Source organism: Rhinolophus sinicus, chromosome 7 (genome assembly GCF_057876585.1).
Source record: "Rhinolophus sinicus isolate RSI-liver-muscle chromosome 7, RSI-T2T, whole genome shotgun sequence".
Taxonomy (NCBI): domain Eukaryota; kingdom Metazoa; phylum Chordata; class Mammalia; order Chiroptera; family Rhinolophidae; genus Rhinolophus; species Rhinolophus sinicus.
In genome coordinates this window covers 9,643,485-9,715,573 of record NC_142507.1, presented here as the reverse complement: position 1 = coordinate 9,715,573, position 72,089 = coordinate 9,643,485, and the positions used below count along the sequence as shown (strand labels likewise).

Here is a 72,089-nt window from a genome sequence, read left to right as displayed (position 1 = left end):
TTTATGTTATTTACTGTTTGAAAAGTTTTTTAAATTCACAGGATGTGTACATTTTAAATCCAGTAGCAAATAAATTAGAATATGATTTGTACTAACTCAGTTAAAAGCTTTTCTGTTTGGTGTTTTAGCTGAGGTTATTCTAATTTAAGAGAAGAGGGCGAGGCCTCATGTATGCTTACCTTGGGCCAGACACACACGTCATCTGCTCCCAGCAACTGTCTCAGATAAGCTCTCGCATTCACTCCATTTTACAGAAGAGGAATCTGAGAGTTTGGAGAAGCCAAGGGATAATGAAAGAATTAAATTCTGTGCCAAAGGAATAACAACCGCGGTGCAAGCAGTCTCCCCCAAACAACTGCGTTTCTTTCTCCCTGGCACGCCCACATTCCTATGATACCACTAGTGACCACAAGGGGGAAGTATTAACTCATTTTAATGTTTATTCATTTTAAATTACCAGTTTGACCTACTCTCGGATTAATTAAAACAGTTCAAAGGGCAAAAAGGACACATTAACAGTTTTTTTCAGTGTTTCTGTTTTCACCCATAATATTATTTGGCTGCAGTAAAGAACCAAAATAGAAAAAGTGAACAGAATTCCGTCCTGCTTTAGGATGTGTGTTCTCGTCTGAAAACACAGGCATGGAATAATTATGCACGTGTGGATGCGGGTTTTCCATGAGGCGGAGCAGAATGATGCTAGTGCTTTCAAAAGATACAGCAAGTACATGTACCCCTTCGTAGTTATTCTTAACAAGGCCTGAGTTTTGACATTTGTATAAAACGGAGATACATTATCATATTATTACCTTCCTGACTTACCTCACACAGGACAGTCGAAGGTTCAAATGATATGGTGTCATGCGGGGAGGCCTGCGGGGTCTCTGCTCCCGCTCCCCATACGAGAACGCAGGATATGGTGAGGCCAAGAGGGAACACCCACGGAGCCATAGGTAGGGGAGTCACACCACTATATTCTCTCTGGCGGCACTATACTCTCAGTGGAGGCTGGATCCACACTGTCCGCAACCAGCCATCCACGCTTGCCAGCCCAGCCGCCATCTTCTTGCTAGCACCATTCTCTCTCCCTCTTTCTTCTCTCTCTCTCCCTCCCTTTCCTCCGTAGCCGCCGCAGTTATATTAGCGGCTAATTGGCTAACTGGCTACAGCTGACGGCCAATCAGCCACAGCTGACGGCCATCTACTACCCGAGCCAGCACCCCTCCACGTGAGGCCGAGAGCCTGGAAACTACTTTCTGGGGCTCTGTCCCCACATATGGTCATCTCTGGCCCATCCCTAAACTAACCTCTTCCCCCCAAAGTCCTCTTAAGAAGTGAGTGGACCAAAATATCTAAAACGGAGTGACTCCTATCAGGGGGCCCTAAAATGTTCGCAGGAGGTCATTAAGAAAGCCAGGCTTGCGTCAGCATCCAGATGAGCTCTGGCCTTTGGCGCGTGGGTAGAAGAACATCCTGGAACTTGTCCCGCCCCCTATTTCCATGCCAATTTGACGTCAGCGTTGCATCCCTGGGACTTGACCAAATCCACTTTGAATTCGCCATTCACCATGTTAAATTGCCAATTCCAGTTTATCCTTTTTTGCCTTTATAAGCCAGCTTTCTTGGTCTTTTTCAGAGCACTATTCAGGTTGATGCCTGCATCTGTGTCTACTGGTCTGCAGCTCCATTTGCTCAAATAAATGTGTGGGTTTTTTTTTAATTCTTGACTACAGCCTAAATTTAATGTGAGTTGCCAAAATGACACTGCTTGTAAGTAGGACCCAATGACCAGGCCAACGGAGCCAGCAATACATCTGTGTCGTGTTAGGAAATGGCAGTAGGTAGTTGTAACTTCCTAGAGCCACTTTCTAGAAGGGTTGTGATGTGATATTGTTGCAGAATTGCTGCAAGGGATCTGAGAATCCATAGATGGCCCACAGACAGCCGTGGTGGCTGCGCGTGTGCACGTGTGTGTGCGCCCGTGCGCGTGTACACATGCTCCCCCGAGACTGACACACGCACAGGCCCAAGTTATAAGCCTTCTTGCCCCTCCCAGAGCTGTTTTCTTGATGGCTTCCGAGGAAACATATCCATCTCCAGGAAAGTAAGTTCTATTGCGCCCCATTGCTACCTCATGGAGGAACCGTGTTGCCAGGAGGGAATTACGTTGTGGTGGGGCCACATCAGAGAAGGAGGGCAGGGGGCTGGCACAGAGGAAACCCTCCATGGGGGGCAACTTTGAGGAAATGGAGGAGGAGGGGAATCTCCTCCCCATCTCTTACAAAGGACCAGCACCACCACCATTTGGAGAGCCGGGAGATTCCTGCGGACTCTCTCAGGACACCCCGCTGGCCCCAACGCTGTGACCAGCTTGCCTAGGCGCCACCTGATGTTTGCTCGCCCTCCTTCCCTGCTTTGCTGCCCATTTCCCTCCACTTTTTGTCTCCTGGGAGCGCCATTACCTGTAAGATGTTAGCACGTGTGCTTTTGCTTCAAGCTCTCTTTTTTAGGAGGGCCAGGATAAGACAGCATGTTTTGTTATTTCAGAATTTGAAGTCTTCAAGAAGGCAAAGGTAGTGATCCTTTGTGCTCACTACCAGTAACCAAATAAACCACTTCTGCTCCAAGTACAGGCAGAAAATAACCTCGTGCTTAGTCCGAGCTCGCTAAGGATTTGCTGCAATTTATCAATTGGCCGCAAGATGGCGAGCTAATCCCATCCTTCCTTGATTGGGACAGGCTGCATCGGGCTCAGAAACTTGGCCTCCTTTGATTCCATTATTTTTCAGAATGAAGGCTGTGGTAAAGGCAGCAGTGCAGAGTTCCCAAAATATCAGAAATAGTGGTTATGTGGGCAAATAATAGAGTGTGGAAACGTCCACTGACAGATGTATTTACTGCTCTTGAATGTGGGTTTCAAAATGACTTATTTTCATATACTTGATAATATATTACTTTTTAAAAAATTGTTGAAGTGAAATTCACATGACATGAAATGAGCAATTTAAAGTGAATAGTTAAGTGGCATTTAGTGCATTCAATCATTCTATCTAGTTCCAAAATGTTTTTATTATTCTACACTGAAACCTCTTACCCATGAAGCAGTGTTTCCCCATTCCTCCTCGCCACCGTCCCTGGTAACCAATCAATCTGCATTTTGTCCCAGTGGATTTATCCATTCTGAATATTTCATATAAACTGAATCACACAATATGTGATCTTTTGTGCCTGGCTTCTTTCACTTAGCATAAAGTTTTCAAGGTTTGTTCATGTTGCAGCATGTACTAGTACTTCATTCCTTTTTGTGGCTGAAAATATTATATGTTTATAACACAATTTTTTTATTCATTCAGGACATGTGAGCTCTTTCCACCTCTGGGCTATAGTGAATAGTGCTGCTATCAACATGTGTACTTATACCACGTTTCCCCAAAAATAAGACTGGGTCTTATATTAATTTTTGCTCCAAAAGACGCACTAGGGCTTACATTCAAGGAATGTCATCCTGAAAAATCATACTAGGGCTTCTTTTCCAGTTAGGTCTTATTTTCAGGGAAACATGGTACTTGTTTGAGTACCTGATTTCAATCTTAGGAGTGGACTTGCTGGGTCATATGGTAATTCTATGTTTAATCTTTTTGAGGAACTGCCACACTGTTTTCCACAGCAGCTGAGCCATTTTACATTTCTGCTGGCAATGTAGGAAGGTTACAATATCTCTACATCTTCACCAAGACTTGTTATTGTCCTTCTGACATTGTTGTAACCATCCTAGTGGGTGTTAAGTTAGTCATTTGCATTTCTCAAATGACTAATGATATTGAGCATGTTTTCATGAGCTTGTTGACCTCTTGTATATGTTCTTTGAAGAAATATTTATTCAAGTCCTTTGTCCATTAAAGAAAAATTAGATTGTTGGATTGTTTGCCCTTCTGTTATTGAGTTATAAAAATTATTTATATACTCTGCTTACTATATCCTTATTAGGTATATAATTTACAAGTATTTTCTCCCATTATGTAGGTTATCTTTTCACTTCTTTATCCTTTGATACACAAAAGTTTTTATTTTTGATGAAGTTAAATATGTCTTTTGTTGCTCATGCTTTTGGTGTTATATCCTCTGCCAAATCCAGTGCCATGAAGATGTACCCCTATGATTTCATCTAAGAGGTTAATGATTTTAGCTCTTATATTTAAGTCATTGATGAATATTGAGTTAATTTTTGTCTATGGTGTGAGGTAGGGGTCCAACTTCATTTTTTTTCACACGTGGATATCCAGTTGTCTCAATGTCATTTGTTGAAAGGATCATTCTTTACCCCATTGAATGGTCTTGGCACCCTTGTCAAAAATCAATCAGCCATAGATATATGGGTTTCTTTTGGGGTTCTTAATTCTAGTCCATTGATCTATATGTCTATTCTTATGCTAATACCACACGGTTTTGATTATCATGGCCTTGTAGTAACTTGAAATTGTGAAATGTGAGTCTTCCCACTCTGTTCTTTTTCAAGATTGTTTTGGCTAGTTGGGGTCTCTTGCAATATTGCATTAATTTGAGGATTGACTTTTCCCTTTCTGCACAAAAGGTCACTGGAATTTTTATAGAGAATGTATTGTCTATAGATTGCTTTACGTAGTACTGACATCTTTTTTTTTCTTCTGTTTTTCCTTTTTTAATTTATTTTTATTTTTTATTTATTTATTTTTTTAAATTAAATTTATTGAGGTGACAATTGTTAGTAAAATTACATAGATTTCAGGTGTACAATTCTGTATTACATCATCTATAAATCCCATTGTGTGTTCATCACCCAGAGTCAGTTCTCCTTCCATCACCATATATTCGATCCCCCTTACCCTCATCTCCCACCCCCCACCCCCCTTACCCTCTGGCAACAGTACTGACATCTTAACAATATTGTCTTCCAATCCATTAACATGGGATATCTTTCCATTTATTTAGCTGTTTTTAAAATTTATTTCAACACTGTTTTATCGTTTTCAGTGTACAAGTCTTTCATCTTCTTGGTTTACTTTATGCCTAGGTGTTTTATATTTTGGATCTTATTGTAAATCAAAAATTTTTTTCAGATTGTTTGTTGTTAGTATATAGAAACATATATTGGTTTTGTGGGTTGATCTCGTACTTTGCAATTTTGCTGGATTCATTTATTAGCTCTTGTAGCTTTTTGTGGATGCTCTGTGGATTCTTTTGGAGATATAGGAGGTCTGACAATTAAGTTCGTGAACTCATCCTAGAAAAAGTGCTACATACCTCATTGCTGAATATCACTAAGGTCACCTTCGAAGTACTCCCCTTGAGAAGCTATGCACCAACACCAGAGCTTAGTCCACCCTTCAAAGCAATTTTGGAACTCTTTTTCTGGAATGACCATCAGAGCTGTTGTTGTATCACCCTTGATGTCCTGAATGTCATCCAAATGTCTTCCTTTCAGTATTTCTTTTACCTTCGGGGGCCAGATCAGGTGAGTAGGGACAGAATACAGTTATTTGTTTACTGGCTTAAAATTCCATTACACACAGTGCCATATGAGCTGGTACATTGTCATGATGCAAGAGCCATGCATTGTTGGCAAAAAGTTCAGGTCGTCTAACTTTATCATGCAGCCTTTTCAGCACTTGGTTAACTGTTTGTCCAGTTGGTACAAATTCATAATGAGTAATCCCTCTGATATCAAAAAAGGTTAGCAACATTATTGCAACAATTTTGTGAACTTAATTGTCAGACCACAGGTGGCAATACAATCATGCCATCTGTGAATGGAGATAGATTTAATTCTTTCTTTTGAATTTGGATGCCTTTTATTTATTTTTCTTGTCTAATTGCTCTGGCTAGAACTTTGAGTGTCATGTTGAAGAGCAGTGGTGAAAGCCAGCATCATTGTCTGGTTCCTGATTTATGGGGAAAACGTTGAGTCTTTCACCATTAAGTTTGATGTTAGCTGTGAGTTCTTCATAAATGCCCTTTATCATGTTGAGGAAGTTCCTTTCTTTTTATAGTTTTCTGAATGTTTTTTATCATGAAAGGGTATTAGATTTTATAAAAGGCTGTTTCTGTGTCAATTGAGATGATCGTGTGAGTTTTTTTCCTTCATTCTTTAATCTGGTATATCATGTTGATTGATTTTCTTGTTAAACCACCCTTATGTTCCTGAGTATTTATTACTTTTTAACAACTTTTTTTTTTAAGGAAGATACATATAAGGTATTGCAGGAATATAGATAATGTAGGATTAATTCTGCAGGTCAGGGAAGAAGGCATGGGAGAAGTAAGAAGGAAGAAGAGGAATCCAAATCAGTCAGTAAAAGACAGATAAGAAGTGATCTTGAATGACAAGGGTATAAAAGCTGAAACTTCAAGCAGACTCTTCTCTAATCCTTGAGCGATGAGAAGCCCTATCTACTTTCCAAAATCCACACTTCACTTTCCTTATCTGTAAAATGAATACATCATTTTCGGTTTTGATTATCACAATTATTTCTTATTATGCTCATATCATAAGCCTTTCCTATGTAGCTACTCAGTTTGGGGATCATAATTTTTAATGGTTGCATAACAGCCCCTGGTTAGGTAATCACAGTAAGCATTTAGATTTCTCTTATTTTTCATTATTTTTAGCACACCACGATGAACACATAGTAAATTATTTATGAGACACCTTTTAGCTCTAAAATTTTATGGCTTTATGAATCTATAAAATCTATACCATAAATTCCTAATCCGAATCCCACAAATTCCTAACCTCTAATCCTAGATAGTTAGAAAACCTCTCTCTCCCTTAAATCTCGTGTTTCAATTTAGACGTATTGTCTCTTATCCTGTCCTTGTGAAATGGAAAGTAGTGAGTGAATCACCCATTGCTGGTGGAAAGTTGTCTCTTCCTCAACTCACTTAAACAAGTAGCTATTAAGCACATCTAAACTGACTGGCTATTGTAGTCAGAGTGGGGAGACAATCAGAGAACATTGGTGGTGAGAAGGGCCTCAGGCACAGCTTTTCCTGGCTTCCACACCTCTTGTTTTTCCTGCAGCAGTCATCTGATCTTCAGATTGGTCACTTCCTGCCTCCACTGCTGGACTCTCCAGGAGTACACACAGAGCTCAAAACCCAAGGTGAGGCTAGATCTATCCTCTCTTTAGCTCAGCACATATACGAATGTATTAGGCATTTTTCAAACCATCTTCATTAGCAGATAAAGAAAAAACCAAAACCAAAAAGAAACAGATCTGTTTCTAGATGACACGTACCTTTCCCTGGGTGGTTTTGGCTGGCACTGCAGCCAGATCCTGTCTTCTTTCTTCACTCCCACCCCACCCCACTGTAAGCACTCAGCACCACGTATAATTGCAGCTCATCTATTGTCCCAAGTTGACACACATGACTAAGGTGTCCTCCTTGGTGGACCTAGAAAGAATCTGACCTAGAAAGAATCAGGTTTAAAGTCTGACTCTATCTTTTATTCCCTGTGGGGTCCCCAGGAAGTCCATGAAGCTTTGTGAGCCTGTTTTCCTATCTGTGAATAAAGAGAAGCCCAGAATACTCATAACGTAATGAGAGACTTATGAGGATAATATCATATACACGATATTATCAAATAAAATACATAGCATGAGGCTTAACATGTTTGCAATATTAATTTGTCTCTTCCAATTTTAAAGGCTTTGTCCTTTACTGAACTCAAGTTTCTTTTCGGTCTGAGGAATCCCGCGAACCATCAGGTTATATGCAAAGCTGGTGTGCAGTGTATGCTGCAGGAATTAGCTTAATTTGTCGAGAAGCAGTGACGAAGTCAACCTGTCCTGGTTGTCTGTGATGCCGACATATCTCAGAGGGCTCCAGAGAATGGATTTTCCCAAATCACCATTATTTCACACCAGAGAAATCATTGAAACCAAAGAGTCCCAATCATTATTTTCTATCACAGTGATTTATTCAATATTTATTGAGTACTTGCTTTGTACCAGACAGATGGAGGTTATAGTTTCACGAAGATACAAAATGAAAAACCATGATACTTGCTCTGAAGACATTTACAATCCAGTGACAGAAAAAAGGCACGTTCCTGTGGAACCGAGGCTGGGACACGGTTTCCAAGCTTTGCATCTCCGAGCTAAGTAGTCTTTCCCTCCCTTGAAGCTTGTGGTTGTACCTCCTTTGAATCTGAACCCCTCAGACGGAGACAGACTTTGATAAGAATCTTGTTAGGTCAAAGGACAGTAGAGTTCCTAAATGAATGGTGATAGTTTCTAAATTCTGTACTCTTTTTCAACTTGCCCTTTTAAACTTAGTGACAAATGATGACTCATGATGACTTTACCATTCACGGCCGTCTGGCCCCAGTTAGAAGCCCCGTCGTCATCATTAGGTCCTTCCTGTGTCTTATCATCCACATCCCATCTATAACCCAGTTAATTTGATCCCAGCTGTCAAGTGTCTCCTGAGTTCCCCCCCCCCTTGCATTCCCACCCCCACTCTCAGCCTCCACCCTCCGTGCCAGGCCTGTCCGGTTCAGACCTCCTTCAATCCATTCTGCACACCCCAAGCCAGTGAGCCTTCCAAGAGCCCAGGGTCAGGTGAATCCCATCTCGAGATATGAAACAAGCTCAAAGGTGTGATTCTAAAGCATCACCATTACATTTTGGGAAATGGAGCGAGGTGAAAAAGCGCTACAGGAAAACCATGAGAAAATATTCTAGGTAAAGGGGGAAAAACCTACTAGATTTTTAAAACAATACACCAAATTTTGTCATTTCCTAGGCTTCTAAGAGTTTGAAAAAAAAATAGTTGTTTATACATTATATGTTTTGCTGAGGGTTCTTTTATTTGGAGCTGATGTTTTTTCCAGTATGTGGGTTTTCCTCTGGGGCAAATCAAACACACTTATAGAATGCTTGCAGGAAGTTCTGACAGATCTCCTTTTCTTAGAGGAGACATTTTTTGACACCAATGAAAATCTGCTTTTTGAAGGAAACGGCTTGTACAATTACTGTGCTTATTTTGATTTCTAAATCATACTGAAGAAGCCTTTTTGGATCTTGTTAAGATGAAGTACTTGTAATAGAAACAAAGAGTCTGTGGTGAAGTTTATGATAGATAATACAATCACACAGTTCTGGGGACCAAGTCAAAGGATGCCTGTGGGGTTTGCGCGCGTGTAAAACATTTAAAGGTAGGTGGGCTTTGGCCTTCTGCTCAGGCTTTCAGCCTCCCTGTTTGTAATGCACAAACAAACTGCAGGGGGCGTCACTGATCCTCTTCAGAAGACCATAAGAAGCTATAAGGGACGTAAGGCGTTCTCTAGCCCAAGCCCCTCACTTTAGATGAGGAATCGAAGTTGGAGAAGCCAGTGACTGCCCAGAGCCACCCAACAAGTCCGATTCTTAGACCTCTCCACTGTCACCCCAGGCTGGGCTGGTGCACTTGGAAAGCAGCTGCAGAGCATAGCTGTCAAGGTGCCAAATACTTATCTGCTGCCCTTCAGATTGAGTGGGCTGAATGCCAAGGGGAAACTCAGAGTCTATGAATTCTAATCCTGGACAGTTCTGGTCAGCGGGCCTTAAATTTCCCTCCAGAACAGAGGTTCCGGGGTGGATCACAAGGGAGTTGCAAAACCAGCATGCTTCCTCTGGGCACCTCTGAATTCTTGCGCATTGTTGGTACTGTTTTTAAAAGCCTGATGGGTTATAATGGCCATAGGCTCAATCCATACATTTTTCTATCCAGTTGTCCTGACCATACAAATATATTTTAACAAACTATTCTCACTCCCCCAATATGAGCTAGATGTGTTGCTAGTCATGTAAATCAATGCGGTGAAGATTTCAATATTCTAAACAGGCCAACCCCTTTAGAGCCGTGCCGAAACAGCATCACAGTGAAAGGCTCAGATGTTCACACGGAAGGAAAGGTAGGGGACTCTGACCAGGGCTGTGCCCCTTAGCACTTGTCAAAGCCTGGCCAGGGGACATGCAGATCACCTCAGCGTGGTGATGATGGAGATACTAACAGACCAACATTTGTTGACAGCCCACGATGCCAGGCATGAGGGTGCTAAGTGCTTCACAGTCACTGTGGTCTTTCAGCTTCACCGCTACCCCATCACGTGGGTCCTGTTATGTCTTCACTCTACAAAAGAGGAAACTGAGGCTCAGCGATAGGTCATTTGTTAGAGTCCATGCTCTTATCCACCACGATGGACATTAACCCCAACCACTGGGTACGTACAAGAAGCCCTTAGTCCTTACAGTTCTTTCTCACAAGCCCTCGTCCTGCCTTGCCCAGCCCTCCTGTGATGCTTGGGTCCCCCGTCAGCTCTCTGGGAAGCCTTCCGTGACTGTCTCTCCAAGGCGGGGTTTTGTGCCCTTCCTCCCAGAGCATCAGCCTCTCTCATAGCACTAAGCACACAGTACTTCAATTATTGGTCCATTGGTCCATTTCCTCCTTTGAGCACTGGGAGGTGAGGCCACTTTGTTCTATCCAGCACTGTCCTGGCTCATAGCAGATGACCAGTATGTGTTTCTTGAACAAATGGCTGATGTAAAATTTTGCTTTCCGTGTTTTGCTTATCTATGGCTGAGTAACAAACTACCCCAAATTCAGTAGCTTAAAACAACAGCTATATTATTATCGTTCAGGACTCTGTGGGTCAAGGATTAGGACAGAGTCCAACGGGGATGGCTCACCCCTGTGGTCTGTCCTCTATGGCTGCTTCATTCTCCATGAGGACGTGGCCACAGCTGTCTCTCATGGCTCTGCTGGGCTTCAGTTCTCTTGTGTATCGTCTCAAGGTTTTCCTCTCATGTCACCTCACATGTGGTCTCTTCAGGAATATACTCAGATTTCTCACATGGGAGCTCAAAGTTTCCAAATAAGTAAAAGCAGAACCTTCTAGCCCTTAAGGCTTAGACCCAGATGTGTGAATCGCCGCTGCCGCCTTCCATTGGTTAGCACAAGTCACTCGACCAGCCCTACACGTGGGCACGGGTAATGGGAGGCCTGGTTCATCGGGGTCCATCTTTGGTCACTAGACCCCATTGTAGAGCCAATTCTATCCCAGCCCAAGTCTCCAAAGAAATGGTTTCAGTCAGGCGAAGACTGAGCCAGAGAAGGTGGATACCTCAGCCTGTTTCATCACCACAATTTGAAGGAAAACCTATAATTAAAATACATAGAAGTTGGGATTCCCGGAGAGTTTGTGCATGGAAGCATCCAGTGGTACAGTGCCTGGTCGGAAACACCTAAGATGCTGTGTTTAGGACATTAACGCACAGCCTCTGTCTAGCAGTGCAGGAGGTTGAGACACGTGGTATTACAACCATTGCCTGTCTTCCCCTTGCAGCTTCTTCCTTTTCTCTGTGTGTATTGATTCACACACCTTGTCCCCTCAGGTCCCCGAGGCCTTGGCTTTCACCTCTTAGAGCACTTCCCTTTGCAATTTAGGTGATCCTTAATTGCATTTAGTCTGAGGAGTTTCTGTTATTATTTTTGCACAGAGATATTCCTTTCCACTCCCTACGTCTTGGATCAACTTCCTTAAGGATCATCCAAATCTCTCTCTTTTTTTAATTTTTAAAAATTTTTCAATTGCAGTTGACATACAATATATTAGTTTCAGCATAGTGTGCACAACGTAGTGATTAGACATTAATATAACTTATGAAGTGATCACCCCTAAAAGTCTGGTACCCACCTGGCACCATACATAGTTATTTCAATATGATTGACTGTATTCCCTAAGCTGTACTTTACATCTCTGTAACTATTTTTATAACTGGCACTTTATACTTCTTAATCCCTTCCCCCTTTTTACCCATCGCATCATCCAAATCTCTTGGACCCCATGTCACTGAGCTTTTCATTTTATGGAATATTTTCTTTGCCTTTGAAGATGCTTGCTTCCAAAGCATCCGAGGAATCTCTGGATGTTTGTTGTTTGTTTGTGTTTCTTCTGTACTCAAATTGCATGTGAAAACATGTAGTTACTTCGAAGATGCGCCCTCCGTAAGTTAATCAACATTCTCGTTAATAAATCGATTTGTCTGCTACTTGGCAAACCTACAAATAAAATATTCTTTAAGGAGGATCAGTGGCAACAATCCCCACATTTCCTTAAGTAAATGTCTTTATTAGGCCTATATAATGGTATGCTTCTAGCATAGCCCTCAGAGAACACTAATATGTCGGCAAAAGAAATGGGGTTTTATGGTGGGCAGCACTTTCCGTTTCATCTGAAAGCCGGGTCTGGTCCTGAGGCTACAAAGACTCAAAACATGAGGGCCTAAAAAAGAGACAGGAGAGATGGGTATTGGGAGGATGAGTAGAAAGTAGCACAGAAACCCTTCTGAGAGCTTCATTGTCCCGCATGGATTAGCCTGGGTGGACCACAGGGGTGTTGCCTGGAGAGAGCCCTCATCCTAACCTCCTAACTTCTCTAGCCAACCTTTCTGATCAAATGTTTGCTCCTATCTCCACCCTAGACGTGATCTACAGGCTCCTGTCCCACTGAGATTGCCACAAAATCAAGAAAACATGGAATCTCATCAATGAAAAGGGCCCTAGAAATTATCCAGGCCAGTGGTTCTCAGACTTTTTTTTTTGTCTCTGGTCTCTTTCCACTTTTAAAAATTATTGAAAACCCTGAAAAGCTTTTGTTTATGGGGCTTATATTTTCACCAGGCCCAAAGCCCCTGCTTTTCACTACTCCTCAGCCCTCTTTACCACAAGGTGAAAGGAGAACAGACAAACACTGAAATTATGCAAGAGAACGGGTACCTTGGTGCTACTGTATTTATATCGTCCCCGAAGATTTCAGGTTGTGGCCATTTTCTAGACCTTCTTAGAGTCATGGATTCTAAGGATTTCTCTGGGCCAGTTCACTGCTGTGGGGAAGAAGAAAAATAATACAAAGGGCAGAAGAGATTCCAAAAGGAGGTGAATGGTGAATGGTGAGTGTAGAAATGCCAGCACCCTGGCCGCCCTTTGGTGGGCAAACAGGTGCCCTCGGAAAGGAGAGTAGCTGGTGCTTGGTTCCAAAAGGAAGCTGCTCCGTAGCCCCTCGCAGATTTTCCTAGAAATTAGATTCTTGGCAGGGAGAAATCAATTATGAATTTACCTGTTTTTTGCCCTTCCTAACATTACTGAAACGTCTTTCTCACTTATTGCTTTAATTTTTTTCCAAAGTATTAGCCAAACTATCTACCTATTATCTATTAAAATAGGATGTGTTGCACTTAGTTCTTTTTATGGAGGGGAGATGTCTTTCTTACTATTACTGTGTTTTGATGTGTGAAGAATTTATGACATGGACGGGGGTGGGGAGTGTACCTGTAAAAAATCTGCTTTGTAAATTGTACTGGTCGTTATCACTGTTGGTTGAAGGAGCCATCAGAGGGAAGGGAAGTTGTAACTTGAAGCTCAGAGCAAAAAAAGATGCACAAAATCAATTCAACATCCACAATCAAGAGAAACGCCTAAATGTTTCAAAATTACAGTGCCGAAAGCATTTCTTTTAAAATATTCATCTTAGGAAGAGCCCGTGAAAGGGGATTTTTGTTCTTTTCGATTGAGTCAGTATCACTAATAATAATGCCTTCATCCCTCAAAAAGCCCCCTGAAGAGTATTTTTCAATTTACTCATTTTATTTGTTATTCAGTACTTTTTACATTATATTTCTTAGACTTTCTTCCCCTCAACTTTTTTTCTCACAGTCGTGTAATCAAAATGAAATAACCCTAAGGACACACTTCTCTTTTGCTCTTAACACCCTCCATTCCCCAGCCCCAATTCTTATTTCTCCAACCCAAATTCCTAAAGAAAAATGATGAAGGAAAAAATAAATAAGGAAGGCTTTGGGATGCCTGCCTTTCTACCTCTTGGAGTAGAGCACACAATGCATAGTTATGGTAGATCAAGAAAAGACTGGTTCAAGGTTCTTAGGCCCCTTCTAACAGCGACCTCTGCCCAGAAGTTTGAGCAATTTACATTGATTCACTGGTACTTATTGGAAATGAGTCACAATCTCTGTCTCTCTCCCTCCTTCCCTTTCTTCTTGCCCTTCCTTTCCCCGCCTGTTCCTCCTTCTCTCTCTCTCCTTCTTCTTTTAAATAAGATAGTTCTTGGCTTTGGACTTGTTACAGAAACCATAGTGCAAACAAGTCTTGAGAAGATTTTCTCTTCTCTGTAAATCATATAATTATAAAGTGGCCATAAAAGTGAGTTCGCAGGGTACGAACTCTACATGTCAGCCAGTGAAAAGCTCCACCTTACTGTGTGTTTCTGGGGTGGGGTGGGGAGCGGGCAGAGTAGGGGCAGGAAATCAGCGCTTACCCCTGAAGGGTGCTGAGAGAATCTAATGATAGAAACAAATATTTTAAATATTTTCCTTTTATTTAATGAATATTTACCTTAATATTTCCTTGTTTATTCAAATGCTTGTTCTTATCTGTATTCACTGCAAATAGGGCTTGTTCTTTTTCTGTTTCTGCTCTTGTGGGACACTTCTCCTTTACGACTGGAATCCAGGCATCTCAAAATCAGACTCAATCTTAGACCAGATTCCTGAAATGTCCCACCTGTTTAAAATGTCCCACTTGGCCAAAGCATGCCCTCCCACCCTTTTCTTTCAGTGGTCAGCCTTTGGGGCGCTGCTCACTCACTGCCTGTTAGAAGGGTGGCTTAAATATTGTTATCACATTTTTTTGTTTCTGAGAACAATCTTCCCAGGTAGGCACTGGTATTACCCCATTTTGTAGATGAGGAAATCAAGCCTTAGAGGGGTTGCATAGGATCACTAGTCTGTGGGGTGGCAGGAGTTGAGATTTCAAGCTGGGTTCTGTGGATATTCAGGTTTATGTTAAAGTACTAGGCTGCCTCCTCCTTGCAAAGGACCTCATTTGCTGGAAGCTTTGGCAAAGACCTTGACTCAGAGCTGGCCTCCAACAGATACCCCCCCAGTAAGCCACCTACCCAGAACTCAGGGCCCTCTGAAGTGCCTTAGACTGAGCTAGGGTTTCCCATCACTAGTTATTCCCCAGTTCTTTTTTTACCATAGTGCCTGATGCCACAGAAACTGACTAATGTAAACCTTGAGCTCAGCTTCTTCAGAGGATAGGACTGGATTAGGAGGGGACTTGGGGGATCCTCCTGGGTGTGAACAAAAGCTCAAGAGAGCAGTTCTCCAGAGTCTGGGGTTGGTTTAGTTCAAAACAGGAAGTCATGCTACCCCACCTCTCTCTCACCTCTTAAACTCCACCTGTGTGTTTTCCCTCTGGTCAAGAAAACTGCCTTCCAATTTCATAAAATAAAGTATACACCCCAAATCAGGCCGTTGTTTAGGTAGCTTTATCCTTCACACGTTGCTAAGTGTTCTACAAAGAGAATGTTGCTTTTGAAGAAACCAGTGTTTAAAAAATTGTATCATGAGTTTCCCAAGTTATTACCTCCTGTGTAAATTGCAGTGAAAAGGGGAGAGAGCAAAGCAAGGAAAATGAGGTGGTGTACATTCAGAATGCTACATAAATATTACTTGAAAAACAGAAAGCTCTACTGAAATACAAATTGGTGTCCTGTTTCATGTTGCTAGTTTTATTTTGCCAGTTCGAATGAGATCCCCCACTCTGGTGGGTGGGCTGTACCGGGTCTTGAGCTCCTTCAGTCCTAAGTATTGGAGTGTGCTTTCGGCTGGAGAAAGCATACTGTGCGTGCGTGTGTGTGTGCGCGTGTGTGTGTGTGTGTGTGTGTGTGTGTGTGTGTGTGAGAGAGAGGAGAGAGAGAGAGAGAGAGAGAGAGAGAGATGGGCACCTATATTACTTTCTCAGGGCCTAATAAGCCTCCAGTTTTTTGCCTTTCATTAACCCTTGCCTCAGCAGGAAGAATTAGAATCATAGAACTTAAGGAGAGTTACATTTGGAAATGCAGTGACCCAAATGTGATCCCCACCGTTCCCCAGACAATGGCCCAACCTCTGTCTAGAGCCGTGTGGGCACCTTTCAGTTAACTTCCAGACCAGACTCAGTAAAAGGCAACAAAGACCACATTCGGACGCACCCAGGGGCACTCACTTTTCACAATGGGTTTTATTATTCATAAAAAAATAAATTTATTTACATTTGCTAATTCCTATGGCAGTGCAGCCTCCCGCAGCGGTGCGTTCCCCCCGGGCAGGGTCACTAAATACCAAACAGACTCAGCGGCTCAGAGGGAGGAGGAACGTGGGCAAGGGAGGCGGTGTTGGAAGACGGGGTGACGGGGGCTTGAGGAGGAGGGTCAGGTGGGGACAGTCAGCAGTCGCACGCGGGTCTGCAAGGAGGTGAAGGAGGAGGGATTAGGGGGAGGCCGAAGGAGACCGGAGCCTGGGGGTGGGGGTGGAGGCTCGAGCCTAGAAGGTTGGGGTGGAGGCTAGACCAAAGCCTGGCTAGGAAGGGGCGGGAGCGAGGGCCGCGCCTGCAGCTGGGAGGCTGCGCGGCCGGAGCGCTGCGGGCAGAGCCGGCTCGGGTGGTCTCTGACAGACGCCTCCAGGGCCCCCCTTGCTGGGAGGGCTCCCTCCTGTCCGCCTGGGGTGCGCTGCCCTGTGGGATACCAACCCCGCCCAGGTATCCACTCTCCTCTCTGCAACTTAAAAAGCTGCCCGTTGTGGGTTTCACGTAAAGACTTCTGTCTTTGAAGCCAACCATCATGGAGAGCGAGTTCTGACCGTGCCTAACCATAAAGGCCCGGGCGGTGCAGAGTCCTGCCCTCACGTCTACTGTGAATATCTGGCTCAGCTTGGAAACTAACGGGAGGCGGCTTGGCGCTGGGCTCTGAAGGCAGTGTGGAGGGGTTAGTCTACTGCTGAAGCCTGAAGTTGGATCTGGGTGCGCGCTCCCCAGACGGAAGGAGGCTCTTTCTGGAGAGGTCGAGTGTGGTGGCCCAGATCCGCAGCAGCTGTAGCCATGGGCTCCCCTCGATGACAGCCACGCCGCCGACACTCGGGCTCTGCCCCCCGCCCCCCAACACACACCCGCCACCTGTCTGTGGTGGTCACAGTTCGGGGTGTGGGGGGTGTGTAGGGGAATCCGATGGAACTTTCTTCCCATTCTCTGGGGGATCTCACGCAGTCTCCCTTCTCTCCGGGACCCCAAACATAAGTGTTTAAGCAGTAATCCCATCGAGTGAGTTTCAATTCGATCTAAGCAGTGGTCCCACATAGTCTGCCGGCAGCGGAAACGTCTTTGGTTTCAGAGTCGGGTCGTCCTGAGACCACAAATGGCCACGTCTGTAAAATCAAAAAGAGCGTCAGATATCGGAGGAGAAACGACTGACACCCAAACCGCTCTCCTAAGTGAACGCCGGGATACCCCTGGCTTTGAGTAGCTTCGATTTTATCAGTGTTCGGGGAATTTTTATGTCTTCTCTCTAAACTAGGACTTTAATTTTACTGGATTTTGATTGTGTGAGATGTGAGGGGTCCACCCATGCTTTCTCCTGAATTGTGCCCTCACGGCGGTTCGGTGCAACTTGCAGGAGTTGGCGATTTGGGCGTTTAGTTCCCTTCCCCCAACACACACACAACCAGCCCTCTGCGCCAAGTACGAACTGGGATAGGATCTTTCTCAAACCGGGAGAGTTGGCAGGTCGGAGAGGGACTTTCCAGACAAATCCCGTTTGGGGAAACCTCTGCTATTCTGCAAGAACTTAAAAATCCAAATATTTTTTAATAGAACTCAGCTTCCCTCCTCGTTTTCAAAAAGTAGGGCTTGTTGAATCAAACCTGTCAGATTCTTAGCTGGACAAAGTCGCATTGGGGAGATTTGCCCTTCAATCTGCAACAGGCTAGTGAACTCAAATGGAACCCAGATTCACCCCGGAAGTAGGATGCTAGCCAATAGCTGTCACTGGACACCACGTACAATGGGTCAGAATGATGCAAACACAGAGCGTGGATGGTCCTCCAGGAAAATGGCTGTCCCCTCCGGTGACTTGGGACCAACTAAACTGGCCTCCTCCCCACCCGCACCAGAAACCCCCTTTCGGCTTCTTCCCAGCGGGCTGACTCTGCCTGGCGCCCAGCGGCGCCTCGGGCATCTCTCAGCGTCTCGCCCCAGGTCTCGCGCGCAGCGCCCCTACCAGGTTCACCGGGTGCACGTAGCCGTTCTCGTAGCGATCCTCCTGAAGCAACTGCCGCAGGTGCGCGATGTAGCTGGAAGCCAGCCGGAGCGTGTCCAGCTTGGAAAGTTTGGTGTCGGGGGGCACCCAGGGCAGGCTGGTCTTGAGCCTGGAGAAGGCTTTGCTCAGCACGCGCATCCGGGCGCGCTCGCGGGCGTTCGCCGCGTTGCGCTGCGACTGCTTGCACTCCGCCGCCGAGCCCTTGGGCGGGAGGGGCTTCTTGCCGCCGCCGCCCCCAGCCACGCGGGGCCTCTTCCTCTTGCAGCCGCCCGCGCCGTCCGCCGCGCCCAGCGCGCACCGCTCCTCCTCGCCATCGGGGTCTTCCTCCTCCGCGGACGAGTTGTCACTGGGCGAGATGTAGCTGCGCTCCGTGGCGCGGAGGGGCGGCCTCTTGGAGGCAGGAACCGGGTACCCCCGCTGCAGCCCCCGCAGCTCCATGTCCTCTGGGTCGCTCACCGAGCCGGTGGACATCACTGCGTCCCCCACGCCCACGCGCGCCCGCCTTCCTCCTCCAGGCCAGTCTCGCGGTCTCCGCCTCGCCTTCCCTCGCGGAGGCTGGGGCCCGACTGAGTTCCGAGGAGGAGATCGGAGACCTGGGTAGAGCAGCGAGAAGCCTCGAGAGTGAGCCCTGCGGCTGACCCGGTAGAGCGCTGCCAAAAAGTCGGCGCCGGGCCCAGACTCGGCCCGCACAACCGCGAGCTCTGCCTTTTGACAGGACTATTTATCTGTCGTGCTCCTGCTCGGAACAAACCACCCCCGGCGAAAAAGAGGGGGCTGGAAAGGGGGGCAAGAGGTGGGGTGGGGGCGTGGAAGGGGTGGGGAACTGCTTTGGTGAGAGCAGACGATCTGCCAGTGGGGGCGGGTCAGGGGAAGTCTCTGCTGAGGCGAACATTTGGGCCAGGGGCCAAGGGACCCTCGGGTTGTCAGTGTGAGATAAGTGTGCGCAGGGCTAGTGAAGGAGGGGACACTTAGAAACCCTAGGATCGCGACCTCTGCTTCCTTCCCAATCTTTTCAGCAGAACTCTTATTTTCCAGGTTCATCACTGATAATGTAAGACCGCCCATCCAAGCCTTGCCGGGCAAAATAAACAGCACCGAGCACCCCGCAAATTGCCTCTCACTTTCCTTCTTTTCCTTTGATATCGCGTTATGATCTATCTACAAAGCACTTTTATCTACATTGGTTCGTTTCATTTTCAAACATCTGTGACTTAAATGTTATCTCCACTTTGCAGAACTTGGAGCCAAGCCGCAGAGACAGATATCAGGGGACCCCAAATCACCACACTGGTAAGTAGTAGAAATGAACTCCAAGTCCTTGGTTAGAATCCCTGCCCCCTCCGTATTTCAGTCGCCTCCCCGCCGTACATCACAGGATGTTGTACCTGCTGTTTTCTAATCTTGAGAGTTCCATGCGTGATTTTGTTTTTAGTAACACAATGCCTAAGGTAGACGATACTGCCCCAACGCGTGGAGTAAATAGTCTAGGGAATCCATTGCTGTTTTAGATTGTGTATTGAAAAGCACGCTCATGGGTGCAGAATGCTAAGTTAGCACAATAGTCCGAGGTAAAAAACGACACAACAGCACCCAGAATTATCGTGTCCCATGCCAACCCCAAATTAAACACCCTGCCCCTCCCCTGAAAGGAAACAAAACTGCCTGCAGTCTCATCGCTTTCTAACTCCAAGGGCCTTTGCAACACGTGGTCTGGGAACGTGTAATTCATTTTGGAGGTACTCACCAACGGGGAGCCACTGAGCGCCTGCTTTGTGCCAGTCACGGGGTTCGGTGCCCTGTGACTGCCCACTACGTAGTTTAAACAACAGCAACAAAAAATCTAAAACAGTAACAAAATAACTTAAACTCTCTGAGGTTGGGGTCCAGTTACTCCCTGAGCCTTCACACTTGGGAGGTCACTTGTCCTTCCCTGCAAACCCTCAGGCTCCTGAATTGAGCGAAGTGCAAGGAGACGGGTGTGCAGTCAGCCCAAGACAGAGCGGGCAGAAGCATTCAGGCCAGCCTCCCTCCGTGGGCGTCTCCAGCAGAACAAATGCGCCGGGCTCAGCGCCTGAAGTGCCACAACAGGTGGCTGGGCCCGGGGCTGACTTCATCAGTCAGGCATCGTTCCACCTTCGTCTCCCTGGCCAAGCCTCCCTCCTGGGGGATGTTTCACACAGCCCCTCCTGCTCACCCTCCTTTGCAAAGGTTTTGTCATTTTGTTGGGGGTCGGGGAGGAGCTTCTTCTGGGATCAGTTGAGTAAAAATGTCACAGGCTCTCAGTTCTCCCTGGGCTGGGAAAACTCAAGGAATATATAACAGTTTAGCAATCTTTCCTGAAGCGCTTGAACTTGAACTTGACTCTAGATGCCTGCGAAGGAGGGAAGCAAAACGAAGGGGGGAGCAAAAAGATGTAAAGATGAGATCTCAGGCTAGCTGTTTCTTCGTCTATTGATGACTTGGAGCTATCAGTAGAAATACATAGTCTCACACGTTAGAAGCAGGCATATAGGTTTTAAAAATCTGGGTTGTTTATACAGGTGCAGAACAAACTCTTTCTTTAGAAAGATTAATGGCTGGGAGAGCGCTAGATTTTCTCTAAACAGTCGCAAAAGCTGCACCCAGCCTCAACGCTAAGTGGGTCATGGACAGTTTCTTTTTCTTGGAGGAACCACCGGGTCCCAACAATTTGTCCTTGTATTTTTCATAGCTCTTTCCTTTTTCCTTCTTTCTCTTCTCATCTCTTCCCTGCCTTTTCCTTTCCCTCCTCTCTTCTCCGTGCCTCCCTGGCTTGTTTCCTTCCTTCTTTCCTTGTTTCCTTCCTTCCTTCTTCATTCCTTCCTCCCTCCCTCTGTTCTTTTTCAACAGAGTAATTTTCTATATTTTTCTTTAATCTTTTCTTCATTTTCCCTTTCCCTCTATTTCTTTCTAGTTATATTTTCATTCTTTTGCTTTTCTTCAAGTTGCAGACCCCTAAGGAAGATTAGGAAATGTATCTTCATATACATTTCATATTAGTATAAATCTGCAGTTTGCTTTAACATCTCTGTAATGATGTATGGCTGCGTCACCTCTTTACGCTTTCAAAACGCTTTTCCTTTTCCCTCTCTCTCAATCATGACAACAGCACCATGAGCTGAACAGTGCAAGTATAACGATCTCTTTTGAAAGCCCAGTTGTTTTAAGTATGTTGGCAAGTTACCACACATTGCAAATGAGTAATAAAAACTTTATTTTTGTATTTCATAAAAGCACATTGAAAACAATTCCTATCTGCCCATGCTTTACAGCCTTTTAAGATTTGTAACATGAATAGACAGTTGTTTATGGTGTACATTGATGGTCTTGAAATTCTTTAATATGTTCTTTTTTTTAAGTAAGTATGCAGTGGGGGTGGGGTTAAAGTGACATTAGAAAACAAACATTGATACATTTAGTAATGTTTTCCAATCCTGGCTTTCCTGCTTACTGGCTGTATGACCTTTAGCAACTTAGTTTATCTGAGGCCCAGATTCCTAATGTATAAAATGAACTATCTATCTTGTGAGCACAAGGAAGCATATGAGCAATTGCCTGGGCCAGAGCCTGGTACGTGGGACATCAATACATGCCAGTTATTTTTGTTGCTATGAGTTGCCTTGGGCAATAGCCCACAGCTGATCAGTGTGGAGGCCCAGCGCTGACCTGGGTTTTGTACTCCAGGGCTTATTCTGGGTCTTAGGTGGCAGCAGGATATTTTCATGTGCTTTAACTGCAGGCTTCTAGGGTCTGGAGTGCACAGTCCCATCACCTGACATTTCCCACGGCCCCATAAGGGACATCACTGAGGACAAATGTATGGGACGGCGTTAGAAACTTTTCCTTTCTCTAAGCTCTCTCACCATAAGGTCATACAGGACTTCTTCAAACCTTACTTTCCCTGTTTAAAAACTAGGATGATACTAACTCAGAGTTCCTGAAGGGTTACATGAGCTTGTGGTACATGCGAAAGCATGTGTTCAGGTGTAACACAGAAAAGGTGCTTAATACATTAAAATATTTTTTAATGTAGGTTTTAGTTTTTTAAAAAAGGGAGAATCCAACTCTGTAGTAAGTACCAGGGGAGGAAGCTGGGAAGGTGAGGTAGGTTTACCTTACAGGGCGAGCAGGGGCTGCGTCTCTATTGCCAACACTGTCATACAGTAGTAAGTAGGTGTTTAGGACGTGGGTGTGGAAATGCATTTGAATGGATAGAGTCCTCTCCACATGAGTTTCCTGGCACACCCCACCACCACCACCGCCTCTTGATGTTGTGAGCAGTCCTATTGGCTGAAGAAATTGCCCATACCTTTGATCTAGAAAAACAAAGAGTCTAGACCAGCACTGGCCAATACAGATGCCAGGAGGCCCCTGAGCACTTGAAATGTGGCTAGTCACATACAGTATTGAAAAGTAACACACCAGATGCTGGAGACGATATGAATACAATACCTCATGAATATGTAAAAGACATTTATGTCAAAGAATGATAAGATTTTGGACCTATGGGGTTAAAGGAATGAAATTATTAATTTCACCTGTTTCTTTCTACAAAGTGGCTAGAATTACGTGTGTGGCTCGCATGATATTTCTGTGGGATCATTCAGGGATTAACTCTGCAACTGTGCATTGAGTGTCTACTGTTTGCTGTGGCAGGTGTTGGGGAGCTGACTCCTGCCCACTCGGAGGGCACATCCCCGTGGGAAAAAGCACGATAATGCGGGGAGCACACATTGCATCACGTCTCTTCTCGCTGGTCCCTGCCATCTTGCCTGCACCTCACCATGTGTATCCAACCTCGTCTAATCCTCCCAGCCCCAGAACATGCGGGGAATCACTTCCGGTTGGATTTCCCGCAGCCCTTTGTAACGGGAAACTTCCCAGGATTGGGGATGGGGTCCCCAGGCCGGACGCGCCACCCTGTGGACATGACATTGGCCGGTGCTCCCGTGACCAGTTCCTTCGCCTTTTGGAAGCTGCCTTGGGCCCAGGGGACGATGCTTGGGCCAAAGAGACACAGGCTATGGGTCGTGAGGAGTGCAGGTCAGTGGTGTGTAGGCCACGTGGTGTGCTGGTCAGCTCTAGGGCACATCCTGTGGAGGCAGGTCACGTAGGGGGCACCGAGGCAGGCCTTTCCCACCCCGTGGCTGTTTCTTCATGTACACCAAGCCCGGGCCCAACTCCAGGTCAGCCTCTGTCCTGGGTCATTGAGGATGTCCTCGGCCTCCCAGAACGTCCCCACGCACCCTGCCCAGGAAGATAAGGAATTCCTGGCACTTGGACCCCATCAGCCACGGCACCTTTGGGAACAGTCATATTCGACAGGAGGAGCCATCTGTCATCAATGACTCAACCAGTTCACTGCTGGTTTATTTAAGAATTGCGGCAAGATTTTTGCCTCCTGTATCCCTGTGAGGCCTTCGTGCGCAGAGGGGCCGGGGCCTGGATACATCAAGTTTGCGGAGGCTGAAAGTGGAAAATCCCTGGTTAAGAGTGAGAAAGGGGAGAGGGAAAGGAATAAAACTTAGAGACCTGGCTTTCTCTCCCACTCAGGACAGGAGAAAAACTCCTCATTGTCTTGAAAACTAAAAATGCACACGGCTTTGGAAAAACACTTTTTAAAGCAGTATCTGTGGGTTCTAGGGAGCGGGTGCCAAGGCCTAACTGCTTTCACAAACCCCAACTGGAAGACTGTGGGACTCCTGCAAATGGCTTTGACTACTAGGTTCTCAGAGTAAGGCGGCCTGGCTCTCAGGAAGAAAAAGCCCTGTGGCCAAAGCCCTTTTGCAGAATCCCTGGACCTCACTGACCAGGAGACTCCTGAAGGAGAAGTCTGTACTGTGGCTCCAGTTTGAGAACAATCTTCTTTTTAAAAAATCCCTTGAGGCAGACTTTCACTCTTAGACGGAAGCTGAGCAACTTCTGTCTCAGGAGATTTTTCCTTTACTGTTGAATCTTATCGGCAATACTCCATTATAGAAACATCCCTTGCCATGTAGCACACAGCTCTGGTCTCCAGGATGTGGTCCCAAGCCTTGTTTGATTTAACCCAGAAGAGCAGTGTGGCGCTTACTGGAAAGAGCCCCCTCTGCTGTGGACATTAGGAGATCTCTGCATTTACCAGCTGAGTGGCCCAGGGCCACTTGCTTGCCTTCTCGGAGCTGTTTCTCTGTGTACAACCCATCTCCCAGGTGGTCCTGTGGTCCTTGAGGGTCAATGAGACTTCGGTGTGCCGGCTCCCCTGGAAATGGTAGAGCATTAGACAAGGTCAGTGATGACGTTATTGTCTGCCTGCTCTCTTCTAGGCGCACCTTCTCTCCCTAACCCTCTCCCAATAATACACCCTGCTCAGAGTCACTCTCATTTTAGCAGCCCTCCAGCCCCGCACCCCACACCCCAACATCCCTTGTAGAACACCAAGTGAAAACTAAGTGCTTCCTGGCGCCAAAGGAAGTTGGCCTGTAATAGATACTTTGTGGTGTCAGAGAGCCGGGATTCTGTACATGTTGTCAAGCAGTCCCTTACCCAGCTCTTCTGTAAAACAGGGGCCTGGCTCACTTAGGAGTACATGCAAACTTTGTTTCCCTAGCTAGCCCCAAGCCCCTCTGACCTCCAATTCTAAAATGAGCTCTCCCAGATGATCTCAGAACAGGGAGATGTTTTGGGAAATGTGCCCACGTTTTCTTGATTGTTTTCCCCCCTTTGGCTTGCTTGTTCTGCTGTGCTCAATTAGCAGACATAATGAGCTGGTTACTTTGCAGGGGAAAACAAAACAAAACAAACCACCCTGCTGCATTCCTCTTTAGGTTGCAGTCTCGAAGGAGAACTCCTTGAGGATGTTTCAAACAGAGCGAGATAAGGTCTCCTCATGCCTTGTTTTATCACCATTCCTCTGTTCTGCCTTAGATTGCCACAGGCAGGCAACTTCCTTGAGGGAAGGAGGAGCAGAATTAAAATAAATGAGGAGAAAATGAAAAGGTGAAACTGTAAGCTCGATGAAGGCAGAGGTGTGTCTTGTTCCTCTGGGTATCCTCAGCGTCTAGCAGCTTATGAAAGGCACAAGCTAAATATTTGATGATTGAAAACTTTCACAAACGCATGAACACAATCCATTCTGCACCCGTAATTAATGGGAGACACACACTCAACCCATTATTTTCCCTCCATTTAACCAATTCAGTTCATTGCTATGTGCTTTACCTTACTGTCAACACCTACAGGGACCCAATTACATTTCTCATTCACTGAATAGACTTCTAAAGAATATTTCCTGTTTTCAAATGTCATTTATAGTATATCTATCTACTTACCATACACAGTACTATACTTGCCACAACCCTGGAGTTAATTCTAAATGACTGAAGAATTTCATTTATTATAGCCATCCAGGTAATATCAAAAATAAAATCTAGCTTTAAATACTATTTGCAATATTTTTTCCTGATTAAAAGAATTCAGAATTTTTATAAAATTGGGGATTTATAAAAATTGCAGAATTTTTATAAAATTGCATCACTGACCTACAAAGCCTCCGATTAAACCTTTATCATACGTAAGGAGAGAAGGGAGCCCTTAAAGGTGCACACATTTAACGGGAGAGCAGAGAAGGGGGATTCAGAGAAAGAAAGGCTGTGACCAGAGAGGTGAGAGGGAAACCAAGAGAGGGTAGTGTTATTGACAGCAAGGGAGGAGTTTCAGGAAATAATGGGTGGGGACTTCCAGTTGAGATGCTATGGTAAGGTCATGTTCTGAAGCTTCCCGTGTGCTCCGAACACATCGCAGAGTTAAGATGTAAAAATAGAAAACTGAAAAGACAGAGCCACGTTCAGAAGCAAGAAAAGTACCTGGGTGGCCCAGCAGTGGCACCGTGACTGAGTGTTGAGTGGGCTCAAGCTCCTGGCAGACCCCCGGGGTCTTCTCCAGGCTGGGGCATCCCTGCAGATAATGAAGGGGACTCTAACTGTCCCATGTGCGAGGGACACTGATCTGGTCACTGCTTAAATTAGGGTGCTGGAGGAGGGCCACCTTAATGAATGAGCCACTAAGGAAGCAAAGGGAAGCAGGCCCAGCCAGCACATTGGCTCTGTGACTGGGTCATTCTCATTCATTTTTTTCCTCTTAATTATGGGTCCCATTTTCCTGCTGCTTTGCATGCCGGTAACTTTTATTTGGATGCCAGACATTGTAAATTTTTCCTATTGGGTTCTGGATATCTTTGTATTCCTATAAATACTCATGTTATTGAGTTCTGTTCTGGAATGCAGGTAAGTTACTTGCAAATAGTATATGGTAATCCTTTTCGGTCTTGCCTTTAAGATTGGTACAAGGAATCAGAGCAGGGCTCCTTCTAGGGCTAATTATTCCCCTTACTGAGGCAAGACTCTTCTGAGCACTCAACCCAGTGCCCTGTGAATCAGATTTTCCAGTCTGGCTGGAACAGGTATTGTTCCTGGTCTGGTGTGAGTTCCTGGCAATGTTCCCTTGAATCTTTTTTGGTGGGTCTCCCTTCAGCCTCTGCTAGTTTCCTCATATGCTTATGTTGATCAGCGGACTACTCTATGGGGACCCTCTGCCCATCTCCAGAATTCTCTCTCTGGTGCTCTGTTCTGTGAATTCTAGCTGCCTCGTTCTCTCGTTTCTCAGTTTCATCTTCTCAGCTCAGGAAGTTGGCCTGGGTCCCTGCTTTCTGCTCCCCAGCCTGGAAACCTCTGTCATGGCAGTAGCTGGGGCAGTTCTAGCAATGACAGGGCTTCCTTTGTTTGTTTCCCATCTCTCAGGGTCCACTGTCCTTCACACCGTCATGCCCCATGTTTGCAGAACCATTATTTCGTGTATTTTGTCTCTTTTGTGGTTGTTTCAGTTGGAAGGGCAAGTCTTGTTTCTGGTATTCCATCTTATCCATAAGTGGAAGTCTTTGGAATTACACCTTAGCAGGCAACCGTTTTCTTTTTGTTTTGCTTTTAAGGGTGTGAGTTACTTAAGCATGCTTATATGTTGAGGAAGCGATGAACGATATTTAAAATATGAGAAAACAGAGAATAGCGATGGGCCAAGGTCCCAGAAGAGGTAGAAGGAGATGACAAAGAGAAGAGACACCTCTTTGCCTGCAACGAGATGAAAATAGATAATGTAGAGTGCCACTGTAGGTGCCGCTGGAGGTTTGTAATGGGAAGAAAGAGAGGTTAGCCCCTCATGGTATCTGTTTTCTCAGTGCACTATATATTAAGGTTGTCAGCTTGGTCTAAGTGAGTGAACATAAGGTATCCGGATTAACAGAAGTGGGGAGTAACTGTTCTGGAGAATATAAGAAGGGTCTCACTAGCTTTAAGGAAAAGTATTTCAAAGCAGTGGAGGGGCCTGGATGAGGTTGGCTGATAAGCTCTCACACCCATTAACAAAAGTGAAGTTTCCTAGCATCGTGGTTACTGTGTAGTGGTTTTCAGTTAGAAATCATTGTATCTCGCTTGTAGGATTGCCTGTTTACACCTTTGGTAACAAGGACCTGCAAGAACAAGCTGATTAATGGGTTCGTCAGGTGTTGATGGGACAGAGACACAATTTAGGAACATGAAGTTTACAGGAGATACTTAGAGATTCAGATGAAGCTTCTGTTGTTGGGGAACCATGGTTGCAGCAGGGAGGCAAAATGAAGGCATACTTTTATTACACATTTTTTTCTTTTTTCTTTCGAGAATCAGTAGAGAGGGAAGGGTTTGCAAAGATACAGTACTGCAATGTTACACAAGTCCTGAGGGTACCATTGTCCATGTACGATGTGGAAGACTCTCTATTATATTTTTCAATTGCACCTTGTTTATGTAAAATGGCCTCGAGACCAAAGTCCATAAATGCATGTATGCGTGCATGCATACGTAAACACAATGTTCAAAATTTAGGCTACCTGGAGGGATTAGCAGATTTCTTTCACTATGTCCCACAGCCATGTAGAACACAGCAAATATTGGGTACTTTAAATCAATAATAAGCCTCTGATTTCTCAATATGAGCCATAGGGTACTAACTGACATGTGATCTATAGTTTAACGGGGGAAAAAGGTCGAGTAGGTCCTGTTGGTCCCTCACTGCCCTTATTTTCTCCTTCTGTACCCTAAATTTCAGTATCTTCTCAAATTTTGTGATGAAGATATTGAGGATAAGGGAGATAAAGTTCCCTGCCAAAGTCACAGAGATAGTTGAAGGGGAACTCAGATGTCTAGAATAAGAGTCTTGTTACCATGTCGTACCTACGATGGTGACTTATATGTGTCACCTTGGCTGGGTCACAGTACCCACGTATTTGGTCACACATTATTCTAGATATTTTTGTAGACGTATTTTTAATTTTTTTTTAGCTAAGCTTAACATTTAAATCAGTAGACTTTGAATAAAGCAGACTATCTGCCATAGTGCGAGTGGGACTTAACCCATCGGTGACAGTCTCAACAGAAAAAGACTAACTTCCCCAGAAGAGGAGGAAATTTCACCAGAAAATTCCTGCCTTCAGACTTGGACTCCAATGCTTCCCTCTGTCTCCAGCCTGTTGACCTACCCTGCAGAAAATGCTCTTGGACAAAGCATGTTAAACCCTAGAGAATTTAGTAAGCAAGATGATGTGTAATGCTAAGTACTCTGTGCCTCAATTGGGAGTATTTAAATTACAAAGGGATAGTGAATCTCATAGTTCTTGAAATTTAGTCTTCATTTTAGAAGTCATGGAAAAATTAGTCTAGCCAGGGAGGAAAATGCCCCAAGTAACTATTAAATATCAACACAGTGACTGTTCATATTTTCTTTTAATATTATTATGCTACTGGGTTGAAAAATATTAATTTTAATTACATATGTTTTCACATTGCTTGGATGGATATAACCACTGAATCCTTTCTTTTGATAGGAATATAATTCTAATATCACAAAATTCACCATTTACAAATGTGCATGGAATTCAGTGGTTTTTAGTATATTCACAAGATTGTGCAACCATTACCATTGGGTATTTCCCAAACATTTTTAGCTTGCCAAACATTTTTATCATCCCCAAATGAAACCTGATAACAATTAGAAGTCACTCCCTACCTCCTGGGAACCACTTCTCCACGGTCGGAAACCACGAGTCTTTCTGTATCGCTGTATTTGTCTATTGTGGATGTTATTACATGAATGTGGAATCATCGAATTCTGTAACCCATTCATATAATAAGCCACAGACCTGTTGTGCCTGGTTTATTTCACTAAGTATAAGTTTTTTCAAGGTTTATATATGTTTTAGCATATATTGGTACTTCATTTTCCTATGACTGGATAATATTTCATCATGTATATATACCAAATTTTGTTTATTCATTTAATTCTTGGACATTTGGGTTGTTTCCACTTTTTGACTATTATGAATAATGATGCCATGAATATGCGTGTATAAGATTTTGTATAAACATTGGTTTTCAAGTCTCTTGGGCATATATCTAAGAGTGGAATATATCTAAGCGTAGAAAGCTGAGTCATATGGTAACTCTATTTAACTTTTTGAGAATCTTATCAGATTGTTTACCAAAGTGGCCGTACCATTTTATATTTCCAGAAGCAATGCAGAAAGGTCCCAATTTCTCTACATCCTCACCAACACTTTTTATTGTCCTTGGTTTTGATTATGCCAATGTTTTGTCATGCCAATGGGTGTGAGGTGATGTCTCATTGTGGTTTTGATTTGCATTTCCCTAATGACTAGTGATGTTCAGAAGTTTTTAATGTGCTTTTTGGCCATTTGTGTCTTCTTTGGAGAAATGTCTATTTAAGTCCTTTAGTCAATTTTTTCATTGGATTGTTTGTCTTTATGTTGAATTGTAACTGTTTCTGAATACTACATCCTAATCAAATATATATGATTGGCTAACATTTTCTCCCCTTCTCTAGGTTGTGTTTGTACTTGGTAGTGTCCTTTAAAGCACAAAAGTTTTTAAATTTTGACTAGTCTAATTATTTTATTTGTTTGCTTAGGCTTTGGGTATCATGTCTAAGAAATCGTTATCTAATCCAATGTCACAAAGTTGTTCTCTGTGTTTTCTTCTAGAGTTTTATAGTTTTAGTTCTAAGAGTTTTATAGTTTTAGCTTTTATGTCTAGCTCTATGGTTGATTTTCAGTTAATTTTTATCTATGGTGTGAGATAGGGATCTGACTTGATTGCTCGCATGTGGATATCCACTGGCCCCACACTGTTTGTTGAAAAGACTGTTCTTCCCCCATTGAATTGTCTTGGTACCCTTGTCAAAAGTGAATTGATCGTAAATGTAAGGGTATGTTTATGGACTCTCAATTCTGTTTCGTTGATCTGTATGTCTATTCTTACACTAACACCATAAAGTCTTGATTCCTATAGCTTTCTCATATGTTTTCAAATTGAGGCTCTTTTTAAAGATTGCTTTGGCTATTTTGTGTGCTTCAACTTTCTGTATGAGTTTTATGATCAGTTTGTCAGTTTCTCAAAAATAGCCAGATGGGATTTTGATAGGGATTGCATTGAATCTGTAGATTAATTTAGGAGAGTATTGTAACAATATTAAATTTTTCTGATCCATTAACATGGGATATGCATTCATTTAAGTGTTCTTTACTGTCTTTCAACAATGCTTTGTGGTTTTCAGGATATAACTTTGGCACTTCACTTGTTAAATTTAATCCTAAATATTTATATTTTTGGATGCTTTGGTAAATGGAATTATTTTTTAATTTCCTTTTTGGAGTGTTTATTGCTAGTACCTATAAATACAATTGATGTTTTTTGCATATTAATCTCGTACCCTATAAACTTTCTGAACTACTTTATTAGTTCCAATAGTTTTTTGTAGATTCGTTAGGATTTTCTATATGTAGATTATGTCATCTTCAAATAGTTTTACTTCTTCCTTTCCAATTTGGATGCCTTTTATTTATTTATTTTTGTCTACTTGCCCTAGCTAGAACTCCAGTATATGTTGAATAGAAGGGGTGAGAATATATAATACATCCTTCTCTTATTCCTGATCTTAGGGAAAAAGTATTCATTCTTTCATCAATAAGTATGATGTTAGTTGTGTGTTTTAATAATGCCCTTTATGACCTTGAAGTATTCGATTTCTAGGTGTTAAGTGTTTTTATCAGGAAAGGATATTGAATTTTGCAAAACACTTTTTCTTTTTCTATTTAGATGATCATGTAGTTTTTCTCCTTTGTTCTATTGATATGGTTTGTTACATGTTACATGTATGCTTTTGGATGTGAAACCAACATCGCATTCCTGGAAAATTCTAATTGGTCATGATGGCTAATCCTTTTTAAGTGTTGCTAGATTTGGTTTGCTAGTATTTTATTGAAGATATTTGTATCTATATATCATAAGAGATAGTGATGTTTTTTCCTTGTTATGTGTTTCTCTGTTTTTGGTATCAGTGTAATACTGGCATCATGGAATGAGTTAGGAAGTGTTTCCTCCTCTTCTGTTTTTTGAAAGAGTTTGTGAAGGATTGGAGTTTAGTATTCTTTAAATGTTTACTATAATTCAGCAGTACATTCATGGGCTTTTCCTTGTGGGGAGTTTTTGATTACTAATTTAATCACTTGTCACAAGTCTATTCAGAAACTTTGTTTCTTCTTGAGTCAGTTTTGGTAGTTTGTGTCTTTATCTGAATGTGTCTACATTATCTAGACTATCTAATTTGTTGGCATATAGGTGTTCATTGTATCACCTTATAATCCTTTTTATTTTTGTAAAGTCACTAATAGGGTCCTCTCTTTAATTTGTGATGTTTGTAATTTGAGTCCTGTCTCTTTTTTTTGGTCAGTCCAGCTAAACGTTTGTTCATTTTGTTGATATTTTCGAAGAGCCAACTGTTGATTTTTATTCATTGTCCTTTATTTTTATATTCTTTATTTTATTTGTTTCCAAAATAATTATTGTTTTCTTCCTTCTGCTTGCATTCGGTTTAGTTTTTTTGTTTTGTTTTGTTTTTTCCTTATTTCTTAGTGTGAAAGTTTAGGTTATTGATTTGAAGTGGTGTTCTTTTTTATTCTTTTTCAATATAGGCATTTACGGTTGTGATGGATAATTTTATGTGTCAACTTAGACTAAGAGATGCCCAGATAGCTAGGAAAACATTGTTTTGGGATGTGTCTGTGAGGATGCCTCCAGAAGAAATTAACATTTGAATCAGTCAACTGCATGAAAAACACCACCTTCACCAATGTGAATAGGTATCATTTAATTCTGAGAGTCTGAATAGAAGAAAGGGTGGAGGAAGGATGAATTCACTCTCTCTGCTTGAGTTGAGATTATCCATCTTCTCCTGCCCTTGAACATCAACTCTCTTATTTCTTAGCCTTTCAGACTAGAACTGAATTATACCATGGGCTTTCCTGGTTCTCCAGCTTGCAGATGACAGATTGTGGGACTTCTCGGCTTCCATATTCCTGTGAGACAATTCCTAAAATAAATAACTAAATAAATACACATGTATGTATATATATTCTATTGGCTTTCTCTGGAAAATCCTAATACAAAAGATACAAATTTTTCTCTAGCACTTCTTTCAGTTTTCTTCCTTAAATTTTGGTTTATTGTGTCCTTATTTCCTTTCAGCGAAGTACATTTTAATTTCCTTTGTTATGTCTTCTTTGACTTGTTGATTTTTTTTTTTTTTAGGTGTTGTACAGAGGGCGCCAGATAAATGTGTACACGTTTTAAGAAAGGAAACAAACTGTATTAAAATTGTAATATTCAATATATGCCAATAACAAAAGATTAATACAAGTCATGTGTATACATTTTTTTGGCACCCTTGGTATATGTGAGTTTCCAAATATCTGTCTATTATTGGAGGAATACATTGTATTTTATCAGTTCTTTTAAATTTATGGTCTATCCTGGAGAATGTTTCATGTGCATTTGAGAAGAATGTATATTCTGCTGTTGTTGTATGGAAAGTTCTGTAGATGTCTGCGAGGTCAACATGGTTTATAGTAATAATACTGTTAAAGTATTTGATTTCTTTGTTGATTTTCTTTCTAGTTCTGTCCATTATTGAAAATGGAATATTGAAGTTCAACTACTATTGTTGAATTTTTCTCATTATTTCATTAATTCTGACAGTTTTAGCTTCCTGTATTTTGGGGGCTCTGTTGTTAGGTACATGTAAGTTTATAATTGTCATATTTTCTTGATGGATTGCTCCTTTTATTTTTATTATAAAACGTCATTCATTAATCTGGCAAAATGTTGTTTTAAAGTATATTTTATCTGTTATTAATATTGTCACTCTAGCTATTTGCAAAGTACATCTTTTTCTATCCTTTTATTTTCAAACTGTCTTAGAATCTACAGCATATCTTTTGTAAATAGCATGTAATTGGATTTTTTCCCCATTTTGCCATTAATTTTAAGTAGTTGAGACCATTTATAGATAGTTCAATTACCAATGAGGTAGGATTTATGCCTGCCGTTTTACTACTCGTTTGTTTGTTTGTTTTTTACACATCTTATGTCTGTTTTTATTCCTATCTTCTTCCATTATTGCTTCCTTTTGTGCTAAATAAATATGTTTTAGTGTCCATTTTATCGTGTTTCCCTGAAAATAACAATCAGCTCTAATGCATCTTTTGGAGCAAAAATTAATATAAGACCTGGTATTATATTATATTATATTATATTATATTATATTATATTATATTAATTATATTATATTATATTATTATAGACCCGGTCTTATGTAATAGTAAAATAAGACTCGGTCTTATATTAATTTTTGCTCCAAAAGACACATTAGAGCTCATTGTCTGGCTAGGTCTTATTATCGGGGAAACATGATTAATTCTCTTGTCATTTCTTTTATTATATATTTTTTTGGGGTTATTTCTTTTTGGTTGCCCTGCGGATTACAATTAACATCTTAATTTATAACAATCTATTTCAGATTAACACCAACTTAATTTGAATAGCGTGCAAAGCTTTGCTCCTCAGAGCTCTGCTGTCTTCCCCTTCTTTGTCCTGTGATTATCATACAAATTGCATCTTTATACATTGAGAGCCCATCAGTACGGATTTTTAATTTTTGCTGTATGCAGCTGTTTTTAAAATCAAGTAGGAGAGTGACCAACAACAAAAAAACATTTATACCATCTTTTATATTCACCTACGTATTAGGTTGGTGCAAAAGTAATTGTGGTTTAAAAGGTTAAAAATAATTGCAAAAACCGCAGTTACTTTTGCACCAACCTAAGAGTTACCTTCACCAGTGCTGTTTTTTTAAAAAAAATTCATCTGGATTCAAGGATTTTCATTATTGTTTAGTGTCCTTTCTTTTCATATTGTAGGACATCCTTTACTATATTTTGTAGGCAGGTCAACTAGTGACAAATTTTCTCAGTTTTTAAAATATCTGATAATGAATTAATTGGCTTTTCATGTTTGAAAAGTGTAGCTTTGCTGGATGTTGAATATTCTCTTTTCAGCAATTTGAATATATCATCCAACTGCTCTGTTGTCTCCGTGGTTTCTGATAAGAAATCAGCTATTAATCTTATTGGGGATCCCTTTTATGTGATGAGTCCCTTCTCACTGTTTTCAAGACTCCCTCTTTGTCTTTTGACAGTTTTATTTTGATCTATATCTGTGTGGATATTTGAATTTATATACTAGTTTGTTGAGTTTCTGGGATGTGTAGATTCATGCCTCTCATCAAATGTGTGAAGATTTTAGTCATTTTTTTCCCCCCCAAATAGTCTTTCTTCCTCTTTCTGCCTCTTTTTTTTAGGACTCCCATAATGCATATAGTGTTTTTGATTATGTCCTACAGGTCACCGAGTCTCTTTTGTATTTTTAACTTATTTTTATTTCTGTTCCTGAGATTGGGTATTCCTAATTCAGCTGCCTCGTAGTTTACTGGTTCTTTCTTCTGGCTGCCCAAATCACCTGTTGAAACTCCTTTGGTGAATTTTTTTCATTTACGTTTATGGGGCGTTTTTTTGTTTTGTTTTTTAATTTCAGAATTTCTGTTTGTTTGTTTTTAATAATTTCTGCCTCTAATGATATTCTTTATTTGGTGAGATGTTGTTCTCATACATTCCTTCAGTTTTTACACACGGTTTTCTTTTAAAAGTGCTTTGAACATATTTAAAATAGCGAATTTAAAGTATTTGTCCAGCAAGTCCAATGTCTGGACTTCCTTAGGGATAGTTTTCTATTGGTTGCTTCCCCTTCCTCATGTATGAGTCATACTTTATTATTTCTTTGCATGCCTCATAATTTTTTGTAGAAAACTGGACATTTAAAATAATATAATGTGGAAACTCTGGAAATCAGATTCTTCCTCCTGTCCAGGGTTTGCTGATGTTGGTGTTTGTTTAGTGACTTTCCTGCACTAATTCTGTAGTCTGTATTTTTTGCCATCTGTGGCCACCTAATTTTCTACTTGGTTAGCTTCATGCTCCCACAGTGATTTGACAGACATTTCTTTATATGCCTGGAACCTCCCAGTCCATGCTGGGGGCCTTTGTGTGTGTGTGTGTGTGTGTGTGTGTGTGTGTGTGTGTGTGTGTTGGGGCACAGCTTTAACATTTAGCCAGACAGTTTACGTTTCTGCCTTCACTTCCTACTTGCACAGAGCATCAAGATCAGCTACAGGAGAGTCGAGGGCCTTTCCTGTCTTTCCAAAGATATGCACAGCTCTGGGAATGTGCACAAACTTATATGTGTTTACTTTCTTGATTCCCAGGAGCATGTCAGAGCTTTTCAAAGCCCCTATGGAAATCTTATTCCTGAGCTTTTCCCTTTAAAACTTTTGATTAGCCCATTCTTTTCCTCATCTCTCATTTGCCGCCTTTGGCAGCTTCAAACTTAAACAATTGCCTGTAATTGTTTTTGGCAAATGCACCTGGAAAAAAATTTTTTTGCACTGAGTGAGCTCCCTCCAGTAGCTGGCAGGCTGCACTGTTTTCACTGTGATTGTCAGCTGTCAGTTTTCAAGGCTACTGTAGAGCCACAGGGGGTGGGGAATGGGAATAGGACAAGTTAAAAATGCCACAAAACACATTGTTCTTCCTGAGATTTAGCTTTCTTTTGTTCTTGAAAAACCACTGTTCAGATTGCCGAGAGCCTTTGGTTAACTTCTAGCATTCTGAAAATAGTAATTCTGACAATTTTTGTGAGTTTTCTCATTACTTTTATGGAGGAGAGACTTTTACTCTGCCATTTTTGCTGACATGTCCTTTCCCCCTGAATCTTGATGTAGATTATATATTTTGTGAGATCCAATGGAAAGGGTCATAAATCAAGTGCCAATTCTCCTGATTACGTGTAGGAAGGAAAATATTAAGAGGTCCCACATATGTTGAGGAATTCACATTCAATCTTTTCTGAAGTTTTCAACTTCTCTTAGTGCAAGAATCAGAGCAGAGCAGGGGACCCACACAGCAACTAGCTACTGGGATTCAGCAAATTATCTTCACATCGCTTGTCTGTCACAGCCTCCTATGTAAACCACACTCCTGTGCATTTGTATTTTTGCCTCTCCATCTTTCTCAATAGCTTCTCTGTGGTTAGAATTTCCATGGCAGGGGCTGAATTGTTCCCTTGAGAGAGTCTGGCCTGGCAACAGCTGTGCCCGAAAGGCTTAGCCTCCATATCCAAGAGGGAAAGCTACTCAGAGGAAGGGGTCGGCTTTAACTATTTGCATCTCTGATGATGATAAGTTGATATGCTCTAATACTTTTGTAAAACAGTTCCTAGGTGACTAAAAATAAACAGGACATATTTAATTTCTTTCTGTAATTCTTACCTCCCTATTACTTTCACATACAAGCCACTATTACCAAGTAGCAATGGTCAATTTAGTATGCATTCAATCAATACATTCTGTGATGAACCCAGCTGATAAAAGTTCTTTCAGCAAGGACATGGTGAGTACCTGCTATGGACTAGCGTGTGATTAAATATTTTGCCATCATTCTCCCCGAATTCCAGGATTTTCCCATTCCTTCTGTATCCTGGTTGTGAACTATGGACTATGAAATTGACTTTATTTTTACTGCCCCTTGATTCTTCCCATAAACACAGAACAAAGTGATCCAGATGTCACATAGAATCACATAGAATATTCAATAATGTGCGCGCCTCTCTCTCTCTCTCTCTCTCTCTCTCTCTCTCTCTCTCTCTCTCAGTGAAATAGAAAAATTACCTATAAAACCAAGGAACAATAAGTGAAGATAATTTTTTAAGCTCATCCCACTTCCTAGTATGAGACAAGGCATACTGGAGAATACTTATCCATTCTTTCTTCACTGGTTTTGCTCAACATCAAGAGACACATTCAGATACTAACTTGAGCTATGGAGATCATGGGGAAATTCTCCTCTTGAAAGATTCCACCTTTACATCAAATGTTTGCGAGATAGCATTTAAAAAATGCTTCATCAGTTTATGTTGTAGAGTTCAGAATTTCCTGGTTTAGTATTGGAGGAAGAGAGATGGCCAAAGCTCTCCTATTTGCTGTCTGTCACCTTGCTTCCTCTTTGCACATAAGCAGATGTATTCTGCACGTGGCTTGATACTCCCAGTTATGTGGGGGAGGGTGGGAACTCTGACAGCTGCCAGGACGGCCGCACTGGTGGACGGCTGGATGCAGGTGCGTGGACTGACTCAATTTGACAGGCTTTAAGGCTTGCATTATCTCTAGTGTTATCCAATATCCTATGCAATAAGGCCCTTGAAAACAACAGAAGCAGCACAGTTCTACATATTTTATTCACCAGGGCATACAGCTCCATAGTGTTCACTCAGGTCTACGTGGATGAAACATCTGCAGTATGTTATTTTGTGATCTGTGTGGTCACAACAGCTCAGGAATTAAATCATGCACCTGACATGATGATACTTTGCTATGTGCGTGATTTTCTTTTTGCCTCTATTCTATATATGACGTAAAGATTAGAAGTCTTCAGTTTATGTAAGTTTCTTGCTAGAGGCAAAGGGTAGGTAGTAAGTGCTGGGTAAGTTATTTTTCTGGTCCTATTTTGAAGCTGTAGCATGTCAGTGCATCTCTGATTCTGAGATTCTGTCTTCAGTGTCAAAGGACAGAATTAATGACCTTCCACCACTAACTACAGCATGGACCCATCGCTTAACTTTTGAAAATCTCTAGTTTCTTGGCTGTACATGGAAATTCATAATCCCTGCCTGGCAGGATCCCAAGGTGGTTTTGAGAATGAAATGGGAAGAATTCATGTGAAGGTCGTTTAGAAGTGGCGGTTAGAGGCAGACAAGAGCTAAAGCTTACCTGTCCTCCCTGTCAGGCTGTCACCTATAGAGAGAAGAGTCACGAGCCAAATGGAGGTTCAAAGGATCCCCTTTTTAGGAAGACAAGTGGTGATTGACATTCAGGGCTCCGGGAAATCTACATTAGAGGATGTGGATTACACCTGAGGCTGAAATTGGGCCCCGCCCTCCCCGCCTAAATGAAAAGCCCTGTAGTTGCACAGCTTTCCAGGCCACTACTACTTCAAGTTCAAGGACAGCTTCTGGAGGGCAGGAGGCGCCCGGAGAGAAAGGCAATCCTGCCCGCTGAGTGGAGCAGACCCTCCAAGAGTGGATTAGTTAGTCCCCAGAGACGGGCCGTGCCGTGGCTCGCACCGCAGTGGGAGCGGGATCTCACTGCATGAGCACAGGACCGTCATGAAGAACTTGATGTCATGCCCCAGTGACTTGTGATCTCCCTGACAGAGAAACAGGTGCTGCGAAAGTCAGGCTCCTACCAAACGGATGAGCACCCCTCCTTCCCTTGCGGGGGTGGGACAAGTCAAGGGAGGAAGAGACTGGGAGTATCGACTTCATCTGTCTGCAGAATGAGGAAGAGATTGGACGTTTCCCCCTCTGTGGCTTTATGAGGGAGAGCAAGGGCGCCCTGCTCTCACCCCGCCATGGCCGTGAGGCATGCAGATGGATGGGTCTGCCTTCAGAGGGTCTGCTTTAGTGAGAAGCCTGAGGAAATTGGCTAACCCAGGTACATTAGATGCCAGGTACATTAGTCTTTACAGGAAGAAGGGACCAAGGGCAGGTCGGTGGTGACTGACTCAACTGGTTGATGTCAGGGTCTAGCTGTCTGAAAGATTAGGTCCAGAAAACAGCACACTCCCCAGGGAGGGCAAGATTTTGGGGCCAGGCGGGGCTGGGCTCCCGAGAGCAGCATTAAGGCCACTGGGTACTCGAGGACTAGGGGCGTGTGCTCTCAAACAGCCGGGGAGCAGAATGGATGTGGAAGAACTAAAGATCCTAATTCGTTTAAAGCCATTTTCTTTAAATATAGAATTATAGTTATGATTTAGATAATCAAGGTGAAATCAAGTCATTAGCTTGAGTTTAACTGTGTCCAGCAGGAATAGGTCTTTCCTTCCACCTGCCCTTAGACGGCTCTTTCTCTTCTCTAGTATTTACCCTTTAGTCCTTATTGTGGAAACAACAGTCCGGGTTCCATTGGGGAACCACCGCTTTCAGTCCACATGGTAAAGATGGGGCTGGTGGGTGATCTGCTGACTCCCACCTGGCCGGCCAGAGCATTTCATTTTTCCTGACCCCAGAAACTGGTTCAAGGAGGGAAGGGCATGTGACCCCATCCAGGCAAGTGACACCCTTTCCTGGACCTTTTGGAAATGAAAATTCCCGTTGCTGGAGAGATTGCAGCTGACATGGTACGATAGAAATGCAGAGCTTCTGTTGGCCATCTTGTCATCATGAGGAGGGCGTTGGCTTGAGAATAAAGCCAGCCCAGAGGAAAATGAAGCAGAAAGATGGGGAGAAGCATGTTTCTGAGGACGCGAACCAGCCATGTCTTCAGCCCCGTCCATACGATTTTCAGATATGTGGTCCAGTACTTTCCATGCTTGCCTTTGGTTCTCTTTAAAACAGTTTAACTTAGGTTTCCATGATCTGAGGTCAAAAGAATCTTGAATAATACGTGTTCTCTTTTTCCTTGGTACCTCTCAAGCATGTTAACATGTGAGTAACATTTTTCTTCCTAGTCTTCTTTTCTTTATTCATCTCAGTAGATCCTAACCTGAATAATGAAGCAAAAGATCATATTGTGTTTATCAAAGGTTGGGAGAATGTTCTGTTTTTCTACAACATCAGGCTACGTTTTTTTGTCCAAGACTGTCTTTAGGTTCGTGGTGTGATAATATCACAGAAGAAAGCTTTTGCGTTATGTATTGTGTATCACTAGCTACCCCAAAACTTTGTGCTTATCACAACAATTATTTTATCATAGCTTATGATGTTGGCTGTCAGGAATTTGGCTAGGCATCAGCTGCGTGATTTCCCCCCACCGCCCATGACATCAACTGGGGTCACCTGCAGACATTGAGCTGATGGCTGACCTGGTCTGGACAGTCCAAGATGTCTTATGCCTGCGTCTTGGTGGGGATGTCTGGAAAGCTGGGTTCTACTGGAACCCTCTTCCCGTTTAGTGTTGGGGCATCTTTACATGTTCTCATAATTATGGTGGCTCAGGACTTCATGAGTGATTGCTCCGAGAGGTCTTGGATGTAAGCTGCAAGACTTCTTATAACCTAGATTCAGAAATCCAGGGATGGTATTTCTAACTCTGATGGAAATAAATGTTGTGGTTCTAGTATAATGGGAGAAAAGAAGAGACATACATAACGCTCGTACTTGGAATTACTAACCTCTGGGATTTGTTATTGTTGGTCAAGCAAGTTCCTAAGGCCAACACAGATTCAAGGGGGAAAGGAATTAAACAATTAAACTCCGTCATTCAGTGAGAAGAGCAGTAAGGCCTTTGTGGCCGTCTTTATACAGGGCGGGGTAGCACTGGGAAGAACTTGAGCTTTGGGATTGGACAGACCTGTCTAAGAAGGACTTCATCACCCCCTACCTGCATCTACTTAGCCTTCATTTGTAAAATAGGGGATAATAAAACCTCTCTTACAGATTTTTGAGATTCAAGTGAAATAATATGTGTGAAATGCCCTAGGACAACGCCTGGTGCATAGTGGTCACTCAGTACATTGTACTGTGTTTCCCCAAAAATAAGACCTAGCCAGACCATCAGCTCTAATGCGTCTTTTGGAGAAAAAATTAATATAAGACCCGATATTATATTGTATTATATTATATTATATCATATTATACCCGGTATTATATTACATTGCATTACATTACACTATATTACATTATATAAGACCCGGTCTTATTTTAATATAAGACCGGGTCTTATATTAGTTTTTGCTCCCAAAGACACAGTAGAGCTGATGGTCCGGCTAGGTCTTGTTTTCAGGGAAACACGGTAACTGGATTTCTTTAGAGAGATTTACCTGTTGATGATGTCAGTTCCCTTTCTGCCAAGAGTGGAGTCTCTCTTGATTGTAGCAGATTATTAAGTATGCTGAGATTTTGTCTCCATTTGTGAGCTCTCACTGTGTGGGGGTATTTGGGTGGTTCAAAGCTAATTCATGAACCATAGCCGCCTCTTCTGGGTTCGAGAGCTAACATTATTACAGATTGTTGAAGACAATTATCAATCAATTTGGGACCAGACTTGTTTATTTTGTAAAGGAACAGTGTCATCAAAAGGAAAGAAATTCAGTATCTTTTGCGAGACCCCAGTTCCCTTCCTGCATGGGGTTTCTCAGTTCACCATTGCTCTTGCCACAGACGAGACTCAGATCAGGCCTGAGTACAGTTCAGCCATGGGCTCATTGCAGGTCATTAGACAATCCAGTTGAATGCCCAATTCATCTGTATAGCAATGTCATATATCTGGGATCTCCAGTTAGCCTCAGAATTCCCTTGGTAGTGATGCCAGTGCAAAGACGTAGTTCTGTGTTTGTGAAGTCCCTTACTCTTGAACCACAAGCTCCCCCTCCCTCTATGACATTAGAATCAAAATAAATTGACTGTACATGCTGGCTGCCTGGGATGGAAATAAATCTTATGGTTCCAGCATAATGGGAAAAAGAAGAGACATGCGTAATACTCATACTTGGAATTACTCAACTCTGGGATCCAGTATTATTATACCCACAGCCGAATCTGTGAGTTTGCATTCAATTTATAAATTCCTAAGTGCTATTGCTGAAAGTTATGTGCGGGGGGGGGGGGAGGGTGTTAATGAATTATGAGTCTTCTGTACCAGAAGACTTAATATTTTGTTCAGTGTTTTGCACAAAACTGCTGAAGTGTCATGAGTAGTCTATGGGTCTTGCCATCATTTTTCAGTTGTTGGAGGAAAACAGTGACTTTGAAAGGCTTCCCAGCCTAAGTTTTGTAAAATAGTCATCAGTTTATTTCCACCAATTGTCTCTTAAGATGTTTGTGTTTTTCAGTTCTTTAAGTCCTCTCATGTTGCAATAGTGAGGCAATCTGGAATGTGGGTTTGCAAATTCTGTTCTGAGCAGCGGGCCAGCTGGGAGCCCAGCACAGATATCACACTTTAGGGCTGTGGGAAAATAGAAACCTCTCTCACCACTAATGACCCTTATAGATTTAATACATTCAAAGAAAAAAAAAAAGATATGTGTCTATTAGTAGGAGCTATTGAAAATCTCTACTTTTTAATGAAGATATTTCGACTAAAATATTTGGAAGCTATATAAGCAAGATGATAAATTATAATAATTTAAAAAATTGACAATAATGTCAATTTGGTCAACAATAGATTATGTTAAACAGGGTATTCTAGATCTCATTTTTTTTTTACTTCAAATTTTAAGTTTAACTTAGGGAAGGACATAGCGTTAAGAAGGTGTAGATGAGGGTAAAATTACAGTCACCCATTGGTATATTACCACATTATTTTTCTGTTCATTCAGGCACTAAAGTCAGTTTCTAGGAGAGGAAAAAAAAAATCCAGATTTTGTTCTACCTCATTTTTGTACCTTATTATGTGCTTCATTGTCACTCTCTAGCTGTTGGAACTATGTTTACTCCAGTAAACTGTGGATACAGTAAGACCCCCTCTATTCTCTGACATGGAAATGTTCATTGGGTAATAATTATACGATGCTTTGAATTTCTCCAAAATATACACATTGTTCCTCAAATTCAAGTATATGTGCTCAATAAGTCTCATAAAATACACAAAATAACTTCCCTTCATCAGTATTTAAAAAGCACACAATTTTGGAATGTATCATGAGTCATGTTAACTAAAATACCTACCCCTGTTCCACTTTATCACCATTCCCACTGTCTGTCTGTTTTCTCTATTTGGGTACATTTTGTCACAAAGACAGAATAAGTATTTCTTCACTAACAGAAAAACAGTCATACTGAACCAATTAAAGCACGCAAAGGAAACAATTAGCTGAGAAAAATCTGGGGTGTTTTATGGATGAGATGGCATACAAATATTGTACCTCATATTATCATAACTCACAGACTCTGTACTTTCTTAATGAGTGACAATAGCAAGTCTGGAAAACATCTGCCTTGAAAAAGCACGCTAACTGTTCTCTGCTTAAAAAATGTTGCTCGCCGATTAATGTCTGGCAGCCATGCGTATCGTATTGTGGTATGAAATGTCTTGGTTGCAAGAAATTAATATGCTCATGTTTGATTTCAAGTTGTCTAGAACAGAATCCCGGCATAATTCAAATCACTGTAAAGCCACAGTTGGAATAAAGACATGATTTACTCTTAGCAAATTTTCAACTTGAACTGCGGCTCCATTCCCAGCAACCCCGATGACTTGGGCAAAGGAAATGTAGCCCACTATTGCATGATTTTGTGCCATCTGAAAAGAAAGTCCGCAATATAAAAAGAAAATCTAAAAATGACCTTTAATTCAGATAGTTAACCATTTTAACCGATAAGCATGTTTTGGCTGCATAAGTAAAATATATTCTTGAAATCGCGTGACAATCCCAAGAGCAGCTGACATCAGGATAAGGTCTCTGGCATTCCCACCTGTGTTTCTGTCATGGAGAAGAGTTTTCTTCCTTTCCTCTCTTTACCAACTGATAGGTGTTTGGAAGATGAAAGAATGAATTTTAGAAAAAGGAACAAGAAACACTTCCAGTTATCAATTTGTATGTTAGATGAACTCCCTAATTCTTCCAACTTATTGTCAAATAGGCCTCAAAGTTAAAAATAGCTGTTCATTCATTTTTATTTCTCCTTAAAGTAGGAGATAAGATCACAGTAGATAAACTGCTTTGGCACTACAAATATGTGTTCTTGTGGTGCTAATATGGTGGCGTTAATTTCTAAACTGTCGCAAAAGCATAGAGTTTGGCAAAATGCTAATTACGTCTTTCCTGGCTTAGAAGATAAATTCGGTCATGGAAAAGAATTCATTTGCAGACCATCTCAGATATTTGTCATCATTTTTTTTTTCATGTTAGTAGTGATGCATTATTGTTACAAAGTGTGAAAATTTTCATTCAAGAGCGACTTTATCCAAGACATTGTCTAATAGAACAGCTGGTACCCTTGTTCATATTGACCCTGAACCATAGAAAAGTTCACAGTTCTTCCAGACCTTTGTATTACCTTTGTTATAAAAAAAAAAAAAAAAGCAGGGTCTGAATTACTTATATTACATATTTAGCTCATCATCTATTATTACATTTGATGAAATAATTCACATGAACTGAAGATAGTTTTTCCGTATACCAACTGAATTTCAAATTACAAAATTGATTTAATTTCAAACATCTTTTAACTGTCCCAAATACTCTCAAACTGTAATTTTTATATATCTATATCTACATAGATATAGATATAGATATGTAAATCTGTTTTTAGATCATTCTGTTTAGCCCAAGACATAAGCAGATTTGAATTTTTAATCTTATTAGTTCCAGAAGCCAAACCTAGCAGTGTATAAAGACTGAGCCAAGTTTGATGGGAGCTTGTGAATATTTCTGACTCTGAACGGAATCGTACGCTGTTTACAGTTGTCTTTCGCATGCTGGTGCATTGTGGGAAAGTAACCCACCAATGAAGTCACACAAATCCTTTGCTTCTAGTCTTTTAGTCACATAGTAAGACATTAACAATGCTGTATTTGTTTTGTTTTTAATATTTCTCATATTTCTTATTCTCATCCTGTAGGAATGCATTCTAATCCAAGGACACATTCTCATACATTCATTAATCCTTGTGCTCCAGAACGATTCACATGAAGACTCAAAATCAGATGGTTTCATGTGTTCCAACTTAGCTTTTGCTGAAACAGGGTCATCCTTGAACTTGTCATCTGCTGAGGTATTGAATTCCCTATTTCACTCAATTATATGATCTTAAGAATGTAGCCATTTGCCAATTGTGTCTCAACTTTGAGCACATGTTTTTGCGTCTAACTGTTGAGCTTTAGGAATCCCTCAATATACATGACTTACAGGAAAAAAGAGTAAATCATTTAAGGAGCTACTTAAGTAATATATAAGAAAGTTGTGTCTGTTTAAAATATAAAGTATTATAAATGTGGTTTTCCTGGTGATGACAAGTTTTAGGTCTTTACATCACGCTGCTGCAGTATCTGAAATACAAATTGATTGTTTAAAATATCCCTTTAGTTGTAAGAAGAACTATCTAGTTAATGACATTGTAATTAGGATGATATTTTGAGAGCGAATCAGTTTTTATTTTCTTCTAATTTAAAATATCCTAACGTGGAATATTTTAATTGTAAAAATTTATTTCTGTATGTGTATATTGTGTTACTCAGATTTCTTCTGAAAATGAAATGGATGGATATTAGTTTCAGATATTTATAGTTCAGTGATTGAGTTAAATCAAACACATTATTTGTCTTCTTTGCTGGACTAAAAACTCCCTGAGGGCTGATTGTGTCCTGTTCATCCCTCAGGTAGAGAAATGACCAGGACAGTGCTTGTCATATAGTAGGTAATGTTGCTGAGCTGAGCTGAGTCTTTCTTGGCCTGGTAAGGACACCTAGTTTATTTTTAATCATACAACCTTCAACTAAAGAATAAAATGTAAGCGCATATTTTGCATTTATCCCATATGTTCTTTTTACTTTTCAGATCACTTTTGTGTAGTTGTAACCTTTGATGCTTTGGCAATGGATGTTTTCTCAGTCCATTGTTCTTATTTGCAGTTACACCCCTGGTTAATGAATTACATGGCAGGAACGGGAAACTATTTTTTTTTTTTCTTGTAAAAACCCGTAGGCCCTTACCCTATACTTCTTCACTGTTGTTATGAGAAATATGTGGGATGGGTCAAATTGCCTCTTTGTAGAAAAAGACTTATTTCAGCTTGGAGATGAAGCGAGCTGAAAAGACTATCATTTCCTACCTGAACACCAAGAAAGAAAGCTGACAAGCTAGAAGTTAATGATTTTTCCTGAACCCATAAGAGAACTGAGATTGCAGGGCAAATAAGTACCCTGAAATATGGGGAGAAACAAGTACTTGCAAAGAACGATGGTGCCAAACTCCACATAAGCCAAAAAGAAGATTCAGCTAGAAATTCTAAATGAATTCATAAGGGCTGGATGGGGGTGTGAAGTTCCTGAGGGCTTCAGATATAGGTGTGTATCAGGGATCACAGCTTCTGGAAGAATTTTACTCTAGTCACTCACAGGGCAGATTGGGGACAGGCCTACGGAAACTTCCCCTGTGATGCCAGCCGGAAGAGGGTGGGAATAGAAGTCACTACTGAAATACTGCCAGACTCATGTTCTGTATCATCGCTGAGGAGCAAACACCTTAATTTGCAGGGGAAGGGAACAAAAGTGTAGACTGAGGCCCCCGGGGGAGGGCCAGGACTCTGTGCAGTCCCAGTGTTACCCTGTAGAAGGAGCAGGAACTCTTAAGAGTGTCACCGCCCCAAGACACCCACAATGCCTGCCTAACTCTGAGGTTTAATAAGAACATCAGACAACACCTCCTTCCTCCATCACCTTATCAAGTGTCAAATAAAATTGAGTGGAATACAGCTGGGAGAGCTGCAAGGGACAGATTCTCTGTCCATTGCACGAAGAAAAAGTCCTACGCCACATGGGGAGACCCAAAGCCAAGCAGGCAGCAAGCTGGGAACCCAGCTCAGCTCTCGCCTAGATTGACAGGGACCCCAACAGGACACGGATGGCCCAGGAGAAGCAAAGGTGGGCTCATCTCCAAGCGTAACAGTTATTTCTCTCAATATCTATTGTCTTGTGTAATATGTCCAACTTTCAGTGAAAAGCGTATAAGCCATATGAAGAGGGAAGAAAAACACAGTTTAAAATGACGACAAGTCAGGAGAGCCACTTTTTTGCGTTTCTGGTCTAGAGTACTGGTTTTCAAACTTCATGCACCTTGGACTCACACAGAGGGCACTTTAAACAAAGTTTAATTTTGCGATCTCTGCCCCAGACAACTAACCCATAATCACTTGGGGCAGGAGGAGAGAGGGGATGTCCAGATATAAGTATTTATTTTAAAAGATGCTGGGTGATTCTAATTCAACCAGGGTTGAGAAACATTGCTTTTAGTAAAGCAAGGACGTGAGATTCCCTGCCTTTTTCTAATGCCTATGCTTTCTCACATTATCCAACAGGTTGCAAAGTAAAATTATGTGTTATTTATATAATTTAAGCAATTAAATGCCAAATGGTAATTTTATTAGTAATTTGAGGAAAAGAGACATTGTATCATCCTTTAGGCTATTATAACTTACAAAAAAAAAATTACGTCTTACTGGTTTATACAGTATATCCATATATATATATACAGTATATAGTATAACCAAGGAGAATGTAATATACCGGGGGTGCCAAAAAATTATATATACGCGTGACTTGTATTCATCTTCTGTTATTGGTATATATTAAGTATTACAATTTTAATACAGTTGGTTTCCTTAAAATGTGTATACCTTTTTTTTGAGATATACATATGGAGAGAGAGAGAGAGAATAAGATACTTTGTGAATGTATATCTCTGCAGTTCAGAAGAGGCAAAATAGATAAATCACAGATTTTACTGTTTGTTGTAGTAGAAAATGGTTAAAGAGTATCATTGCTAGAATATTTTTTCTGGTCTATATAGTATGCAGAGATTAAGTAGATTTATTACCTGGGCTTCAAATGGTGAATTAACATGTGAAATGAAAGGTTTGAACCCAGCTAGGGTAAAAGCCATGGAGGTGACCACCATTATTCTCTCATTCCCTGTGGATTTCCTCCTTCAAATTCCTGGATCTTTGCTTTTTAACTTGGTGTGTAGGTTGAGAGATTATATTTTAACCATGAGGGGATTTTAATTGGAGAGAGGTGAGAGCTGAGGGCTAATTGTGACTAGATGACAGTATAAGGTGCCATCTTTCGGATTCAACTTGGATAATCATTTATCTTCTTTGCATCTAGAATGCCAGCCATAATCATAATCAATTACGTGTTCTTTTTCCTTTTTTTTTTTCTAATAGGTTGAGTGGGGTTTTTTAGGGGGAGGGGAGGTAGAGGCATAAAAACCCCATTAGTCACAGAGAATTATTTGTTGTATAGAATTACTTATTACTGATGGTGAACTGTTTTTATGGGCCATTTACTGAGACTTGGAAATGATTTACCTGGTGTAGTGGGGAGTGTGTGGACGTTGTACAGACAGACCAGCTTTTGAATCTCACGTCCCTCACTTAACTGCCTATATAATGTTTGGCAAGTTTACCTCGTCGAGGGTCAGTTTCCTCTTCCACATTATGGAGATAATAATAATACCTGCCCTGCTAGTGATGCTGTGAAGATTCAATGAGCTACTATTGTAAAGTATAATACTTGGTAGGCACTTCATAAATTCTAGGTCTCCTTCCTTTAAAACACCTCCTGCTTCTCTCTACAGTCCATTCCCCTTGCTCCCGTGGCTCTCCGGGGTCCGGCACTGTGTCCCCACTACGTCTGTGCTGCAGCCTTTCTTTCACCTCACTGTGATCACCTCACCTGTGGTCCCTCAGTTCCCAGCTTAGTGACAACTGTTAGTGCTCATCCCTCCCCCCCGTATCTCCTACTCGGAGTTAATACTTATTGGGTACAGTGTTAAACTCTTTAGATGTATGCTCACTGAATTAATAACAATTAATGATTAAGAACAACTAATTATGTCCACCTGATCTTCACAACAGTTTTATTCCTATTTGACAGATGAGGCCACCGACACTTAGAGAGGTGAGAGTCCCCTCGGTCGCGTAACTAGCTAATGTGACACGACTCACTCATTCCCTTGGTTGGCTGTGGGCTGCCCACAGGACCCCATGAGAACTTCTTAGGGCAGACAGAATACAATACTATTCCCAGGTGTCCCCCAATCTTATCTCTGGGCACTCTGCTCCTAGCTTCGGCCACATGCAAGGCCATTCCCTAACCGTTCCATACTCTTCCATGCTTCCTGCCTTTCCACGTGCTGCTCCTTCAGCCTGCAATGCCCTTTTCTTCTTTTTCCATCTCTCTGGTAAGCTTTGGCTTCTGTCTTGTCGTCTGGCAAAGATGTCGAACCCTCTGTGCATCCTTCTCTGCGTGTTGCAGGCCCTCCCACTTCCATAGCCTGTTGCACAACCCTGCAACTATAACACTTTCCATACTCTTCGGAAATTAGTGACCGACTGTCTCACTCTGCTACCATTGCCCTTGAATTGCTAGTGGGGAGGAGAATTTTTGTGTCACCTCGTTGGTGTTTAATAATGGTGTGTGTGTGTGTGTGTGTGTGTGTGTGTCTCTGTGTGTGTAGTTAAAATTTCTATTAAGATAATTTTAGATCTACATACAGCTATAAGAAATAATAGAAAGATCCCTTGTATGTGCGCCCATTTTCCTCCAATATAACATTTTGTAAAACTGGAGTATAATATCAAAACCAGGATATTGACATTAATAGAATGCCCCGGATTTTATTCAGATTTTCCCCGTTTCACTTGGACTCCTTTGCGTGTGTGTGTCTTATGATGACATGAAACCACGTCATCTGTGTAGGTTTGTGTATTAATCACCACAGTGGAACTAGTGAACAGTTTCCACAGTTCCCTCCTGCACCCTTCTCCCACCCCACCCCCATTTCCTGCGGCATCCCTAACCTCTGGCAGCCATTCCTCTGTCCTCCATTCCTAAAACCTTGTCATTTCAAAGATGTTACGTAAATGGACTCATACAATACGTACTCCTTTGGGATCGGCTATTGTAACCCTAGAGAGACACCTAAGTTATTGCATATTTTAATATTTCACACTTCTTTTCTTGCACAGGAATTTTCCATGGCAACTATCGACCACAGTTGGTATAACTGTTCATCTGATGAAGGGTATCTGTGCTGATTCCAGTTTGGGGCTGTTATGAATAAAGCTGCTGTGAACATTCGTGTTCAGATTTTTAGGTGACCAGACGTTTCAGTTTCTTTTTGATAAATACCCCTAAGTGCCAATGCTAAGTAACATGGTAATTGCATGTTTAGTTTTATAAGAATTCTCCAAATCGTTTTCCAGACTGGTTGGTCCATCTTCCATTCTCACCCGTAATGTAGGAGTGGACCCATTTCTCTGAACCCAGCCAGCGTTGGGTACTGTCGTTATTTTTCATTTGGGCCATTCTGACCTCTCCTCCTCCATCCTTCTCTTCCTCTCTCCTCCTTTTCCCTCCCTTCTTCCTGTCTTTTCTTCCTCCTGAGAATTCCCCCGCCCTCATTGTGTGTAGACTTATACTGTGAGGGTGTTTTCAGGTAGATGCCCTCCTCTCTCCATGGATGTTTATTTTCCTGCCTCCTGTACATAGCCAGGTAGCGTGCATGGAAGGGAAGGGGGCTTTCGTTGTGACCCTCTTGCTGCTATGGCTCCTTTGCCGCACCAGTGGTGCTTTCCAATCTCCAGCTTGGTTCTCCAAATACTCTCCTAGGAGACCTTCAATGTGCTTTTCATAAATTAACCTTTGCTTCTTTTAGCCAGATATCTGTTGCCTACAACCGAGCAGCCTGGCTGATAATATTTGCTTTTTAAATTTCAAGGATTTTAGTCACTAATTATTCACAGTAGAATATTTAAGGTATATTTCAGTGCTTATTGTTAGTGATAGAAACACACAGAACTACTAATCATGTGAAATAGGGCTAAGTATAAAAGAAAAGTTATGTAGGCTCGGAGGGAGAACAATTCTATTTACCTGGGTGGAGACAGGGAGAGGAAAGCAGGAAAAGCTTTGTGGAGGATACAGAATTTGAGTTAGGTTTTTAAAGTCAAATAGCATTTGGACACATAGTAATCCAGACTGAACAGCCATTAGCTAAATTTTGGTTTTATGCTTATCCAAATAACCACAATAATATCCATTGAATATCTTTTTCTGCATTTTCCCTTCCTTTTATATTTACCCATTCTGAATAGGTAGAAAATACATTCTGCACTCTGACAAAGTCTGGTTACCTTTGATTGGCCTAAATGTATCCCTGTCGGCCCTGAGAGAGAGTAATGGTGATTGTAGTGGAACTGAATGGTTCAGGGCTCAGAAAGGGGACGCGGTCTGACATGGTCATGCCATGTTTCCCCGAAAATAAGACCTCACCGGAAAATAAGGCCGAGCATGACTTTTCAGGGTGACATCCCCTGAGCATAAGCCCTCATGCGTCTTTTGGAGCAAAAATTCACATAAGACCCGGTCTTATTTCTGGGGAAACACAGCACTGGTGATCCTCATAGTTTTGTTCTGTTGATTATTGCTTTTTGAAAAAGACTTTCCTTAAAAATACTGTGCTGTCTCCAGTTGTAAAGCAAGATGGAGATATAAAATTGTAAAGTATACATTTGATTAAGCAAGTAGGAATGGCATCACCCCTAAGGGAGCTACCCACCCGTCTGGACTTACGGGTGGTAAGGAGCGATATCAAAGAAAGGAGCATAAAGTAAACTTGTAAAGAACTTCTTCATGTGTTACAGACATAGTTTAGCTTGTTTATTATTATAACTACTGAAGCCAGAGAATGGATTCCTACATGGAATGTTATGACCTCAGTGAATATTATATTTCACTTAGCTCTAGAAGCAATGAAATCTGTATCAAGTCATAAATTATACAAGAGGGGTTAAAGCAACATCTGAAATATAGTTAATAGATCAAAGAGAACTGTATTTTAACTTATATTAAGGAATTAATTTGTGACATTGTTGAGATGAGCAACCTGAACCACAAAACACAGTGACGAATTCTGGAAACATGTGTCATAACCCATATTTTCTTATTATGACATATATCAGTCCTATAAAAGAGTGTAAATAACATATAGGCACACTTTAGAGAATAGCAAAATAAACAGCTATATTCCAGGCATACAATTTAGGAAACAGAATGTTCCCAGGATGTGTGCAATCCCCAGCCTGCCTCCTGGGTGCCTTTCTCTGCCTCCGTCCTGGAGGGGCTTGTAAACCTGAATTGTGTGTTTATAATTCTCCTGCCTTTCGTTATGATTTTATTGTATATGCATGTATCCATACACAATAAATACATTTTCTTTAATTTTTCATAGTGCTGAAACACATCTAAATGGCGTCTACTATATGTGTTCCTCTGTGATTTCTTTTTTTTTTCTTTCAACGTTTAAGATTTAATCCTGTCGATGCCTGAGCTGAAGTTATTCCTGTTTCCTGCTGTATAGTGTTCGTATGTAATGTCCCACAGATACTTTTATTCATCCTAATTGTAATGAGCATATACTTCAGGGCCCACTCTTAGTAAATGTGAAATAATTTAGAAACACTGTTTTTCTACTATACACGTGAGCTGAGATACAAGCATTTTGTGAGAATAGTATTTTGTAAGCTTTTTTTCTGACCCTGATCTCAGTAAGATATAAACTGGTTTTGCAACATTTTCACAAACCAGTATTACTTTGATTTCAAAGGATGCCTTTTGATATTTATTCCATTCCATTCCACTCCATTTCATTTTGTTTTGAAAAATTCAGGCTACGGTCCTCTATACTGATTTCTTGAGCTACTAATGGGTCATAGTCAGTCAACCAGCAGTTTTAAAACGATGGCGCTGGCATCAGGAAAGGAATCGCTGATTGCACACCTCCAGCCTGACTCTACAGCGCCAAATTGATTTGCAGTCAGCTGGACCGAATTCCTCTCCCACAGGCACAGCTCTCGCGGTCCCTTTGTTGTATGCCCTTGTTAACATTGAATATTTTCAGATTTTCTGGTTTACTCCATTCCATGTCTTTAATAAAAGAAAATTGATCAGGAACCCAATTCTAAAGCTCACCACAGATGATTCAAATTAGAGAGCATCTACTCAGTCTGTCAATAAAAATACACATTCAGAAGAAATCAGAAGGTTCCACGTGGGGGCATTTTAGTATATGAGATTTTTTTTTCTTTTAAGGAAAAAAGTAATGTATGCTAAATGTACACACTAAAAAGTGACCTGGAATCAGAAGTGTGCAGGTCTCAGTTGACTCTTCTGGGGACTCCCCAAGTGTCCAAATCAATAGTCAATGATGGAAAATATTAACCTAGAGTTGTACAAGTTCTACTTTGGATTTTCATCAGAGTCAACAGATTTTAGCAGCACCAGTAAGCAAATGAAACGTGTGGTTTGGGGCTTTCGGAGCTCAAGTCTACAATATCTTGAAAGACTCCCTGATGTTGTCTTTCTGCTGCTTCTATACAAACTTTGACAGAACTGTAATTCCTCGATTTTCCCACTGTCTTCAGTGAAAAAACGATAGGAAGAGATTAGAATAATCTGCTTCCTTCACTCTTCTACAGCCTTGAGAAATGTCAGGTGAACTCACTAGTGGTACATTAGGGGCCTGGGACTTGGGACAGAGGAACTTGCACTCGGTGTCTTGTGCCTCTAGCTGGCATGTGTGCAGGAGAACAGGATTTCCAAATTTACATGCACACAATCCTTCAGAGGTTTGCAACTTCCTGAACCCTGGGCCAGTCCCCATGCTGCGGCAAATGAGCAAGACCAAGGAAATCAGTGGAGTTACCTTCTTGTAGCCCGGCAGCGGATTTATGGATGGCAAATTCTTTGGCCACTTGCCAACGTAAAACATGTTCACACAAAGCTGGTTGGGGAGGGGAGGCAGAAAGGAAGCAGGCGGAGCTGATCAGGAGGGCTTCCGAAGGGAACCTCCTGCACAGGAGTGAGAGAAGCCCTATTGGGATCTCCTCATCCGTCTGAAAAAGAGGGATACATACTACTGTTAGGTGCACCTTCCTGCTGCCTGGGAAATGACCTCGTAGAGCGTTTCAGTGACAGTATTCTGTTTTGCAGAGCAGTGTGTGAGATCCAGGAAAGGGGGTGGTGATGCTGGTAGCAGTTAGGCAGTGTTTGGTCCTAACTCTGTTGGCAATGTGGTAATTAAAAAAAAGACGAAAAAACGAACACTTTTCAGTGAGAACTTGTCAAGAGGTTTTTAGCTCCATAAAGTTGCCTCTGTATTCACAGATTTAAGCAACCGACAGCAGCTTTTACCATTTAACTCCCAGATTACATTTCCTTATTGTTTTGAAAAATTACTGTTCCCTAATAGAAGGACTCTCCATGCAGAGTATGTTCCATCAGTTCACGTTGAGTTCTTAAAACTGACGGTTTTAATAAAATGATGTGAGTATTCACATTTATGTTTTCAAAAATAGCTTTATTTAAATGTGAGTCGAAAGGCTGAAAAAACCCCCAATAAATTTTAGTTTATACAGTTTATGTCTAATACAGATTAATTTTCAAGTGATAAATTCATTTATCATTCATATATTCATTCATTTAACACCATGCCACGTATATACCTGACATTCAAAAAGGGCTTTCTTTATATTGGGTTGGTGCGAAAGTAATTGCGGTTTTTGCAATTGTTTGTAACCTTTCAGACAGCAGTTGCTTTTGCACCAACCTAGTATTTTGCAAAGTACTCTCATGCATCATGTCCCAGAGATCCGGCAGAGCCCTGAGAGTTTTAGTGGGTCCACTCAGATTGCAAATGCTGACTTTGCCGGGCTGCTCAGGCTCAAGCCTGAGGTTCTGCTCCAGGGTCCAGCTAAAGGGAGGACCTGAAGGCATTGGGACCCTGGTCACAACTGATCCCTTCCTTCCATCCTGTCCTGAGCCAGTCTCTATGTTCTGGATGACAGGGTTGAGGTAACTACGACGCTGCAGCGCCAATGATATACTCTGCCATCCCTCCCAGGACTAGCCTCCTGAATATTCTAGCACAGCCAGGAGGAGGCATTTCTCCTGGTGGACCCTCACAGGTGGTGAAACCCAGGTGCAGGAAGCGGTTTTGCTGATCACTACCTAGTCCCTACCTCGAAAAGGAAAACCCAGCTGGTAATTTTTGTATAGACCACACTGCTTCATTAGTGTTATTTTCCCCTTTGCAATAACTGTAAGATTTCTGATATTTCTGTGGCGGTTTTAGCTGCTATGTTAAGTAAAAAATTTCCGCAGTGGGTGATAACAGGTTGAAACCATTCCTAAACAATTATGGGAAGGAGTGATTCTTAAATCTACTCTGGAGGCATCTAGAACAGCTGGAGGCTGTGCCTGAGTCCTAAAACGCTGATAAAATAACCGACAGGCAAGCGAGTCAGCTAATGGTGTGCACTAAAGAATTTCACTTAACTCCGCAGCCTTTTGTGGAGACAGCCCATCTTTCTCCTCTGACTTTTTTCCATACGCATGTGTGTGATGACACTTCTCATATCTTAATACTACAAGGAAACAGCTGCCAAGTCTTTCTCTCTCTCTCTATGCCCCAGTAATGGACACAGATACACTGGCAGGCGAAGCAAGGAGGGGAAGGAGGAAAGAGTTGGCCACGATTAAAATAGGGAATGCAATCTGCGTCCCTCTGGAGAAGTCTTCATGGCACATGAGCCTCGGGTTGAGAACACACCAAATAAGCTCTGACTGCGTAGGGGTCTGCATCTTGCTGGCAGATGGGAAGTGATGGACCGAGGACTTGGTGTCAAATGCTGAGATGTGAGAACTTACAAGAATTCTAGGTTGCTCTCAAGATCCAGTGCCCAGAGTGGGGTCCCAGGACCTGGGAAGCTGGACACAGGAACCAGTGTGTGGGGACAGAGTCCCAGAGAGCAGTTTCCAGACTCTCGGCCTTACGTGGAAAGGCACTGGCTCGGGTAGTAGATGGTCATCAGCTGTGATCAGATGGCTATCCGCTGTTACTGGTTAGCCATTAGCCACTGATATAACTGCTGTGGCTACGTCTGTTGGTTGGTTGGCAGAGAAGCGGACGGTGGATTGAGGATCCTGTGGCTCCGGCTTCCTGTGTCTCCAACCCAGCCAGCCGCCAGTGAGAATATAGTGGTATGACTCCCCTATCTATGACTCCATTGGTGTTCCTTTTTGGCCTCACCATATCCTGCGTTCTTGTTTGGGGAGCAGGACTAGAGTCTCTGCATGACGCAGTGCCCTAAAGGTCTCTCTGGCCTGCTGGGGAAAGGAATAAGCCCCGTGAGGCCAGCCGAGGGGGAGGGGAGATGCCGACCATGGCTGTCGTCTCACTTCAAGTTCACACATGGGCAGATCGAGCGTTGGTTAACCCAACTTCCATTCCCAACTGCCCACTTCTGTCGCTGCTGGGAGGGCTAAATGCTCCCCTTCCCAATCTCCCTTGCAGCTGGGGACAGATGGGGTACAAGCGGAGACTGCTGTGGGAGGGAGGAGTGGGGATGGGGGGTGGGAGTGGGGTTAGGGAGGGCGATTCTGGCAAAACTTTGGCTTTCCTACTAAAAGGGACAGATGTGGCTTCTTTGTTCCTTCCCCCGCCTCCTCTTTCTGTCTGAAGTGGGGATGTATTGCCAGAAGCTGAGGCAACTCTCTTATCGTTACTGCCCCCAACATGTTGAGCTGCTAAAATAACACCAACATTTTCCTACCTGAAGAATTCTTGTTATAGGAGAGAAGTAAACCCCTATTGTTGAGGCCGCAGTAAAACTTTTCTGACACTCGCTGTTGAAACGTTCCTTGTATGTGACATGTATATCGCATGAGTTTTCTCTTCATTCAAACGTCTCATGTAACTTTGCAGTGAATGTTGTCGTCCTGGGTTCCAGATATTTCTCGGTGGACTCGGGAAGGCAGCGGAGTTTAGTCCTCTTGACAATATGTCATGAAACTACCTGGGGGAATTAATACCATACCACTTGCAAAGATGAGCTACAAATATAATGGCACATTAGTCCAAAAATGAAATGACTGACTCACTGTCATTTTTTCTGAATTATGTTTCCAATAGTTTGATAAATTTAAGATTTGTCCACTATAATATTTCCATTCCTACAGTTTGGGTACACTCTGTGACCATGGAAGCATGGAAGCTAGCAGATCCTTAAGGTCAGTGGGGGACCTCTGGTATAGAGAAAAACACAGAGAACAAAGTCCTTAAGAAAGAGAGAGGGAAACAGTCAGAGTTGTGGGAAGTTTGGAATAGGGGTTCAATGAAAAATTACGTTCTGCTCATTGTTTCAGTTAATATTTCTGAATGTTTTCCATGAGATGGCATTATTGGTTTATTTTAGGGTCAAAGCTCCCAGTTTAATTACCCCCAAAGAAACTTTTTCTGAAATTTGCACCTCCTGTGCCCCCACCCCCGTATTCAGAAAGAATAAGCAACGTACTGGAATATTTCTAATCTTAGAGGCTTTGTGGTTCTATTTTCCAACAGAAGTGTTGGGGATAAAGTTGGATGATCTGAACCTTTAGAAAAGTGATATCCATTGCCTTTTACGTTTTGCTAAGTGTGATGAAAACAGTATAAAAAAGGTGCCTTTTCAATGAAGGTCTGAAATCTGCAAAGGTTTTTTCCTTCAGCTTCACCCTGATGTTTCTTTCCTGTGTCAGATTTGGCCCGGGCTTAGCAATTGCGTTCTCTTTTATATGGGGTACTGCGGAGGGAAATGATTGAGGGTCCGACAGTGAATAAAGTTTGCAAGTTAAAATCAACTGGAAGTGTCTTCTAAAACTATTATTTCTGGTCTTTTGCCTTGCAAAGTCAAATAAAGCTTCAGAACTCTTCATGTTTCAAGCACAGTGTTTTTTGACGTCCACGGAATGATTTTCTGAGGCTTTGGACAATCCTTGATCAGGGCCTGTGGCTTTTATGTCTGCACAGTGTGTCTCCAGAGAACTCGGATGGTGAATTTGTACCGTTAACCTGGTTCAGTACTTAAGAAAACTGGCACATGCTGATCGAATGCGAGCTCTTGGAATGGTGACATTTGGCAAATGGCTGAATCATTCTGTACTTTGTGTATGTTTTTTTTTTTTTTAAAGGGTTCTTTAAACACATCCTAAAATGAAAAAGGAAACGGCTCCCTCACTCTATTGCCACTTCAAGATATATCCTCCAATAATATCTCATATATCATCTTAGTGTAGCTACTTCCTAATTTGGAGTTGATACTGATCTTTTTGTGACTAGAACTTGGATTAGGCAACATGCCTGGAAAAATCTCTCTGGTACACGCACATGCAATACCCTTTCCAGAAACAATGCTCCAGCTCCAACTAGGTTTAGTCCAACTAGGACTAAGTGTCTTCCTTATCTAGAAAACTGGAAAACATTCTGTCAGCTCAGGATTTTGACCCGTCATTGGTCCCTTGTGTAAGAGACTCCCTGAATGTAATTAACTTAGTTCCCGGAAGCTGGCTGGGAGCAAGACAGAGGGGTGACTGTACCTATTGTGGAGAGTAGGGTGGTAGAGTGATTTCAGCAGGAGCCCGGGGCTCTCCCCTCTGTTACCTGAAGACAGACTCTTATTTTTGTCTCTCAGCATGATTTGACCTTTGGCTCAGCGGGGGGATGGTTGTAGAAACCATGGGTGGAGAGGAAGAAGGGAAAGAGCTAGATTCTTAGGTGCTCAGGTTAGTTATTTTTCAGGCTTCTTGACCTGTGCGTGGCCAGGAATCATAATCATGTCGAAAATGCATGTCCTGTCTTTCATGGGGCTCAAAACTGCCCAGAGAAAACATCAGTGGCACATACCTGTCATGGTTTTGAAAGGAAGAAGATTTAGTAGCTACTTTTAAGGGCCCCACTTCTATTGCTCATCTGTTCTATGAGTCAATAAACTATCTGCAGTTTGAAGTTATGTTATTTCAATCTAACACGTCCCTATCAGCTATATTCGAAAGAAACACAATGATAAACCTTTTTCTGATTTTGTACACAGTGTACAAAACTCAGAACTCTGTAGAAGTCAAATTGTTGACGTGATTATGTAAGTAGGAAATTGGGGATTTTTTTTTATATCAGATATTGTTATGGTACAAGAACATTTATTAGGGGAATTTGGGGAAGGGGCAGTTTTGATCGAAAAATGTGAGAGCACATGAACTTCCCATCTCTGCATTTTTCTTTACTCTAAGGGTGAATGGTTCCTTGTGAGGAACTGGAATTTAACTGTCTCCTTTTTGTTTTGTTGGCTTTGTTCTTAAAGGCACATGCCGATTATTTCTGAGCACCAGAATAGGCGCTTAACCCCAATGGTGTTTCTTAAATCTTAGTTAATCCAGGGCGCGTAGGAAAAGTATGTTTGCATATTATGAGAAAACTCTGAAGAATAAGATTTTCCAGTGTTTCTTTTGAAGTTGAAATATGTATAGAACATTGGGGAAAGTAATCCAGGGAAGGGAGACAGTCAGTAAAGGGTGAGTGACTAAGACAGCTACCAGTGTGAAAAACTGGAGCTGAATTCCACGGGGGGAGCTCTGGGGAATGGTGCCCGTTTCTCGGAATAAGTCCTCTGAGCAGGCGAGGAAGCGTGAATCCTTACACCCCAACTCCCATCGTTATTGGCGCAGGGTTGTTCCCAGGAAGTGTTCACTTATACGTCCATGCTTCTGGCAAGAGCCCTGGGCACTGAGAGGTGGACCCTGGCCATATTGAAGTTGCCTGGAGCTTCTGAATAGTGGGGTTCAAGGAATACAGATGGGGCTCCGACAGTACCTGGTACCGTGGGAGGTGGAGTTACTGCCAGTGGCCCAAAAAGCTGCCCATGGGGTGCTGGGACCATCTCTGGGGGCACAGGGGTGCTGTTTACGTTACAAAACCATCCGTATACGTGAAAAGTTTGAAAACCGCTTATACAGGCTGTTGATCAATGAACCACAGGCTGTCAGACGATTGTCTAATACAAATCTTATTTTGTAAATAAGGGAACTAAAGTTCAGACAGTTTTAATGACTGGTCAATGTCATAGAACCATGCTGGTCCCAAGGGTCTCATGATGTAATGACTTGTGATAGACAGATTATGCAGTTTCTCATTAATTTGATTGTCTAGAAAGGTCACAAAAATTCATTTGTGGACTCAGTGATTCTAGCGCTCTTAGCTTCTACTTTTAGAGGGCCTACATGGAACTCACTCACCATGGGCAGCATTCCTTTCTGGGTTCGAACACCTGAAAACCATTTCCTTCCAGAAACTTACTTCACTCCTCAAAACTTGCTTAAGAAAAAGTCTTTTCAGTGTTTGGATACTGAGGCATAAATGACTACGTTCATTTAGATTGAAGTATTTGTTCAATACTAGAAAGTAAAGTCTTTTGCTTCAGTGAGGAAGCTTTAATATTTTCAGGGGAGAGGAAGTTCCTTTCGGGTTCAGAGGGCCTAAGGCTAGTTTTAAGTATTCATACAGATGGGTTGTCATATACTTTTGGAAAATACTAGTGATCTCAGAACCGTTAAACTGCATTATATCACATGAGCTTGATTTACCCTGGGCAACAAATGGGGGTCCTTCAAAGAGGGAACGGGGTGTTTAACAACATGAATCCATTGAGTGACAGAATATAATTAATTACTGGAGTTTTACATTTTAGAAATATCTAGTTGTATTTTTCATCACATTGGGTCAAATACAAAGGTAAAGTCCGTTTTAAATTACAAACTAATAGTAATAGCAACTGTTCAGAGAGGATCAGAAAATAATCGAACTGCAAATTTTAAAAATTCTGTATTTGGTTTTTAAGTACTGTAACGTTGCCTGAATCATGTTTTGTTTTTGACTAGCATTAAATTGCATTTCATTATAATCAGTATTAATAGCTATCATTTTTTGAACTCCGGTGCACCAGATTAAATGTTAGGGGATTACATACTATAATTCATTTACCTTTATAGTACCCTTGCATGATAGGTATGTTCCTCCTTATTTTATGGACATAACGGAATTTAAGCGATTAATTTAGGTAAAAAAAAAAAAAAAAAAAAAAAAAAAAAAAAAAAAAAATTCAACGCCTGGCGCCTATTAGACATTTAGTAATGGACATTTAGTAAATATTTTTGAATTCAGAATCAGTGCAGAAGACTTGCCCAAAGCCTTGGAGATTCAGAGTAGATGTGGAGATGGTCAGAGGGGCCCTGCAGCCTTCAGGCTGGTCTGGCTGTGAACGTGAGGAGGTTTTCAGCGGTGGTTCTGAAGCTTTGGAGATGGGAACCAGCTTGGCCTGAAAGATGATCTACACAGTTGAGGGGGTTCCGTGCAGGTGACACCCTGGAATAACTCCCTTTGGAGAGCTGAGTTTGTCTTCTTCAGGTCCACTCCGTGCAGTATCATCAGCCTATAACTCCGTCAAGGACTCTCACTCCACGTACAGCTCAGCGCCACATATTACTCATTTGTTAATGCGCTCGTCAAACAGTTAAGAATCCAGTGTGTGCTGGGAGATTGGCCGGATTCTAAGCTACACATAAAATAGTTGCGTGGAATCAATATTGAGTTAGTGGTACGTACAAGCAACCTAGAAACTGACTGACTGACTTGCTTGAATTCTTCCCAGGATTCCAAAGAAAAATGCTTTTGCAGAGGACATTTTAGTGGATCAGTGATCTTCAGATTAAATGAGAGCATACCAGTCAGATGTTGGATTTTAAACATCTATGTCATTGAATATAAGATGCTCAAGGGGCAGGGAGAGAGGCACCTCCTTACACCGGATCACTTAGGGTTCGCCTAGGCTAGCCCAAGAAGAATTCCTCAGCTATTCCTCACCACACATCTAAGAATGATCCTAGATCAAACATACCATGATATACCCAGCACAAAACCTGAAAGGCAAGCAATTGGGTATGACAGCTTTGGAAGACATGTTTTAGCTGGCATAATTCCCACAGTGTGATTATAACACGGCCCTGTTATGTAGTCCTGATGGCGAATAGTGGGTAGCTTTTGTTCCTGAAAGGCCCATGCATGTTCTCCAACATAATCTCAAATGAAAATATAGCATCATAAAAAGTAACAGTTCTTACAATCTGAATTCTTCCCTAAATCAAAGATCTCTTTTGTCACACAATATAGTATCTGCGATAGGCAAACGTATCTGGGTTTGTTTATAGACTTTGGGGAAAGGCGTTTTTAGCACTAAGTTTTAGTGGCAACAACTAGTATGGTATCACAAAATAGTTGAACTGTCCTTTAGAATATTTTCTAGGACTTCAGATAAAATGTTTTTGCAAGGAACATTTTTTTTTTTTTCTCTTCAAGGCTCATGTTAAAATAAAGGTCAGGAAATTCAGTCGAGTAAACAAGTTAGCCACAACTTTCATCCAAAAGGACACACACCACAGGTGTCGCTCAGGGCTGCTAGAGTTGGTTTAAACACATTGGTTATGGTTATATATAGCACTTAAAGTCCAAACATTCACTCCACCTCCATCATCACTTACTCAGGTTGTCCCGGCAAATTCCACTTGGACTCTTTCTTTGCCAAGTTTAAAAAGTAATGGATTCTAAACTATAACAGAGGAAAATCAACTTCTCCATTTTAGAAAAAAAGGTAAAAGGTTTTCCCTTTCTTCCTTCCCCTAAAGAGGAAACTTTTCACGTGCAACTAAATTTATCAATAAGCATATTTAGTTACGGCAACAAGGGAAGCAATACGCTAGTTAATCTTGGTAGATGAAATTTTTATAAATTAAAAAAGTTGTAAGAAAATGTCATCTTTATTGTTTTAACAAAAACATGGAAGATAAAAAGATAAATGGCAAATGGATGTGCCTATTAGCTTATTAAGTAAACCTTTCTCTAAAGGAAAATATGCATATACAAATACACAATTCATAAGTGTGCAGCTTGGAGATTTTTCACAAACTGAATACACCCACGTGACCGGCACGCATCTCAGGAGCTAGGTCGTGCTCACAGCGTCCTCCCAGTGCCCTTCTCTTGTTCTCCGCTAGTCAGTACCATTTCCTACCCTTCCTAGAAGGTAACCAGAACCTTACCTTCTAACACCATAAACCTCTCTTGCCTGTTTGTTTTGTTTTGTTTTGTCTTGCACTCTGTATGAATGCACTTAGCTAGTATCACATGTACTATTTTGTGTCTGAAGAATGAATAGTGCTGGTGGGAACATGGTTGTACACTTCTTTTGGTGAACACACGTGTGCATTTCTTTTAGGTATAAACTGAACAATAAACTTGGTGGGTTACAGATTATGTACCTGTCAGTGATGGTCAATAATCGAACTGTTTGCAGAGTGGTTCTGCATGCTTCCTTTCTCTGCTTACCTGTGCTAAAGTCCAAGCTTTTGTGTTTTTAGGTCAGTTATGAATACAGCTTTTACAAAAACGTACTACACTATCTCAAGTCCATCATACAAATATTCCATAATTTAAACTTCTGAAGTATTTTTCATACTAGGCGGATTTCAGCATTATACACCAATCTTGTAAAATATAAATGTACACACACGCGTGCGCGCGCGCCCACACACTGACTCTCATTTGATCTTTTGACAACCATGGTCCATTTAGCAGATCATAAAGCTGATCTCCAGAGGCCAAAGGACCAACTCACAGTCATGAAGCCACCCATGACCTCAGAGCAAGTCTGGACTCCAAGGGGGACGCTTTTCCACATCCTATAACAATCCACACCCACCTCTAACTGACAGAGCCCTAACTGAAGATTTCAAGCCTTGTAAATTCCCAGCACACTTCTGAAAAGTTGGGGATGGCTGGAAGTCATTTCACAGTGGGAATGATTTTCAGCCAGAATCAACCAGCCTTTGGCCTTGTTTTTGTGTAGTTTGGATGATTCTATCATCAGATCTGCCTCTCTATATAAAATGTTTCCTGTTTGAGTTTCCTTTTTCAAATGAATGGATTTATTATCCTAGAGGAAGACTTGGCCTAACTGTTCTGAGAAGGGCAGGACGAATGAAAGGTTATAGATCAAATGTATTTTATGTGGTGCTGTCAGCTGAGAATTGGTTTATGTGTGTTATTTTATGGAAAGGAGAGGAACAGTGACACACATATTGAATTTATGGAATCATGGTAACAGCACTGGGGCAGTCTAAGAAAACAGATACATATATGGGGGGGAGAGAGAGACAGAGAGAGAGAGAGAGAGAGAGAGAGAGAGAGAGAGAGAGAGAGAGAGAGGTGGGGAGGGGAGGGGAGGGAGAGTTAGTTCACATGACCACTTTTTATCTCACTTGGGAAGTCAAGATGTGTGGGCCAGACCTTCCATGGAGTAGAAAAGGGAGAACGGTATGGATGAAGGAGACCGAGAAGCCTTCATGAACAAGCGGGGACCTTAGCAGGATTTGGATAACCACATTGCCTAACACATACTGTGTGCCTGTGTACTAAACATGGTCTCATGAAGTCTTGACAACAGCCATTTGAACTAGCTCCTGTATTGTACTTTACTTTCTATTTTACAATTCCAGGTGAATTGCCCATATCACACACCTAATAAGAAGTAGATTCAACCAGATACTGAAGCACGTGTTCTTAGCTCTACACCCCAGGTGCTACCCCAAACGGGGCACAGGGGAGGCGCCCAGTCCGGGGAGGGGATCGGAGACAGAATTACCAAAACAAAGATTGGGAGGTGGATGAACGTATGTCCTGGTGTCAGTACACCTGGCCTGACCTGCGGATGACCTAAGGTGGATGGTTTTGGGGGACAGGTTATGGTTGATAAACCTGGAACACTGATAAGATTGAAAATGTTATAGGAATTAAAGATCATTACGTTAATGGATTCTGAGCAGGAAAATGATATTAGGGAAAATAACGTTTTCTTCAGAAGGTGAACTCAGCTGTCATGCACAGACGGACAGAAGAGCGAAGGACCAGAGGCTGGGAACTCAGTGAGAAGGTGTTGCAAAGTCTGCAGAGATGAGACAATGCAGGCCTGGACTGGGGGAGCTGTTCTCAAACTTTGGGTCTTGGGACCCCTGGTGTACTTAAAAAGGATGGAGGACCCCACAGTGCTTTTGTGTATGTGGCGTTTATAAGTGTTTATCATATTTGAAATTAACACAGAGAAATTGAATCACATTTATTTAAAAATAATAATGAATCCATAAATATTAACATAAAAGCATTAGCATGAAAAATACGTTTTTAAAAATGGAAAACCCTGAAAAAAAGACATTGTTTTACGCTTTTATAAATTTCTTTACTGTCTGGTTTAATAGAATCCAACTGGACTGTCATACATTCAGTTGTCCATTTAGGCAGTTGTAACGTCACATGACGTGTGGGCTCTGGAAAACTCCACTGTCCACTTGTGAGAGAAAGTGAAAAAGGCACATAACACTTTAATATTATCGTGGAAATCATTTTAACCCCAGGACACCACAGAAGACTCCTGGGGATTCCCATGGCCCCCTGGATGACAGTTGGAGAACCCTTGGGCTAGACTGTAGTGGAGGAGATGGAGAAAGACAGAACCAACGCAGAGAAACACAACAGCAACATCTGGAGACAGATCAGATTTAGGGGGAACTGCAAAGGAAAGAATCGCATATCATCCGTACATCAAACCTGGGTGACCTGGGAACATTGTGATGCTTCTTGCAGAACGGGGAAACCCATAGGGGAAGGCAGTTTGATGGGGAAGTTAGTAATTTCTGGTTTTGGTGATTTGAATGTGAAGTGACAGATATCTAAGTACACACAGAATTAGGTCACAGAAGATGATAGAATCTTTTGTTACTAAAGAAAGTTAATTTTTCAAAACAATTTAAAATGAAATTTTAAAAGTTAATTTCAAAATGAAATGGAGCAGGAGTTATAAGTTCTATTTAATTCATCGCAAAGCATTTATTTAGGAGTTGAACACTAGAGACATTCGACTATGAAAGATTTTATTTCTTAAGATGGGGAATGAGCATATGGGCATTTGTTGTATTATTCTTCATGTTTATATGTTTGGAATAATTTAAAATAAATTTTAAAATTTAGAGTTACAAACCACATTAACCCCCACCTCTCTCTCTCTCTCTCCCACCCCACCTCTCTCACACACGCACAAACACATACAATAGTTATATTCCTTAGATCAGATGCCATTTCATTTTCAGATGCTTGTGCTAAGGATGGGCAATGTAGAAGGAGGGAGAGAGAAAGAGAGAGAGAGAGAAAGAGAGAGAGAGAGAGAGAGAGAGAGAGAGAGAGAGAGAGAGAGAGGAAATAAGAGGGGAAGAGGGAAGAGAGGAAAACTAAACTCAGAATCTTGCACCTTCTCTTTAGATATTGAAATGCAAACAGTAGAGAAAGGACTTATCTGCAACATTGATACAATATAGGGAAAGTGTACCCCAAAATAAGAAGACGTCAATATTCATGAGATACCAAAGGCCTGTATTTTATTACACGCCTTTAGCACCGATGAGATGAGACGAGAATTACTGTGGATGGGCATGATGTTTCCAGGACGCTCGGAGCACGGGAAGAAGGAAGTACTTTAGTGGGTCCATCAGAGAGGAAGGGGCTCCCTGTCCCTGGGAGGCTGGACAGCTGAGGTCGGCTCTGGAACTGCAGGAGATCTGAGTGTGGGTGCTGACTCGGGCACTTTGAAAGTTACTCAAGTGCATAAGCTTTAGTTTTAGTGATTAAAAATATAGTAATTGAAGCTGCTTCCCAGGATTGCCGAGGGGGTTAGTGCAGGATGAGCCCCAGTGTATGTCAGCCCCTCTTGCTGGACAGCACTGACCAGTAAGGGTCCACCTGCGGTCCGTTCTCACCCCGCACCCACCACAGCATCCGTCTGCGGCTCCTCTCCCAGGTCTAGGCGGCGCTCCCTAGTCTAGCGGCTTTGGTTACAGCCTCTGCCTCCCAGCCACGTGTTGTCCTGCTCCTCGAGCCTCCAAAAGTCTGGGCCCGAGTTTCTACCAGCCTTTGCCCAGCCTAGAGCATTTCTGGAACGTACCTTACGCTGCCTTTCTGTTCATTTCACAGGCCTTGTCTTTGCTGATTCTCCTTTAACTCTATAACTATTACACAGCTGCCGTAGTACATATGTTTCTTTGCTTCAGAATTCATTCTGGAGTGTGTCCTCTAGCCACGCTCCAGATAAAGTGATAAATGCGGTGGGAAAGAAAATATAAGTTGTTAATTTTTTTAAAGAAAGTAATGTGATGATACAAACTTCTAAAATTCTTTTTAAAAGCAAGTGTGTATGTGTGTGTGTGTGTGTGTGTGTGTGTGTGTGTGTGTGCGCAAGATGAGGGAATAATCACTGTATCTTAGATCATGAACAAGTAAATTCATGGGCGGAAGGAGGCATCATTTACCTTTAATGTCCGCTGTTGCGCCTATTTGGTGAATATACTGTCACCTGGGCTCTGAACTAGCAGTAAGCCAGGTATCCTGCAGTCAGATGTCTTCTTTCAATGAATGAATGAATGAACGAATGAACAATATATATGCAAAGGCTGCTTAGCCAAAAACAATGTCCACACACTGAAGCATATGAATTGCACTGTGTAGGTACTTTAGCCAAAAATGAAGCTAAACTTTATTGACAAATACGAATTTATCTTTTAGTTCTTTTGTTTGACCCAGGGATATCATTCATGTAAAATAGGGATAACAGTTAACTTAATGCCAAGTAGAACATCTTTCAGCTAATGATTGTTTCGTAAATATATGTGTTTTATAAACTGTCATAACCCTCATTTTTTTAAAGTTGTTTCATGACCTTTGCAAACAAATGAAAGACTCACATTTGCTAAGTTCCCTTTTGTACCTAATTACTAGAAATTTAAGGACCTAGCAGGGACTGCAGCTGTTCTGAGTTTCAATTATTTTTCCGCTTATCTTCCGGGCTAATAACTTGGAGCTCTAGACTGAATGCATTCCATTTTTAGCAATGGGAAGCGTCAGGAGAGTCTTGTTTCCCACGTAACCGAGGGGAACAGGAGAACTGGGTCACCCATGCTTCAGCGCCCCCCTGGAAGGGCTCAGGAGATAAGCAGGAGCTTTTACACTACTGGGAACAATTGTTTGCAATCAGAAGACTCAGCAAGGGAAACAGAAAATGGGGCTGGGACAGAAGAGGTGGTAGGGAAGCCTTCCTGAACTGTAAAAAGCGCTTGTGTGAAATAATGATACACGTTCTTTTGGTGAATCTGTTGTGATTTAGCACCGAGATACTGAATCATATGTCCCACATAGACGCATAGGTTTTTCACAGAGAATAATGGGATTTCAGGTGTCACTGGGAGCAATTTTTTTATCGCCCGGGAGGCAGGGCCCAGTGGGTGAAAGGACTTATCCACAGTCATACAGCGCGTCCGTCCGTGGCAAAGCTGGGAACAGAGCACATTTCCTATTCCCAGTCAGTACACTTCCCTTTCCCCCACATCTGCTTCCTCTGCTCCCTTCAGGCCAGAGCTCAAGTGGTCTGGTGGGTGTTCTTAGCACAATCTCTCCAGATGGCTGCTTTCCACACTTCTGTGTCTGGGCCCCTTCTGGTTCCTAACTTAAAAAAAAGATGTTTTTGTAAAATTATTAGCTTTTGTGGTAGATTCAGGCACCAATGCTTGAGAATGCATTGTATGTGGACAATATCTAGATGGCAGCTGACACTATGTAGCTGTGTGCTATTGAGTTCAAGTGTGTTTAGAGAATCGCACAGCTGGAAGGAGCCATTTGGAGCAAGTGAGCTAAGGCCCTGCTTTGCAGACTAGGAAACAAAAGCCTCGAAAAGTTAGTGGCCATCAGTTTAATATACAGAAGTCCTAATGTCATGGACTCTTCTGTGAAAGCAAAGTTTATGTGTCTGAACTTTAACTTTAACCAAGATTTCACAAAAACGGTCAGGGGTTTTTATTACACTCTAACTAAGGTTGTTTGTATTTAGTAGATGTTGGTGTATGTTATGATACTATTCCTTGTTTTATTCAGTTCCAATAGGAATACCATGAAACCATTATTGAAAATTATTGGAATGTTAGGGGTAGTGTGTTGTAGGAAACCAAACGGTTTAAGGTAATTTGAGCAACAATCGATTCCCATACTCATCAGCATTACCATTTTGATTAGATTGACTGTCAACATACTTGTCACACATGCTTCTGGCTGGATATCATTGCTTGTGCGGTTGCCCTCTCACCACCCTGCAATGGCACCTGTGAAATCCTCCGACCCTTCAGAACTCAGAGCAAGTGGCATCTCCTCCATGAAGAGGTCCCCTTCATGAACCTAGGGGATCTCTTCCTTCTTTGCATCTTCAGGACACTGAGTACTTCTCGCCTGTCAGTTATTATACCAATCTGTGTTTTACACATACATTACCGGCGTTACCCCTATTCTGGGTTTTAAGCTCCATAAACGAAGAGTTGATAGTTTGGGTTTTCCCACAGTATCTTGTATTTTGGAGACGCACAGTATTCATTGACTGAGTAGCAAATATGAAAGCTCTTGGCTGAACACAAAGCATTATACTTTCAAATACTGACGTTGAAAGCACAAATTTGAGAAGTCCTGACTTTAAATTGAGAATTCATTGAGAAACTGTGTGCAGAACAAATATCGTGAAGAACATTTTCAGTTCCTCGCTGGGAAGCCTTTATTTACAGAACAATCTGGGACGTAACAGTTTGTGAAATACTAAATGCTGCCACAAAGTGTAAGATTGGTGTTTTTCTAATATTCAGTTCCCTGCAATTTAAAAACCACACGGTGGCCTTCCAATAACGGTTTTAGCCGTATCAGGTGAATGAACAGACTCCGGGAACCATCTGCTCTATGGCTGCCACTTAAGTTGGCCGTGTTCTCCCTGACAGGCTGACTGTTCCATTAAAACAAGTAGCTTTTCCAGGAAAAAAGATCTTGAGATTTTCTTTGGTCATTAGATAGCTCTACACCAGATAGGAACATAAAAATTTTCTTTGTGTGGGGAAAGAGGAGAGCTTTCCTGAAGTTTGACTCATATTACAAAAATGGGGGGAAAGGGATTTAAGTGCTTATTTCAGTTCCTTTTCCAAACATGGAAAATTAAATAGTAGTTCGGCCTCAATCCTTTCAGAGGAAGATCTCATTGCAAATATAAACTTCCCTACTCACTCAGTGTTTCATACTCGTATATTGCAAATAACCCAGACTCAAGATTCAAACTGCCACATGCAAATCCTAGTTTAAAGTCTAGAAGTGTTAGTGAGATCAAAAGCAGAAGAATTCTCTCTGTGCTCTTAGGTGCTGAGTTAAACTTATTTCTTTGTAACTTTCTGCATTATGGAGCTCCATGTTTTGTCCTTTTAATTATAAAACAACTGAGAAAACTAGTGTGCCACTGTCATTAATTGCCAAGAGCAAATTAGTGGCAGTAATGGAGTGTGACCTTTGAATTTTATTTAAACTTGCTCAGGCTCACTAGCCCAGATTGCCTCATGTTTGTGTGGTGAAGACAGATGATCAAACATGCCCTTAGAGCTCCTTCTCGAAGGGCAAAAATTCCATAAAACATATTTCTTAAAGCACCAAGTTAGAAAACTTCATCTGTAATTCCATCTCTGCAATTTACAATTTACTTGACTCTGTGAGCCTCTTTGTTCCCAGTTTGCCAAATGGGAATAATTGCTCAATCTGTATAGCTCTTAAGTTCAATATAAAAACCAAGATAACCTAGAAAATGTTAAAGTCCCACCTAAATGTAAGGTACAGTGTAACCATAGGGTGCTACTGTGTTTTCCTGAAAATAAGGCCTAGCCGGACCATCAGCTTTAATGCGTCTTTTGGAGCAAAAATTAATATATGACCAGATCTTATTTTAATATAAGACCCAGTATAATATATAATATAATATATAATATGATATAATATAATATAATATAATATAATATAATATAATATAATATAATATAATATGGTATAATACTGGGTCTTATATGAATTTTTGCTCCAAAAGACGCATTAGAGCTGATGGTCCAGCTAGGCCTTATTTTCGGGGAAACACGGTACATGTACTAACCTGTGAACCTCTGATTTTCTGTACTGGAAACACTCAAACATCCTAAATATCACACACCTCCCAGAGCACACCTGCAGCTCCACAATTGCTTGCTTAGATGAGGGGCGAGGTCTGCTAGCTGGAGAGGAGTGGAGAGGACAGGAAATCTTATTTACTTAGCGTAGAAAACACATGTAGGGAGGTTTCTGTCGCTTGAGGAAGAGTTTTCCTTCTCCCCCCCTTCCTTCCTCTCTCTCTTCACATATGTGCGTGCACACACATATCAATATAGACTCATTGATTCATTTTTGTTGTTCGAGTCAGTAATAATCTGTTAACATTGATGCTCGAAGTGTCACCGATTTGCCCCGGGGAGCCCCTTACGTTGCCTCCTGTGACCCATTGACAGGTCCCATCATTCTTCGTGCACTTCCTTACTTAGTTTTTGCACAACATGTGCTAGGCTTGTACTTTCCCTTCCCCAGCCCTAGAATCAGCCATTTTCCCATGAAGTTCAGGTTCCTTTTTGCAGAGAATGGGATTTAGAAAACCAAAATCTTCATGCTGCGTGTGCTCATTGCTGCTGGAGTGTCTTTGCATTAGGTCCTTCCAGAGGGAAATAAGGAAAAAGACGAAGCCTGCCGGAAGTGTGTATCTGTTTATCCCTGACATAATGAGTCTGCCAAAGAGAAAAAACAGCATGTGCTGTTTTTGTGTGTGTG

The 72,089-nt window shown here is 41.8% G+C and overlaps 2 protein-coding genes across 2 annotated transcripts; one reads left to right on the top strand and one right to left on the bottom strand.

Moving 5' to 3' along the window:
* Window positions 1-16,082: 16,082 nt before the first annotated feature.
* Window positions 16,083-18,890, bottom strand: MSC (musculin). Its single transcript, XM_019725257.3, has 2 exons — window positions 18,131-18,890; window positions 16,083-17,279 (listed from the first exon to the last, which is right to left on the bottom strand). The coding sequence occupies exons 1-2, from the start codon at window positions 18,638-18,640 to the stop codon at window positions 17,193-17,195; spliced, it is 597 nt and encodes a 198-aa protein (XP_019580816.2). The 5' UTR covers window positions 18,641-18,890; the 3' UTR covers window positions 16,083-17,192.
* LOC109444523 (uncharacterized) lies at window positions 18,007-55,146 on the top strand. Its single transcript, XM_088799372.1, has 6 exons — window positions 18,007-18,190; window positions 19,405-19,459; window positions 22,844-24,454; window positions 45,277-45,429; window positions 46,034-46,109; window positions 50,404-55,146. Exon 3 carries the CDS (start codon window positions 22,905-22,907, stop codon window positions 23,448-23,450), a length of 546 nt encoding a protein of 181 aa, XP_088655498.1. The 5' UTR covers window positions 18,007-18,190; window positions 19,405-19,459; window positions 22,844-22,904; the 3' UTR covers window positions 23,451-24,454; window positions 45,277-45,429; window positions 46,034-46,109; window positions 50,404-55,146.
* Window positions 55,147-72,089: the final 16,943 nt, after the last annotated feature.

What these genes read in the sequence shown, in the direction of transcription:
- LOC109444523 (XM_088799372.1), top strand. Translation starts at nt 22,905, where the DNA reads ATGCGGGGAGCACACATTGCATCACGTCTCTTCTCGCTGGTCCCTGCC.
- MSC (XM_019725257.3), bottom strand. Translation starts at nt 18,640, where the DNA reads ATGTCCACCGGCTCGGTGAGCGACCCAGAGGACATGGAGCTGCGGGGG. An exon ending in ACGTGCACCCGGTGAACCTG is followed by an intron (nt 17,280 to 18,130) that starts GTAGGGGCGCTG and finishes TTGATTTTACAG; the next exon opens with ACGTGGCCATTTGTGGTCTC.